This window comes from Mixophyes fleayi, chromosome 2 (assembly GCF_038048845.1).
Source record: "Mixophyes fleayi isolate aMixFle1 chromosome 2, aMixFle1.hap1, whole genome shotgun sequence".
NCBI classification, from domain to species: Eukaryota; Metazoa; Chordata; class Amphibia; order Anura; family Limnodynastidae; genus Mixophyes; species Mixophyes fleayi.
The window spans coordinates 22,038,542-22,110,630 of record NC_134403.1 but is presented as its reverse complement, the minus strand read 5'-3'; the positions used below and the strand labels follow the sequence as shown (position 1 = coordinate 22,110,630).

Here is a 72,089-nt window from a genome sequence, read left to right as displayed (position 1 = left end):
ACACTGCGCCCTCCTTCATCCACACTCCTGTGCCCTCCTTCATCCACACACTGTGCCCTCCTTCATCCACACACTCTGTATCCCCCTTCATCCACACACTGTGCCCTCCTTCATCCACACACTCTGTATCCCCCTTCATCCACACACTGTGCCCTCCTTCATCCACACACTGTGCCCTCCTTCATCCACACACTGTGCCCTCCTTCATCCACACACTCTGTATCCCCCTTCATCCACACTCTGTGCCCTCCTTCATCCACACACTGTGCCCTCCTTCATCCACACACTGTGCCCTCCTTCATCCACACACTGTGCCCCCTTCGTCCACACACTCTGTGCCCTCCTTCATCTACACACTCTGTACCCCCTTCATCCACACTCTCTGTACCCTCCTTCATCCACACACTGTGCCCTCCTTCATCCACACACTGTGCCCTCCTTCATCCACACACTCTGTGCCCTCCTTCATCCACACACTGTGCCCTCCTTCATCCACACACTGTGCCCTCCTTCATCCACACACTCTGTATCCCCCTTCATCCACACTCTGTGCCCTCCTTCATCCACACACTGTGCCCTCCTTCATCCACACACTGTGCCCTCCTTCATCCACACACTCTGTATCCCCCTTCATCCACACTCTGTGCCCTCCTTCATCCACACACTGTGCCCTCCTTCATCCACACACTGTGCCCTCCTTCATCCACACACTGTGCCCCCTTCGTCCACACACTCTGTGCCCTCCTTCATCTACACACTCTGTACCCCCTTCATCCACACTCTCTGTACCCTCCTTCATCCACACACTGTGCCCTCCTTCATCCACACACTGTGCCCTCCTTCATCCACACACTCTGTGCCCTCCTTCATCCACACACTGTGCCCTCCTTCATCCACACACTGTGCCCTCCTTCATCCACACACTCTGTATCCCCCTTCATCCACACTCTGTGCCCTCCTTCATTCACACTCCTGTGCCCTCCTTCATCCACACACTGTGCCCTCCTTCATCCACACTCTCTGTGCCCCCTTCATCCACACACTGCGCCCTCCTTCATTCACACTCTGTGCCCTCCTTCATCGACCAACCAAATGAAGCGACAATCGTCCATTTGGGCAGACTTTTGACCATCATGTCACTACACACACTGACCCGACTTTACAAATGAGCGGTCGTATGTCTGCTGGTTGAGCCAATTATTGGATAAAACCCTGTAGTGTGTACCCAGCTTAACTGTAAGGTTTATGAAGAGAGGAAATCCCATGGTAATTAAGCCTTTTCATATGAGAGTGACAAACACATCTTTTTAGCCTGAAGCACAGCAGGGGGGCGTTATTCTGTGTGTCTTGTTGAAGAGAGGGATTAGAATAATTAAACAGCAAGTAATTTGGAAAATCTGAAGCAGAGTGTCAGGCGCCATCTCTCTCCGTGCCGTGCTGGCTGCCTGTCAGGAGTTCCTCTGCGGGCAACTAGACTCGATACTTCTGACTTCCCCGCCAGAGCTTCTGCGCATGTGTGTTATGTTGCTAGGCAACGGGACGCTACGGGAAGCTCCGGCAGGGCCCGATGACACCATTCCGCTGGCGGCTCAGTAGGAGGACGGCAATCTGTGCGTCATCTCGAAAACCAGTAATATTATTTTTGGAGATCGACTTTGCAAAACCCCCTTTACTAGATTCCCCTTGCTCTACATTCAATAATGCAGGAAGCGATGATTTCTGTGATTGTGAGATGTATGGCGCTTGGATTGTTTTTTGAGGTTTGAAAAAAGTGTAGATTTACACAATGATTTGTCTACGTTAAGTTTAGTAGTTTAACATGACTCTTGGTGAGTGTTAACAGGGAACTGATACCTTATGAACCATTTCAGCAAGTAGCTTGACCACAATTAAAATTAGCTGAGTGGACAGAATAGGTTGAAAACTAAATTCCAGTAAATTGCCAACCATAGAGGAGACAATGAGCAGATGGTCCATTGTGATATGTTGGTGGGACAGGGGATCACAAGCCTTACTTATCAGATCTGAATGCAATCACACCCTGTAACATCTGCTAAGAGTCATGTCTGGCAAAACTACTTAAGATTGTAAATATGCTTTGATGAGAGGTGATCTTATGCCCAGAGACACGTAGGGAGTGAATTAGAGCTGGGCACATTTGCGTCCCGTTGAGTGTTGTATCTTGCGTTAGAATACTCTGCACACACTCAGAAATGGCCTTTACGCCAGTGAACACAATTGCATCCAATTCGTGGCTACACGTAAATAAGACTTCTAACTGCTTACAGTTTGTCGGGCCAAATGGGGATGAAACGGGACGGCAATGTACAGGGTGATTCTAAAGTCGCAGTACACCCTTTTATTTCAAAAACTCTACAGGAAATTGGGAAACCTGAATACTCCAGTAAGGTATGGGTGACGTGGTCTATCTTTTACGGTATGTACCAAACATGGGCGCCATCTTGAAATCGGCCAATCGGCCCAATTCCTGTAGAGATTTTGAAATAAAAGGGTGTACTGCAACTTTTGAATCACCCTGTACATTAAGGACGTGCCGAGGACAAGCCCACGCACATTCGTCCCATTCAAGCTCTGGGCATCTTGCACATATACGTAGTTTATAGCTCTATCTCTTGACCAGCTACAGGGCATGTGTAAGTGCGGACTAATAGTGATGACTACATGCAGGGCCGGTGCTAGGGTCCATGGCGCCCTAGGCAAAATCGGCGCCCTCTCCCGACCCCCCCTCCCCGCAAAAATCGGCGCCCTCCTCCCCCCTCACCCCGACTTTTCTTACCTTGTCTCCCCACCGCCGCCTCTCTGCTCCGTCTCCTCCCCTCCACTCACTGACACTAGTGAGTGAAGGGGAGGAGACGGAGCAGAGAGGCGGCGGTGGTGAGCTATAGCCTCTTCCCCCCTCCCCATGCATCTGAATGCTGTGCGGCGGCCGTGACAGGTATGGTCAGCGGTCGCCGCACAGTTTTAAAATTAATTTCCAGTTCTGTGGCGCCCTCCAGGCGCCCTCCAGAGCCCGGCGCCCTAGGCAAGTGCCTAACCTTGCCTAATGGGAGCGCCGGGCCTGACTACATGTATGTGTGGAGGAACATGTATTTGCAAGAGGAACGATAAAAATGCATTTTATGTACAGTACGTATTAAGAACATCCTCATTTATGTATTTCATGTAAAAAAAAGTTAACTTTTTTTTTAAACTATTTTGCTAATGATTATAGTATTAAGAGTTTTTCATTTGTTTTATAGAATATTTTGTGTCCATGTTTTCTGATGGGGCTTTATTTTGCACATATGCATACTGTGTTCTGTCTGTCTGCATACGGCAAGTAACGTATGGCCAGGGCCTGATCAGCCAATAGGCTGACCAGGCTGCAGCCTGGGGCGCTGGAGCCTGGGGGGCGCAGCGTCACGGAGATTAATTTTTTTTCACTGCCTTTTTTTTTTAAATTTAGGCAGTGCCGGGCCTGCATCATCGGGATCGCCCCTGGTGTAAAGGGGGCGGCCCGACTGTCACTACTACATGGCAGGCAGTCTGGCAGCGATCGCTGCTAGCTGCCTGTCAGGACGGCCGCGGGAGCTTCTTACTGTGGTCACGTGAGATCAGGACTTCCGCATCTCACGTGACCACAGTAAGAAGCGCCTGTGGCCGTCCTGACAGGCAGCTAGCAGCGAGGCGGGGGGTGCTGCGGCGGTAAAAGCCTAGGGCGGCTGGTACCCTTGATCGGGCCCTGCGTATGGCCAAAGTGTAGTTATACTCAGAGACAAATGGAAATGTTTCGTGAGATCCGCTTGTACTTGAGGACTTGGGACTGTCTCATGCACTCAGGATATTGTCCTGACAATAGAGAGGAGGGAGTATAGCCAAATAGAGGGGGGGTCCTATTGCCTGGAAACCCCCCTCCAAGCCTGGGCTACTGTATAATTGAGGTGGCTGGACCCTGTCCCCGCTTCACACGGCTCTGCTTGAAAAGGGAGAGCTGCGTGCACCTAACAGTAGTACACGCAGCATTGCCCATGTATATTATGGGGATAGGAGGAGTTGGAGAGCAGCCAAGTACTGTCTAATATTATAGCCACGCCCCATGTATGCTGGTCACGCCCACTGGCGGCGTGGTGTGGAAACCTCCCTCTACAAATCCTGCGTTTGCCCCTGGGGAGGTATATCCTACATTACTGCTCTGATTAAAGGTTGAGCCACATGCACCTAACAGTGGTGCAAGCAGCCTTGCCAGTAAAAGGGAAATAGTTATAGGATGGCCTAAAGCAGTCTAAAGCGAAGGCTACAGCCCTTGCCTGTTGGTTACTCCCACATTCGGCTGCACAGCAGCCCCCACACGCCCCGCCTGCTGTTGATTTGACCCTGCCTACTGCTAGTTTGGCCACGCCGACCACATGAGGCCACTTTCAGAATATTTTCCATGGCTACTTTAAATTCCCAATCTGCCCCTAGATGATGGTGTTACCAGAATAAGGAGTTCCTCCTCGATGCTTGACAAACAGGCTTTTTCCCCAGAGAGGTTATCTCAGTAACCCCATTAATACACAGGGCAGAATGAAATGACCAATGAAAGGGATCTTTGCCCTTTGATAAATCAGCCCCTGTGTTCTACCCCTAAAACCACATTTTATGGATGGTCAGCTGCTTGTGCTTTGTGCTTGCCCCCCAGGCTAATAGTTGCCAGCCAGCCCCTGTTGCGACTCAGCATACACTGATCATCATCATCATCACCATTTATTTATATAGCGCCATTGATTCCGCAACGCTGTACAGAGAACTCACTCACATCAGTCCCTGCCCCATTGGAGCTTACAGTCTAAATTCCCTAACATACACACACACACACACACACACACACAGACAGAGAGAGAGAGAGAGAGAGAGAGAGAGAGAGACTAGGGTCAATTTTGATAGCAGCCAATTAACCTACCAGTTAATTTTTGGTGTGTGGAAGGAAACCGGAGCACCCTGAGGAAACCCATGCAAACACGGGGAGAACATACAAACTCCTCACAGATAAGGCCATGGTCGGGAATCAAACTCATGACCCCAGTGCTGTAAGGGAGAAGTGCTCACCACTTAGCCACTGTGCTGCCATCATTGAACTCCTGACCCCAGCGCTGTAAGGCAGAAGTGCTAACCACTTAGCCACCGATCAGCCACAACATTAAAACCACTGGCAAGTGAAGTGAATGACATTGATTATCTTGGTACAATGGCACCTGTCAAGGAGTGGGATATAATAGGCAGCAAATGAACAGTCAGTTCTTGAAGTTGAAGTGTCGGAAGCAAGAAAAATGGGCAAACGTAGGGATCTGAGAGACTTTGACAAGAATCAAATTGTGATGGCTAGAGGACTGGGTCAGAGCATCTCCAAAACGGCAGGCAACTACAATCTGATTGGTTGCTATAGGCAACATCTCCACTTTTTCAAACCTGTAGTTTAGTAAATATACCCCCTGGCATTTCTGTGGTATTTTTAATGGATTGAAATGAGTGTGCAGTGATGAAAGGTAGTTTGTAATGTGAAACTAGTGAAGGAATGCAGTTTAGTACTGGAGAAATTGAGTTCATGGGATAATAATTAATATGGCGGCAATGGGATAGACAATGGGTTTAGTGGAGACTGTGTTTATGCAGACAATAGAGAAGATGGTGATTGATCTCATCCCTCCATGCTTTCAATATGGCTGCCATTGTAAGTTAATGTGTTCACCACGACTGGACAAAATGGCTCCTGTGTGAGATAAATAAAATCTTTGTTGTAAAGTTCCCATGTGAGATATGTGGACAGTGTATAATGACAGCTGCAGTGCAGGATGAAGTTTACACTACACATTTCAGGAGCAAACGCAGGATTTGTAGAGGGGGGTTTCCTTGCCACACCGCCAGTGGGCATGGTCAGCATGCTTCGGGCGCAGCTATAATTTTTGACAGTGCTTGGCTGCTCTCCAACTCTTCCTATCCCTATAATATACATGGGCAATGCCGCATGCACTACTGTTAGGTGCACGCAGCTCTCTCTTTTCGAGCAGAGCCGTGTGAAGCGGGACATACCTCCCAACTGTCCCTACACTCTGGACAAAGTCCTGATTGAGTGTGTCAGAACAGTTGGCAGACTGTCCTGCTGTGTCCTACCTGTTCTTGCTGCTTTCAATACTTGTTGGGGAGAGATGGCTGTGAACAGTGCAGACAGAAACGATCTGCACACAATCTGCACACCTCAAGCATACAGTACCCCAGGCTGGGGGATGGGGGGGGGGGGGTTCCAGGCACTAGCCCCCCCCCCCCCCCCCCCCCTCAGTTTGACTATGCATTTTGGGGCTTGACTAAGAGAAGTGATAAGTTTATAGTGTGCGAATATCTGATTTTTGGTTCAGGTATAATGAATGTCAGTATTATGGGATATAAATGGTATATGAGGCTTGTTTTGTTGAGTGCTTAAAATGGAGGAAAGCGTGAAAGTATCTCCCCCATACACACAGTACAAGAGCACATCACGCACCCTTCACAATAGGCTCTGATTCATACTACACACTACTACCACACAATACAAGTTTACACAATACACACACACACACACACAATAACTTATATGTTTATAAAACAGGCAGTGAATGTAATGTATGCTACCATCTGTGCTACTAGAGTAAACACAACCTGTGGAGTTTGTATAATATGCTGTATTTACTGTTTTATAATAGATATGAGTTCTACTATTAGAATGTTAATTAAAAATACAAAACATTTTAAATTAAGCTACTGCTTGTCTGCAGACGTCCTTGAAAATATAAGTGTATTATATAAATATTGGTCCTGTGGATTTAGAGAAAAATAAATATGATATTTCTTAGGTTAAACCAGGACTATGTTCGTGAGGAGTTTGTTGATGGTAGTAGTCGTAAATAACCTTATTATATGGACCACATTTGATAGACTATTAGGTCCCCGTACCCCCAAAACAGCCTTTTACAGAGGCCCTAACAGATGTGTAGGAACATTGAATATGTAACTTACACGTATAAAAAAGACCAGAATGTAATAAGTTACAGCAGGCTCATATCACTAAATCACATTTGACTATATTTTAATTTATATTGGAATGCAAATATTGTCAACTGTGTGGTCTTGGCTATTGTTAGTGCATCCGTTTGTCAATCAAATAATTATTGTGGTGCCTGCTTATTATCTTATATAACCAGGGCCGGATTAACCATAGGGCTAACTGGGCTACAGCCCAGGGGCCTATGGCATCCTGGGGGCCCTTGAAAGTGCTCAGCAGCAGTATTGATCGGCGCGATCAGTGCTGCTGAGCACTTTCACTGCGGTCCTTCTCCGGCGCGCTGTAGTCTCCTTACTGAGGAGATCTCGTGAGTCTCACTCTCACGAGATCTCCTCAGTGAGGAGAGTACAGCGTGCCGGGGAAGGAGGTAAGGGCCGGGGGGGCGGGCAGCTCGAATCACGGGGGGGGGCACGGGCAGCTCGGATCACGGTTGGGGCACGGGCAGCTCAGATCACGGGGGCCTCCATTCCCTTAATTCGGTCCTGTATATAACTTTGTAGCGTATGTATAATCCAGGTAATATTATACACACATTCCGTCATGGTAAAAAATAACATCACACTTTCTTTTCTCAAACATCACATTTTACCCAGAACACACGGAACTGTTTCTAAATGCAGATATTGAACATTGAAATCTAATCTGGTGTTATTCAGAAAGAAAAATAGACGGCTCAATATGAGCTTGTTGCAAATTGAATCATCTTCTAGACAGCTGCAAGTCATTGTGTATTCAGTGATCCAGCAGATTGGAACATGATTACTCTAGAAAGAAAACATTCATAGAGAACATGTATATGTTGTATTTCACTCTGGAAATGATTTTGTGTCTAATACTTTTATGTTTTAAATATTTTAAATGTAGCTTTATATGCTATTTGAGGGAGATGAAAGGTTAACACCAAGCATGGTTAATAGGATATGATAGTTTGGTCAGCAAGCCCCTTTGCCTTTTAACAGCAAGTAAATGCCTGTTAGGAGCGTAATCAGATGCAGAAGCCAGTGGTGGAAATGGGGGGTATACGGGGTAAGTCATACCGCCACCTCTCCTTTTGCCTTCATTGTAACATTATCACATTCCAGTCACTTACGTTATAAATAAATAAATGTATATATATTTTTATATATATATACAGTGTAGGGTATATGGGGGTACTCAGGACTGGCAATGTCCATAGATCTCTATGCAGAGTCACAGTCTTTTCAGCCGATGGTTATGACAGATAAAGAGCACAGATCTGAAGGTAAATCATGTAACATGTATTGTGTGTACCCAAGAATCGGCTGCTGATCTGTACTTTTTTTTTTTTTTTTTATTGTTGGTAAAATCATTAAGGTTATATAATCAGGATACATTTTGTATAGTATGTACCCAGCCTAACATACTACTAGTCTAAGGGCTAGATTTACTAAGCTGCGGGTTTGAAAAAGTATGGATGTTGCCTATAGCAACCAATCAGATTCTAGCTTTCATTTACTTAGTACATTCTACAAAATGACAGCTTGAATCTGATTGGTTGCTATAGGCAACATCCCCACTTTTTCAAACCTGCAGCTTAGTAAATCTAGCCCTAAATCCTATTTGTCCTGCAAATTGACATTCCGCTCACACCCACATTACTCGCTCCCTTTAGCTCCCCTCAGTATTACGAAGCACAAATTCAAGATTTTGCGTCACTTTATCTCTGCCGCAACCTGCCAGCTTGTGGCGGACTGGAAATATCAAGCTTCCCCTTCTTTTACCAAAAGCATATAGGTCAGTGTAGGACCTGCATATAATGAGGTGCCCTTGACGTTGGGATGCAGGCTTAAGTCTTTTGATCAAAATATGAACTAATACCTCATGTTTTCATTTTGCTAGACACACACAGATATGCAGTTTAAAGGATAAGCGCTGACAACTTTCTTTTTGTTTTGTATACATATATGGGCATTTATATTTCCACGCAGCTGGTACCACATACAATATGGGATATACCGAGCGCGGGCTTATTGCCAAGCAGCTGGTACCATATATAATGTGGGATATACCGACGAGGGCTTATTTTTCTCTGGTTTTGTTTCAAAATATTGCCTTTTTGTCATAGCAGCTGTCCATCAAGCCTATTTAAGGCACATTTGGGTGTGGCTCACAAGCCAGCCTTTGCTAGATGTAAACCCCTATACCAGGGAGGTGAGTGCATCTGATTTTAACTGCATTTTAATAGTGTTTAAAGCATATAGGTCAGTGTAGGACCTGCATATAATGAGGTGCCCTTGACGTTGGGATGCAGGCTTAAGTCTTTTGATCAAAATATGAACTAATACCTCATGTTTTCATTTTGCTAGACACACACAGATATGCAGTTTAAAGGATAAGCGCTGACAACTTTCTTTTTCCTTCTTTTACCAAAGCCTTTAAACACATATGGTATATCTAGCATATGTACTATATGACCGCTATATAAACAACTTGGCAAAATCATTTTGCAAATCCTGGGAACCCTGGGCTATATACAATAACATCCACTTGCCCTTAACTCATTGAAAAATCTCTGCCTTGCCTTGTACTTATTGATATTACAGTCTAAATTCCCTAACACACACAGACTAGGGTCAATTTGGTAGCAGCCAATTAACCTACCAGTATGTTTTTTGGAGTGTGGGAGGAAACCAGAGCACCCGGAGGAAACCCACGCAAACACGGGGAGAACATACAAACTCCACACAGATAAGGCCATGGTCAGGATTTGAACTCATGACCCCAGTGCTGTGAGGCAGAGGTGCTAACCACTCAGCCACCGTGCTGCCCAATCTAAATTCCCTACCACACACACATAGACTAGGGTCCATTTTTTTTGTCAGAGACCAATTACCTACCAGTATGGTTTTGAACTGTGGGAGAAAACCCATAGACATAGACTGAGCAAAGCAAGGGTGTGTTCACATAATTGGGACCAAGGTAGACCTGGTCACAGACACATACTTCCAGGACCCACGTCTCTGGTGGGTGTTGAAGGACTGGTGCAATGAGACGCATTGATGATGATGACGATGGCCACCATTATGGCTGTTGCTTATGGATTCACCCATGCATCTGATACTACTTCACTCACTATTGTGTTATATTATATGAAGTTACAGCCTCTATTCGCATAATTTGACATTTGTATTTTTGCTAGGGAGAATGTTTGGTCAGCGCTGGAAAGCAGGAAAGAGTAAAATAACAGATGTTTGTATTTCACTTAATTTAATTTATTTAGTATTTGCGTTTTTGTATTTTATTCTGTTATACAGTATTAAAGTAATTGTATCGTTTTCAAATAAGCATTGCCCAAGCGATTGTATTGTGTTTCTAACGCACAAAGTGATTTATTTTAGCAGATGTAAAAAGTTAGCAGTTCAATACATTATTATATAATACAGTACAGTACAGCCAATACCAAAAGATAAATACATACCGCTGCTATCGCATGCGCTCGCTGCGCTCCCACGGCACCCAGTGCACAGTATATCTCTATGGAATACTGTGGTCAGAGTAGACTGAGGCTTGTGGGGGTGCAGCTATGATTACATATACACATTCAGTGTTACAGAGAACAATGCAGATGACGTGGTTTGCGTCTATAGGTCCAGACATCAGATGGGTCCAGGGTAAACAGGTCATAGGCTAGTTCAGACTATGGAATCCAAAGGTGGGGGTCATCTCTCCAGGGGATGTGCTCCAGTTACAGTTAAACCATTAGCATTTCATAGCCAGCATCATACAAAGGTTTATTCCCTAACATCAATAGCTAAAGTATGCAATGTGCGATCTCTTCGCCGAATGCACCGGACAGCTGCTGATGAATAGGGGTTTAATAGGATACTAGACATGACACCTTTCCTATAAGCTGAACCTTAAATATCACTGAAGTGTACATATAATCATATTATATAAACTAATAATAAACCAAATACTATCTGCTCATAAATTACAGTTTAACAGACTAGCATGAATATGAATTATATAAATAACTAAATGTTGTAATGCGAGTGTGTACGTGCGTATTTTACCATGCGATCACACCACGCGCTGTGTTAGGTGGCGTACGGATCTGTGTTACGTGGCGTACGGATCTGTGTTACGTGGCGTACGAATCGCAATCGCGCGGCAAAACAATATTAACCAATATACTTTCGTTCATCCAATTATACAACTTCGACAACAGTAAATGCAACTTTCACGTGTTTCAATAACACTGTCCAGACAATATTTTCTGTTGTGTATTTGGTACTTCTTTGCATTATTACTTTGTGTAGAAATAGGGTTGTGCGACTTTCACATTTACTACTAACACTGTCAGATTATATGTCTATGACATTACTATGCTACATTTGTTGCTCCTGACGTAAAAACAGAAGCTTATGCTTGTGCTAGTACTGTAGAGCACATACATGCACGTCAATGTGATCATTCATGGCACAGATGCATTCCTCCCAACCGTCCCAATTCCTGCGGGAAAGTCACGATTTTGGTGCAGGAGATTTAACTTGTCCCGATTAGTGGAGGAGAGACAGAGAGGTGTTTTCTTTATTTGTAATCACGCCACCTCCTGGCCAGGAGAGGAAGTGTTCTGAGGTGACGACCTGCACCGAAAATATTCCTCACCCAGAAGATCCTTCTGACCTTGTGGTAAAAATTCAATAAATTCTGTGGACATTATTTAGGTGTCTGCATTTTTTTAAAAAAAAGCACACATTATGTTCATTTTGCGTGCGTTAATCAATCAGGCCCTAAATATGTAGTTAGATAATTAAATATTGGGATAGCGGTTATATCATACTTGCCTACTCTCCTGCAATGTCTGGGAGACTCCCAATATTCGGGTAGGTCTCCTGACTCCCAGGAGAGCAGGGAATTCTCCCGCATCTGCCCACTTCCTAGTGGAATATCCCCAATATGAAGGTGTGTCTGTTTTCCAGATCTTCATTTTAATCCTGAAGATGTTCTACCTTTGTATATATCCCAGGGGCAAACGCAGGATTTGTAGAGGGAGGTTTCCACACCACGCCACCAGTGGGCATGACTAGCATGCATTGGGGCGTGGCTATAATATTAGACAGTGCTTGGCTGCTCTCCAACTCTTCCTATCCCCATAATATACATAGGCAATGCTGCGTGCACTACTGTTAGGTGCACACAGCTCTCCCTGTTGAAGCAGAGCCGTGTGAAGCGGGGGCAGGGTCCAGCCACCTCAATAATACAGTGCCCCAGGCTTGGAGGGGGGTGTCCAGGCACTAGGACCCCCCCCTCGGTTTGCCTATGTGTAACGCCCCCTGCGGGGAAAAGACAGGGACAGACGCAACAGAAAATAACTCACCTTGTAAACGATGGTCACCTCCAGTCCGCTTCTGATTTCCCAGCTGCGATCCGATCCCAGCAGATCCGCAGCCGCGGTCACCTCCAATCACGTCCCTCTAAGATAGAGGCAGAGATTACGGCCGTGCCTACCAGGTAAGGGCTGTCCGAGACTACGGCAAAGGACAAAGACACGGTCAGTCCAAGCTCCTTGCCGCCTCCTCACTTTGTTCTTGCCAAGACGCGGGGGACTACAGGCACTGAAGGCCAAGACTAATCCGAGGACTAATCCCGCCTCAAGTGCCTCACACACCTGCCGGTGAGGGCCTAACCGAAAGGGGGAATCGAGCGTGATACTCACCGGGACACTCCCACTTCCGATCCGGTTCTCCTGCACCTTCCCGACTCCTGCGGATGACAAGACACACAGCCTCCCTCTACGCTCTCCGTGAACTAAGATGGCACCCACAAACTGGACTAACTACAACGGCGACCCGACCCTAACAACGTTCTAATGGTCGGCAACGCAACTACGTCAAACACTAGGACTAACTAAATGTGGTGCACTAACGGAACTACTAGTTACACGCTACGGGGAACACCAGCCGGTGTTCACAGCCTAAACCGGAGGGCGGTTCCTAACCCCCTCACCCAGGTCGTACCAAGAAGCTGCCTTCTTGCTATGGAGTCACACACAGGCCCTAAGTACGGGTTCTTTAAGCCCGGCTGAGGCTCAGTAAAACAGCACACTAACCCGCGGGCCGACTGCCGCACGGAACAGCCGATCGAACTGAACCGCCCGACTGCCTGTACTCGGGTATCTCACACGTGTCCCTACGTCCGGAACCACAGGTCCACCTGCACGGAACCGGCCTTGAGGACCCTTGATCAGAACCACGGCCGCCCCTGGAACTGCCTCAAGGTGTGCTGTACTGCCACCAACTCACTCAGCCACCCCCCTCTGGGTACCAGTGTGACCCCGGGGACCTAAGGGACAGGGAAACTACATGTGTTCTCCCCTGACTATGTGTATGCTGTTACTTACACTTGTCCCCCACAGCACGGGTTAGCACAGGAAAACCACAGGAAACAAGAGCCTACCTTTAATGGGGGCCTGACGTCTTGCCCCTGGACACAGTTAGAAAGCACACCAAAATACTGTAATGTAAACTACACTCGCCACACAGACAGAATAAATACAGTCTCCAGTACTTTGCCGCTACTTACCCGAACACACCGCTGCTAGCCAACCAGCAGGTTGCTACAGCACCACGGGAGCCTACGCTCGACCGTACCTCCTAACCACGTGTGCTCACCTCACACAGGACCGCGCCTACTCTCACGAGGCTCCCACGCCTCTACCTCACACCACCAGGGCCTTATGCCCTATACACCATGGGTCTCTGCCCAGCTACACGCAGAGCCTTCTGCTCTGACTAATGGGCCTCAGCCCCCTCTCTAACTCAGGGCTCTGAGCCCACTCACTAGGGCCTTGTGCCCTACTACCTAGGGGTCCTAGCCCCTGCCTAAGGCCTGTGGCCTTCCTAACTAACTGAGGGCCTTGTGCCCTTAATAGCAGATGGGCTACCAGCCCCTAACCAGGCCCTCTGGCCTTCCTATGGCCTCTAGGCCACTAACTACCTAAGGGCCTTGTGCCCTTGTACACCTGGGGCTCTGAGTCCCCCTCTCTAACTAACAGGGGCTTGTCCCCTTTATATCAGTATACTAATGGCCTACTGGCCCACTACTTCGTTGGGGCCTAGTGCCCAGGTCCCTGGGCCTTGTGCCCCTAATTTACAGTGCCAACGGGCCTTGTGCCCGGCTGTGCCCACGGGCCTAGTGCCCGAATTCAACGTTGAGTATACTTACCTGCTCTGCGCAGGATACTCAACTTGACACGCCGTCTTCTGTTTCTTCCTCCGGGTCTTCCAGACCCTCCAGCCGGCGGCGCCTCTTCTCCGCTTCGGCGCTGGGTCTCCAGTTGCAGCTGGGGCGGGGGCGCTCTCAGCCCTTACAAGGGCTCCCCGCCGACGTTCTCCGCTCCGGCGGCTTGCTTGGAGTCTTCTGGCGGCAGGGTAGCTCACGGCCCTTACAAGGGCCCCCTGCCGCCGCTGCTGCTGGCTCTGTTGATGGACGTCTTGAAGAGACGTCCTCTCTCTTCTCCGCCGACGGACTTCTGGCAAAATGGCGCCACCCGGCGACTTATATAGTCGCCGGCGTGACGTCATCCGCCGGCGCGAGCGCTGATTGGCTCGCGTCGGCGCCAATCTTTTGAATGGCCGGGCGCGAGCCGCGATTGGCTCGCGCATCCGGCCGCTGATTGGCCAGCGGGGAAAGATGAGCCCTGATTGGCTCATCCTTCCCCCGCGCACAGGACCTGCAAAAAAGAAGTTATACTCACCGCCGCTGGATCGATGGACGGGTGAGTACTTCTCCTCTTCTTTCTTGTAGCTGGGCACCATCGGGGACCTCTTCAGCCCCTCCAGGGGCACAGCGCTGCCGGATATCTTCGCCCTCTTCACGGGCACCGGCTCCAGCGTCTTCTGTCCCTCCACATTTCCGCCGCCTTTTTCCATTGTGGTCCCCACAATCAACGTCTTCTCCTCTACGTCCACCTCCAAGGGTCGCTTACCGGCATCCCTGACTTGCGTCCACCGGGTCCTTCGCGGTAAAGCCCTCTCGCGCAGGATCCACACCATCCTGGCAACTTCCTCGCCCGAAGTCGGTATCCAGGGAGTCTCTTCCTCAGCACCTGCCGGAACCTCCCATCCGTCCGATACCTCCTCGGTTGTGCGGGAAGCTTCTTCAGAAGGTGACAACATCCACCACTCTCCAGCTGCGCTCTCTAAAGTACAGTCTTCTTCAGGCAGTACTTCTTCAGCAGCTCTCTCTTCCGGGGTACTGATGGCTTCCATCCTCTCAGGTACCACCGGGCAGACATCTTCACATGTCTCCGGACACAGCGTTGCCCCGTGGAGGGTCTGCTCAGTTCTCCCTTCGTCTTCAGGGACCAACTCTTCCACAGCCACGGACAAGTCGTCTGACGTATCCGACGTCTCCAATACCCCGGCTCCAGCATCCGGCTGACGCGGGTATTCCTGTCGCGAATCTTGCTTGGACGGGACGATCACCTGCGATCCAACAGTCAGCAGGCTCTGCCGATCCTTCCCTCCGGATTCCGACTTCTCTTGAGACCATGGATGGAAGGCTTCCTCGTCCTTCCACTCGAAGACTTCTACGTCTTCCCATTCATCGGAGACTTCTTCGTCCTCCCATTCATCAAAGAGCTCCTCGGCAACTGGGCACTGGTATGCGAAGTGTCCAGGCAACCCACACTTCCAGCACAGCATTTCTTCCACCGGTTGCCGTTTAGTACCTTTGTTCTTCTTCTTCCTTGTCTCACAACGTTCCAGGATTTGCTTCGTGAACGCTGCCACTTCGTCACGAGAGATGACACAGCTGTATCCCTCGTACAGCGGAATGATCCCCCGATGAGCCATCGTTGATCCTGCCGACTACGCCAAAATGTAACGCCCCCTGCGGGGAAAAGACAGGGACAGACGCAACAGAAAATAACTCACCTTGTAAACGATGGTCACCTCCAGTCCGCTTCTGATTTCCCAGCTGCGATCCGATCCCAGCAGATCCGCAGCCGCGGTCACCTCCAATCACGTCCCTCTAAGATAGAGGCAGAGATTACGGCCGTGCCTACCAGGTAAGGGCTGTCCGAGACTACGGCAAAGGACAAAGACACGGTCAGTCCAAGCTCCTTGCCGCCTCCTCACTTTGTTCTTGCCAAGACGCGGGGGACTACAGGCACTGAAGGCCAAGACTAATCCGAGGACTAATCCCGCCTCAAGTGCCTCACACACCTGCCGGTGAGGGCCTAACCGAAAGGGGGAATCGAGCGTGATACTCACCGGGACACTCCCACTTCCGATCCGGTTCTCCTGCACCTTCCCGACTCCTGCGGATGACAAGACACACAGCCTCCCTCTACGCTCTCCGTGAACTAAGATGGCACCCACAAACTGGACTAACTACAACGGCGACCCGACCCTAACAACGTTCTAATGGTCGGCAACGCAACTACGTCAAACACTAGGACTAACTAAATGTGGTGCACTAACGGAACTACTAGTTACACGCTACGGGGAACACCAGCCGGTGTTCACAGCCTAAACCGGAGGGCGGTTCCTAACCCCCTCACCCAGGTCGTACCAAGAAGCTGCCTTCTTGCTATGGAGTCACACACAGGCCCTAAGTACGGGTTCTTTAAGCCCGGCTGAGGCTCAGTAAAACAGCACACTAACCCGCGGGCTGACTGCCGCACGGAACAGCCGATCGAACTGAACCGCCCGACTGCCTGTACTCGGGTATCTCACACGTGTCCCTACGTCCGGAACCACAGGTCCACCTGCACGGAACCGGCCTTGAGGACCCTTGATCAGAACCACGGCCGCCCCTGGAACTGCCTCAAGGTGTGCTGTACTGCCACCAACTCACTCAGCCACCCCCCTCTGGGTACCAGTGTGACCCCGGGGACCTAAGGGACAGGGAAACTACATGTGTTCTCCCCTGACTATGTGTATGCTGTTACTTACACTTGTCCCCCACAGCACGGGTTAGCACAGGAAAACCACAGGAAACAAGAGCCTACCTTTAATGGGGGCCTGACGTCTTGCCCCTGGACACAGTTAGAAAGCACACCAAAATACTGTAATGTAAACTACACTCGCCACACAGACAGAATAAATACAGTCTCCAGTACTTTGCCGCTACTTACCCGAACACACCGCTGCTAGCCAACCAGCAGGTTGCTACAGCACCACGGGAGCCTACGCTCGACCGTACCTCCTAACCACGTGTGCTCACCTCACACAGGACCGCGCCTACTCTCACGAGGCTCCCACGCCTCTACCTCACACCACCAGGGCCTTATGCCCTATACACCATGGGTCTCTGCCCAGCTACACGCAGAGCCTTCTGCTCTGACTAATGGGCCTCAGCCCCCTCTCTAACTCAGGGCTCTGAGCCCACTCACTAGGGCCTTGTGCCCTACTACCTAGGGGTCCTAGCCCCTGCCTAAGGCCTGTGGCCTTCCTAACTAACTGAGGGCCTTGTGCCCTTAATAGCAGATGGGCTACCAGCCCCTAACCAGGCCCTCTGGCCTTCCTATGGCCTCTAGGCCACTAACTACCTAAGGGCCTTGTGCCCTTGTACACCTGGGGCTCTGAGTCCCCCTCTCTAACTAACAGGGGCTTGTCCCCTTTATATCAGTATACTAATGGCCTACTGGCCCACTACTTCGTTGGGGCCTAGTGCCCAGGTCCCTGGGCCTTGTGCCCCTAATTTACAGTGCCAACGGGCCTTGTGCCCGGCTGTGCCCACGGGCCTAGTGCCCGAATTCAACGTTGAGTATACTTACCTGCTCTGCGCAGGATACTCAACTTGACACGCCGTCTTCTGTTTCTTCCTCCGGGTCTTCCAGACCCTCCAGCCGGCGGCGCCTCTTCTCCGCTTTGGCGCTGGGTCTCCAGTTGCAGCTGGGGCGGGGGCGCTCTCAGCCCTTACAAGGGCTCCCCGCCGACGTTCTCCGCTCCGGCGGCTTGCTTGGAGTCTTCTGGCGGCAGGGTAGCTCACGGCCCTTACAAGGGCCCCCTGCCGCCGCTGCTGCTGGCTCTGTTGATGGACGTCTTGAAGAGACGTCCTCTCTCTTCTCCGCCGACGGACTTCTGGCAAAATGGCGCCACCCGGCGACTTATATAGTCGCCGGCGTGACGTCATCCGCCGGCGCGAGCGCTGATTGGCTCGCGTCGGCGCCAATCTTTTGAATGGCCGGGCGCGAGCCGCGATTGGCTCGCGCATCCGGCCGCTGATTGGCCAGCGGGGAAAGATGAGCCCTGATTGGCTCATCCTTCCCCCGCGCACAGGACCTGCAAAAAAGAAGTTATACTCACCGCCGCTGGATCGATGGACGGGTGAGTACTTCTCCTCTTCTTTCTTGTAGCTGGGCACCATCGGGGACCTCTTCAGCCCCTCCAGGGGCACAGCGCTGCCGGATATCTTCGCCCTCTTCACGGGCACCGGCTCCAGCGTCTTCTGTCCCTCCACATATGTATCCAGGTAGTGTATCTTGTAATGCTCCTTGTTGCTCTGTAGAGAGTGTCTACAGAGTATCACGAGCCGCGGCGGTACGCCGCATCCTGGAGTGAATTAGCAGCCGGATGCGTGCTTTAGTTTCTATGCTCTGTTATTATCCTTGTGGCATAGATGTAGGAGGGTGTAGGGACATCCTCCAACACCAGGGGGAGCTCTCATATGATTTAAACTGGTTAATTTATATTTTTATACATGCTTCCTGTTTTTTGTTATTATCTATGCTAGTTCTAGCTAGCAATTAATTAGCTGCCTCCTGAGGCTGATTGTCAGCTCTGTCCTCCTCTGTCCTGATTGGCTCTTAGTACTATTTAAGGCAGTGAGATCTGAGCCTTACTGCCGGTTATAGCTTCTCTGTTACAGTCTTGCTGACCTGCTCTTGCTTCCTAGTCCCTGTCCTGTGGATACTCCGTTTGATTCCCTGTGTATGACCCCCTGCTTGGATTATTGTCCTCCTCTGTCCTGATTGGCTCTTAGTACTATTTAAGGCAGTGAGATCTGAGCCTCACTGCCGGTTATAGCTTCTCTGTTACAGTCTTGCTGACCTGCTCCTGCTTCCTAGTCCCTGTCCTGTGGATGACCCCCTGCTTGGGTTATTGGACTCTGCCTGTTTTGTGACCCCTGACCTCGGCTTGTTTGTTGGATACTGTCACGACTAGTATAGCGTACCTGCTATCGTTGGCACTACTCGGTGGAAGGTGCGGAGTCTAACGTGCCCCTGGTGTTCACCAGGGACCCCCGCAAGGAGGTATGGACTTAGCTGCAGGAAACACGCAGGTCGCGGTCCTTCCACGAGTCAGATAGCGAAGCACGAGAGGAATGTCAGACAGGCAGGTTCGGCAACGGTGCGGGCAATGCAGGTACACAAGGAGAATCCGAACGGGGTGTGAATCAAGCCGGGTCGATAACGTTCTGACAGCGAGGTACAAAAGGGAGATCCAAAAGGGGTAGTCAAGGCAATCCGGGTCACAATGGTCACAGGCGAACGGCAATAAACTGGAGGAAGGCAAGGGTCAGGAAACAGATAAACACAGGAACACTGGAACGCTGGAGGACAGGAAAGGACCTGAAACTCTGGCACAGGAGGTGAGGTCAGAGGGACTTAAATAGTGCTGCTAGCCAATGCCCTCAGCACTAGTAGTGCTGTCATAGCTGTAGCGCCGTAGCGCTAGTCATCCTGCAGCGCCGTAGCGCTCTCTTCAAGCAGCGTCCCGTTGCCTAGCAACGGGGACGCTTCTGGGTCTGAGCTGGCCGGCCGGGCGGAAGGGGAAGTGACGCGTCTGGTTGCTAGGCAACCAGACGTTCTGTGTGGACGGGCGGGCGGCCGCCGAGCGGCGCCTGACAGTATGCCCTCCTCCTTCTCCCCTTGTTTGGAGGAATCTCTTGAGTAACTGAGGAGCGTGAAGGTCCGGTTTATCCACCCAAGATCTTTCTTCCGGGCCAAATTCCTTCCAGTGCACAAGGAACTGTTGTTGCCCGTAACGAATGCGGACATCCAGAATCCGGCTGATCTCAAACTCTGTTCCAGAGGAGGTTTGAACAGGAGGAGGTCGAGATGGAGGTACAAAGAACCTGTTAAGCACCAATGGCCGGAGTAGGGACACATCATCATCATCATCATCATTTATTTATATAGCGCCAACATATTCCGTAGCGCTTTACAATTGGGGACAAACGTAATAAACTAATAAACAAACTGGGTAAAACAGACAAAGAGGTGAGAAGGCCCTGCTCGCAAGCTTACAATCTATGGGACAATGGGAGATTGACACATGAGGTTAAGTATACATTTTGCATCTTGGCCCAGCCAGACTGTAAAGGTAGGGTGACTCATAAGCTAAATGATCCTGTCACACAACAATGTTGGTCCGGGGGTAGTTGTCTTGTGTGAAATTGTGTAACAGGCTAAAGGTAGTGAGGTTAAGATGGTGGTTGAGGAATATTATAAGCTTGTCTGAATAGGTAGGTTTTCAGAGAACGCTTGAAAGTTTGTAGAACAGAGGAGAGTCTTATTGTGCGAGGGAGAGAGTTCCATAGAGTGGGTGCAGCCCGAAAAAAGTCCGGGAATGGGAGGATGTAATGAGGGTGGATCAGAGACGCAGATCTTTTGCAGAACGGAGTTGCCGAGTTGGGAGATATTTTGAGACAAGAGAGGAGATGTATGTTGGTGCAGCTTTGTTGATGGCCTTGTAGGTTAGTAAAAGTATTTTATATTGGATTCGGTAGAAGACAGGCAGCCAGTGTAGAGACATACAGAGTGATTCAACAGAGGAATAGCTATTTGCAAGGAAAATCAGTCTTGCCGAAGCATGCAAAATAGATTTTAGGGGTTTGAGTCTGTTTTTGGGAAGACCAGTAAGAAGGGAATTGCAATAGTCAATGCGGGAGATGATTAGTGCATGAATTAAGGTTTTAGCAGTGTCTTGTGTGAGATATGTGCGGATTCTGGAAATGTTCTTTAGATGTATGTAACATGATTTAGATATAGAGTCAATGTGGGGAACAAAGGATAGGCGTGAATCAAGGATTACACCTAGGCAGCGAGCTTGTGGGGTGGGATTTATGGTCATGTTATCAACAGAGATAGAAATGTCAGGTATGCTCTTGTTGGCGGGTGGGAATATTATTAACTCTGTTTTAGAAAGATTAAGTTTGAGTTGGCGAGAGGACATCCAAGATGAAATGGCAGAAACACAGTCAGTTACACGGGACAGCAGAGATGTCGAGAGATCAGGAGAGGATAGATAGATTTGGGTATCATCCGCATAGAGATGATACTGAAAGCCAAAGGAACTTATTAGATTTCCAAGAGAAGCGGTATAGATAGAGAACAGCAGAGGACCTAGCACCGAGCCATGTGGTACACATGAAAAGTATTATGACATCGTAAAGAAGCCGGTAGCTTTAGTTTAACACACACTGGATTAATAACTTGTGAGATGATGTAAGGACCAATAAAACGTGGAGCCATTTTCATAGATGGTACTTTGAGTTTTAAATCTTTAGTGGAAAGCCATACTTGATCCCCTACCTTTAATAGGGGAGTAGCTCTTCGGTGGCGATCTGCAAAGATCTTATGGTGCTGTGATGCCTTTTGTACCTCGCTGTCAGAACGTTATCGACCCGGCTTGATTCACACCCCGTTCGGATTCTCCTTGTGTACCTGCATTGCCCGCACCGTTGCCGAACCTGCCTGTCTGACATTCCTCTCGTGCTTCGCTATCTGACTCGTGGAAGGACCGCGACCTGCGTGTTTCCTGCAGCTAAGCCCATACCTCCTTGCGGGGGTCCCTGGTGAACACCAGGGGCACGTTAGACTCCGCACCTTCCTCCGAGTAGTGCCAACGATAGCAGGTACGCTATACTAGTCATGACAGTGAGCTTCCCGAATGAATGTCAAATTTCGGTGGTCTGTAAAGATGGTAACCGGATATAGGGCTCCCTCTAATAGGTGCCGCCATTCCTCCAAAGCTGCTTTAATAGCGAGAAGCTCCTTGTCTCCGATTCCGTAATTAGTCTCGTTGGGAAGAAATCGTCTGGAGAAGAACCCGCATGGAGAATGGGTACCTGAAGGTGTCTTTTGGAATAACACGGCTCCAATGCCTATTGAAGAGGCGTCTACCTCCACAAAGAAAGGTCGCTGTTGATCCGGCTGAGAGAGCACAGAGGCAGAGGAAAAGGCTTTCTTCAGATTAGTAAAGGCAGAAACAGCTTCTGGAGACCATATCTTTGGATTGGCAGATCTCCTAGTTAATGCTGTAATTGTAATGCTATCGAGGGCCTGACAGATACGCTGTCTGCTGCCGGCCCTCGACCCTTGCCTGGACTTCACTCTGCTTTCCTGGGTTCTCCCCAGCCGGTACACATTTCACAACCCTCTGTTAGTCTGCGGCCAAGTCTGTACCCACCACTAGGGGCAACAGTGAACACCAGACTTTCAGAGCAGACTCCGGGTTTTGCTGTACTGGTTGGAGGGGTTCCTAACACAGAGCAACAAGGAGCAATACAAGAGTGTCTGAGATCCAGCAGAATTGTATGTAAAGCTACAAGGTCACTCTGAGTTACCAAAGTGTCACATATTCCTGTGCTCACCTCCAGCTCTTGATAGTATTCGGGCAAGAAATTGCCGTCTCTATCTTCTGAGCAAAGTAATGAGCAACCTTGGTTCCCTGACCTTTGTTTTGCTTGTAAAACGTGCCAGTTAAATTAATCACATAATTGATAAATGATAAGTGATAACCTACAGCTCGCTCTGCAGCTCTATTTGCCAGAAGAGGGATCTATTCAAGGGCAGGGCACCCACGCTAAAAAATATATTTTTAAGGAATCTAGGAGGGGGGTGAATTCCATCTGTCAACAGACAGGTTATTTTAGGACGCTGTATAAGTGTTATTTCAGCACTGAAAGACAGAGTAACAATTAGCTCCCTTGCAGCTTAGAGAAACACATTTATTACAGACAGTACATTTTAATTATAGATGCTGTTAGGGATTGGCCCTTTCCCTGGTGACTGTGTGCACCTTGTTCAACAGGTAGAGAGCTATGTAATGAGTGTCTGCTTTGGTTAACGGTGGTTCCTGAAATTAGTTGTTATGTGGTGGCAGAAGAGTACATTGTTTTACTACTAAATGAAGAGGCGAGTTAATTATCCAAATACAACTTCCTTGTCATCTCTAATTGTTTGTCAGATACACCTTCTGGTAGAGTGTATCCAACATGTACCTAAATCCAAAGAAATTATGCAGCCTGCTCTATCTTCGGGGCAGGTACTGTCTGCAGATACACTCTGTTACGTCACATCATCAGCAGGGTTTGAAACAAGTACATTTCAGATTGGTGGAAGAGACTCTTTTATCACTGCCAGCAAAACAGTGGTACAAAGTGCTTATTTTATTTAATCTTTAAAGAAACACAGGGGGCCTGATTGTATATCGTGATGCTTGTGCTGTAACCTGCAACATCCAGTGTTAGCTTTCACTTTGTATGCTGCACTAGAGAAATAACGTCTAGAATCGGAAACCATTTCTCAGAGAGTAAAGTCGAAATGTGTCTAAAATATAAGATCACAGGGATTGTTTTAGAAATGTTAGATTTTATTAGCCTAATTAAACAATATACAACTATTTTTAATGCTTAGTTTATCTTGGTCTTTAAAGTGCATTTTTATTTGGTTAACTGTAAATATTGGTTGCACATTTAGGGCCTGACTCATGTTCGGACTTATGCCGGTTTGCGTTGCACGTCTCAGAAACGGGGGCAGCACAGTGGCCTAGTGGTTAGCACTTCTGCCTCACAGCGCTGGGGTCATGAGTTCAATTCCCGACCATGGCCTTATCTATGTGGAGTTTGTATGTTCTCCCTGTGTTTGCGTGGGTTTCCTCCGGGTGCTCCGGTTTCCTCCCACACTCCAAAAACATACAGGTAGGTTAATTGGCTGCTATCAAAATTGACACTAGTCTCTCTCTCTCTGTCTGTCTGTCTCCTCTGTCTGTGTGTGAGTGTGTGTCTATATTAGGGATTTTAGACTGTAAGCTCCAGTGGGGCAGGGACTGATGTGAATGAGTTCTCTGTACAGCGCTGCGGAATTAGTGGCGCTATATAAATAAATGATGATGATGAGATCCATGGACACAATTGCACTTCGTATCCAAACACAAATGACACGACTGTCTGTGTGGTGAGGAAAGTACACTAGTGAGTGTGTGGCGCAGGGACAATCATTTTGGGCGCCAGGAAATCTCAGTTTGAAGCAGGAAACATAAACTTTAATAGCGCTTCTTCCTCCAGCACAGAAATGAACAGCTGCAGCTATGTACACATTTAAAACGCCAGCCTCCTCCTGCACATTGCTTAAGCAGATGGTATTGCTGTCTCTTCATCTCCTCACACTCTTGCACAGTACTAAGAAAGCAAGTATGTTACAGTACGTTGCTGCTGGGTGCAGTAGTTCCACAGGCACATACCACAGGTTGCATTGCACAGGTTCCTCAGAATTGATTCAGCTCACCCAATGACAGGCATGTAGTCGCCCACATCACAGATGCCCCAGGAGCTCCATCACAACATCCAGGCGCTCTCTCCTTTCATGAGGCGCAAACATCTACTCACCCAGGGACTCCTCTGCCATGCAGTCTTTAACATCCATTCCTGCCGCACTCCCAAATAGCTACGCTGCACCATGCCCTGCACCGGCATATTGCGGATCGGGTGGACAGATTATTGGGAGGGGCTGGCAATGACCCAGCGGTTTTGGTGCATGTTGGCACCAATGACCGAGTTAGAGGAAGAAGGGGTGTCTTAAAGAATGAATTCAGGGACATAGGTTGCAAACTTAAGGCAAGGACATCCAAGGTAGCATTTTCGGAAATACTACCTGTGTCACGCGCTAGTCCAGGGAGGCAGCGGGAGATTAGGGAGGTTAATATGTGGCTAAAAGATTGGTGTAGGAAGGAGGGTTTTGGATTCTTAGAGCACTGGGCTGATTTCTCGGTCAATTTCCATCTTTATTGTCGTGATGGATTGCACCTGAGTGAGGAGGGGGCTGCAGTGCTAGGGGAGAGGATGGTTAGAAGGTTGGAGGAGATTTTAAACTAGGCTCCGGGGGGGAGGGGCAAGCAAGTATTTATGGGATAGACACTGAGAGTAGTAAGGAGGAATTTAACAAGAGTCAAGGGGGTGGAGAGGGGGGAAAGAGAAGCATAGCCGATAAGGAGAGGCCCTTTTTAAAGCAAAAAGAAATACCTAAGGGAGGCAATAGACTTAAGTGTATGCTTGCAAATGCAAGACGCCTGACAGGTAAAATGGGGGAGTTAGAACTAGTAGCAATGAATGAGCAGTATGATATTATAGGTATTATGGAGACCTGGTGGGATGATACACATGACTGGGCAGTCAACTTGGAAGGCTATTCTCTCTTCAGGAGGGATAGGGTAAATAAAAGGGGAGGATGAGTAAGTCTTTATATTAAGCCAGAATTAAAACCAAGTATTATGGAAGTTATATATGAGAATATTGGGGATAATATAGAGGCATTGTGGGTGGACATATCCAGCGGAGAAAAAAGTTCAGAGAAGTTGCTGATAGGGATATGCTATAAACCGCCAGATATTAGTACGATTGAGGAAGTCCAACTTCTGCAGCAAATTGAAAAGGCTACACAACTAGGTCAAATTTTAATTATGGGGGATTTTAATTATCCGGACATTGATTGGAGTACTGAGACCTGCGGTACAGCTAGGGGAAATAGGTTTCTGAGCACGCTAAAAGACCATTACATGTCCCAATTAGTAGAGGAACCAACTAGGAACCGGACTATACTGGACCTAGTAATAACAAACAATGTTGACGTAATATCAAATATTCAAGTAAGGGAACACTTGGGAAACAGTGATCATAATATGGTCTCATTTGAAATTAGTTTCCAGAAGCAACGGTATAAGGGATCAACTAGGACTTTAGAAAGGAAAATTTTAATATGCTAAAGGAGTCTATAAAGAGCATAGACTGGGACAAAGCCTTTGAAGGCAAAAATACGGAAGAAAAGTGGGCTGTCTTTAAAATGTTGTTGGAAACATACACGTATAAGTTCATTCCTATGGAAAATAAATGTAAAAGAATTAAGTCTAAACCAATGTGGCTAAATAAAAAGGTAAGGGAAGAAATGCAAAGGAAGAAGCGTGCCTTTAAATTGTTTAAGTCTGAAGGGTCAGAGGCGTCCTTCTGTAGGTACAAGGAAGGTAATAAAACATGCAAAAAGGAAATTAGATTGGCTAAATTAGAAAATGAAAGGCACGTTGCAAAAGAAAGTAAGGCAAGCCCCCAAAAGTTTTTTAAGTATATAATTGGAAAAACGATTAAAAAAGATAATATAGGACCCCTAAGAAATGAGATGGGTGAATTGATAAATGATACTAAGGAAAAAGCAGAGGTATTAAACACTTTCTTTTCTTCAGTATTTATCAGAGAGGAACAAATGGCAGGAGTAATACATAAAAATGGAAATTAAACCATGCCATTAATTAATACTTGGTTGTCAGAGGAAGAAGTCCAAAGGCGACTGAAGAATATTAAGATAAATAAAGCTCCAGGTCCAGATGGCATACACCTTATGGAGTTAAACTCGGAAATAGCGAGACTGCTATTCTTAACTTTCAGAGATTCAATCTCATCAGGCTCAGTACCAAGGGATTGGCGAATAGCAGATGTGGTGCCATTGTTTAAAAAGGGGACGAGATCACGGCCGGGGAATTATAGACCTGTAAGCCTGACATCAATAGTGGGGAAACTACTGGAAGGTATTTTAAGGGACAGTATTCAGGATTACTTGGTACGCAATAAAATTATTAGTGGAAATCAACATGGATTTGTGAGGGATAGGTCATGTCAAACTAATCTAATTAGTTTCTACGAGGAAGTTAGTGGAAACTTAGACCAGGGCAGCACAGTAGATGTGGTCTACTTAGATTTTGCAAAGGCCTTTGATACAGTGCCACACAAGAGGCTGGTTTACAAAATAAGGGAACTGTGTCTAGGAATCAACATTTGTACTTGGATCGAAAACTGGTTAGAGAATAGGGAACAGAGAGTTGTGATAAATGGAACATTTTCTAATTGGTCAAAAGTCTTAAGTGGAGTTCCTCAAGGTTCCGTGCTGGGTCCACTCCTTTTTAATATATTTATTAATGACCTTGGTGATGGTTTAGAGAGTAAAGTTTCTATTTTTGCAGATGACACTAAACTCTGTAAGGTAATAAAATCAGAGCAAGATGTAGCTTCTCTACTGAGGGACTTAAATAAACTGGAGGATTGGGCGGCTAAATGGAATGAGGTTTAACACAGATAAATGTAAGGTTATGCATTCATCATCATCATCATCAACATTTATTTATATAGCGCCAGCAAATTCCGTAGCGCTTTACAATTGGGAACAAACATTGATAAAACAATACTGGGTAATACATACAGACAGAGAGGTAAGAGAACCCTGCCGCAAGCTTACAATCTATAGGACAATGGGAGTTAGAAACACAAGGGCATGTGCTACATCATATTGCACAATGGACCAGCTAGAGCGCAAAGGTAAAAGTATTGAGTGGGGTGTGTGTGTTGCAATGTTGGTCAGAGGGTTGTTGTCTTGCGTTAGCTGTGTAGAGGATGGTAATAGGGTAATCTAGGGAAATTAAGATGGTGGCTGAGGAATATCATAACCTTGTCTGAAGAGGTGGGTTTTCAGTGAATGCTTGAAGGTTTGAAGACTAGAGGAAAGTCTTACTGTGCGAGGGAGGGAATTCCACAACGTGGGTGCAGCCCGGAAAAAATCCCATAACCGAGAATGGAAGGATGTGATGAGAGTGGAGGAGAGACGTAGATCTTATGCAGAACGGAGGTGTCGAGTGGGGAGATATTTCGAGACAAGTGAGGAAATGTATTTCGGTGCAGATTTGTTGATGGCCTTGTATGTTAGTAGAAGAATTTTATATTGGATTCGTTGAAATACAGGCAGTCAATGTAGAGACTGACAGAGTGGCTCAGCAGAGGAATAACAGTTAGTAAGGAAAATCATTCTAGCCGCTGCGTGCAAAATAGATTGTAGGGGTTCAAGTCTGACTTTGGGAAGACCAGTAAGGAGGGAATTGCAATAGTCGATGCGGGAGATGATGAGTGCATGAATTAATGTTTTTGCGGTGTCTTGTGTCAGATATGTGCGTATTCTGGAAATGTTCTTTAGGTGTATGTAACATGATTTAGATATAGAGTTGATGTGGGGGATAAATGACAGTTGTGAATCAAGGATAACACCTAGGCAACAAGCTGCGGGGTGGGATTTATGGTCATGTTATCAACAGAAATTGAAATTAATCAATTGAAATTGAAATGTCAGGCAGGAAGCTTCTGTTTTTGGGTGGGAATATTATTAATTCAGTTTTTGACAGATTGAGTTTGAGTTGGTGAGAAGACATCCAAGATGAAATGGCAGAAAGACAGTCAGTAACGCGAGACAACACAGATGGTGAAAGATCAGGAGAGGATAGATAAATTTGTGTATCATCCGCATAGAGATGATACTGAAATCCAAAGGAGCTTATTAGTTTTCCAAGAGAAGTGGTGTAGATAGAGAATAGCAGAGGACCTAGGACTGAGCCTTGTGGTACTCCAACTGATAAAGGAAGCGGAGCAGAGGTGGATCCAGAGAAATTAACACTGAAAGAGCGATTAGATAGGTAGGATGAGAACCAGGATAGGACAGTGCCTTCAAGACCTAGGGATTGTAGCGTTTGTATGAGGAGAGAGTGGTCAACAGTGTCAAATGCAGCAGAGAGATCCAGGAGAATTAGAAGAGAGTAATGGTTATTATTTTTTGCTGTGATCAAATCATTGACAACCTTGGTCAGCGCAGTCTCTGTGGAGTGTTGAGAGCCTGACTGAAGAGGATCCAACAGGTTGTTTGCTGTAAGAAAGTGTGTGAGGCGAGTGTAGGCAATTTTCTCAAGAAGCTTGGAGGGGCATGGGAGCTGGGAGATGGGGCGGTAATTTACAAGAGAGTTAGGGTCAGAATTTTGTTTTTTTAAAATGTGAGTAATCACTGCATGCTTGAATAGTGATGGAAAAATACCAGTAGAAAGAGAGAGATTACAGATTTTAGTTAGAGGGGGAATGAGAACAGGAGACCGGGACATACCAATTTGTGAGGGAATGGGATCAAGAGGACAGGAGGTAGAGTAGGAAGATGAGAAGAGAGTAGAAACTTCCTCTTCATTTGTGGGATCAAATGAAGAGAGAGTGTCAGAGGGTGCTACAAAGGAATTGAGCCTGAATTGATTGAATGTCAAGGGAGATGATACCATTTCAAGCCTGATCTTATCAATTTTGTCCTTGAAATGCATTCAGGGATCAAAAACAAGAACGCAATCTATAAATTAAATGGAATTAATTTTGGAGAATCTATAATGGAAAAGGATTTGGGAGTGCTCATAGACAGTAGACTTAGCAATAGTGCTCAATGTCAAGCAGCAGCTGCAAGGGCAAACAAAGTATTGGCATGCATAAAAAGGGGCATAGATGCAAGGGAAGACAGTGTAATTTTTCCACTATATAAATCATTGGTAAGACCTCATCTTGAATATACAGTTCTGGGCACCACTCTATAAAAAAGATAATTTGGAACTAGAAAGGGTTCAGAAAAGGGCGACAAAATTGATAAAGGGTATGGAGTCATTAAGTTATGAGGAAAGGTTAGCCAGTTTAGGCATGTTTACTTTAGAAAAGAGGCGTCTAAGGGGAGATATGATTACTATGTACAAATACATTAGGGGTCAATACAGAGAGCTTTCATGGGAACTTTTTACCCCAAGGACCATACACAGGACACGTGGTCACCCCCTAAGGTTAGAGGAGAGAACATTTCACAACCAGCAAAGGAATGGGTTCTTTACAGTAAGGGCAGTCAAGATATGGAATTCACTGCCAGGGAAGGTCGTGATGGCAGATTAAATAGATATGTTTAAGAAAGGGTTAGACAAATTTTTAGCGGAAAAGTGTATCCAGGGATACGACCGTTAATTAAAATGAAGGATAGTAGTGGATATAGGGTAAAAATAGGACTGAAATATTGAGTCTGGGGGGATTATCACAATTGAACCAGATTGGCGGTTGCTTACTCTGGATCAATTTCAAATATAAGTGCAGGATCGTAGGAGATCCAAAATAGGTTGAACTTTATGGACTGGTGTCTTTTTTTCAACCTCATCAACTATGGTACCTGCTAGGTAGGGGCTCTCCAGACTTTTCCAACACACTGCCTTTAGCCCTCTAGTGCCAACACTGTGTCTGCTGTGAAAGATATTACTTTTGAGGTAACCCTAAAGTTGGGGATCCACTTTGCTGGTACTTGGCTGTGCTCCTCTAGTGGATGATGGATCTATCCCCCCTTTCTTGCTTCACACTGGCCTCTATTGCTCCTAGTTTAACCATGTTCTAGAATGCACTTAATAACTGATCACTAGGGGCCTGATTCATTAAGGATCTTAACTTAAGAAACTTCTTATTTAAGACTCCTGGACAAAACCATGTTACAATGCAAGGGGTGCAAATTAGTATTCTGTTTTGCACATAAGTTAAATACTCACTGTTTTTTCATGTAGCACACAAATATCAACTTTAAATGTCAGTGTACAAATAAGCTATCAAGTATTTGTGTGCTACATGAAAAAACAGTCAGTATTTAACTTATGTGCAAAACAGAATATTAATTTGCACCCCTTGCATTGTAACATGGTTTTGTCCAGGAGACTTAAATAAGAAGTTTCTTAAGTTAAGATCCTTAATGAATCAGGCCCCTAGTTATCAGTTATCTAGTGCATTCTAGAATATGATTGGTTGCAATTTGCAACATCTCCACTTCTTCCTACTCTGTTTTCAACCTGTTTTACAAGCAGCGTGCACATCCTTCTATAAAGGATCTCTAAAAGGAATTGGTCTTACATTTAATTAAGCTTAATAGCCACAATGTCAGGACCAATTGTAATATGCTTAACTCCTAGCAATTTTGACTATTGCAAGCGATGTTTAAATACTCTGGGATGCTGGCTACAAGCATTTATGGTAGAAGGGTATTCTGGTCCCTGTTCCTCTGATCAATCTTTGTGACATATGAGGTGGAGGTCATCTTCATGGTAACATCCAGACAATCAATAGAAGTACGTCACTCTCTCTCTCTCTCTCTCTCTCTCTCTCTCTCTCTCTCTCCCTATCTCTACTCTACCACAGATAACTACAAGAACATATTATTCTCAATATAGAGTAAAATGCAAGGGACTAATAGCAATGTTCAGTAAAACAAATATAATTACCTATGCTGCCTGGCTGTCTTTTGTGACTCGACTACCTAATTCTTCACTGCACCGACGTTGCTTAAATCCACATTTGAGTCAGTGAATGAAGCCCCTTCCCCAGTGATATCTGCAGTCACAAGATATGACATAAAGAAGTGTTCTGCTGGCTTTTAAACGACCATTGCCAGCAGCTAATTTGGTGTGCTAAAATCCCTGGGTGATTAAATGGAAGTATAGAAAATTTGAAGAAATAAAAAAATACCGAAAAGCAGATAAAACACTTAGTAGAGACTAATGGTTTTTTAGAGGTCTTGCTTGAGTTAATTAAATAGATTGACATCTTTACTAGGCTGAGAGTTCACTTGGCGTAATCTGTATTATTTCCACTAGATGGGGCAAGAGGACAGTTGATAATTAGCCTGCATTCACAGCTACAAGTGGTTGAAACCGTAATAATACATAGATATACCAAGCAATTCCCATCTCTGAACAGTAATCCTGATATTACCTATAAAATTGCATGGATGGCCTCTGTCGCTTTTGGACAATATAAATATTTTTCTGCTTCAGCTGTTACTGTTTATGTAGAGATGCTCCTGTACGCCTGCCATTGTTACAGTTACATCCGATTGTCACATTTACATCCTTACTTGGGTTAGAACTTGTATAATGACGGTTTCCTTACAAAGCAGCACTATTTCTATATGCATTATGAATATTTAGTTTTATCTGGCCACTTTCTTTTTCCAACCACTGTACATTACCCATACTTGCCAACTTTTCCTCGCTGATTTCAGGGAGATCCTGGGGGTAGTTGGCATGCAGGGGCGGGGCTTGATGAATCGCATCATTTTGGGCCTGCCCCCTAAATGGTTGTCACCATTTTGGACAATTACAGCAGGGGGCGGGGCTAAGATGATGCAATATTTGCGTCATTAAGCCTCCCCACTTATCTATTGCGGGGGCGAGATCTGGGAGGGTGACATTCCGTGAGAGTAGGCAACTATGCGTTAAAGAAAAGCAGCTAATGAATCTCTAGAGACTGAAGTGTCTTTTACATTTTTGTCTCCATTACTGAAGTCATGTTGTCTTACCTGTCAGTCTTTGATTAAATCTTGGTCTCCATGAAAATGGCCACCTCCATGGGCATCAATACATGGACATAGGACACAATTTCTGAACTGTGTCATCATGCCACAGATGACGAAGCCAACCACGTCTTGTACTGGCTCAGCATCAGGGAGAATGCCAGACTCTTCAGGGAGTGAGGGAGATCACCCCTATTTCAGGGAGTCTCCCTGACATTCAGGGAGAGTTGGCAAGTATGACATTACCTCTCTACACACCATACCAATGTTGACGCTTGTAGTTCTGGGAGTTGTTTTTTACTGTACGGATTCCCCCGGAGAAATCAGCGTCTGACTGAGCAGGTGCAGCTAGAGCACATTATGACAGAGGGACCCCACGCTCCCGTCTTTCTGTTAGGTCTGTAGTGTGACCAGCCCAGACTGGCATAGCATCATAGGCAAACCGAGGGGGGGGGGGTTCCTAGTGCCTGGAAACACCCCTCCAAGCCTGGTGCACTGTATAATTGAGGTGGCTGGACCCTGCCCCCGCTTCACACAGCTCTGCTCGAAAAGAGAGAGCTGCGTGCATCTAACAATAGTGCACGCAGCGTTGCCCATGTATATTATGGGGATAGGGGGAGTTGGAGAGCAGCCAAGCACTGTCTAATATTATAGCCACGCCCCCCATGCATGCTGGTCACGCCCACTGGCGGCGTGGTGTGGAAACCCCCCTCTACAAATCCTGCGTTTCCCCTGAGCATGGCTCTGGTTGCGACTTTTGCAGGTTGGGCCCTTGCCGCACCCCCCACCCCCCTCTCTATAGTTACTGGGGGGGAAACAATTTGTTTACTTATTTAAACATTTAACTAAAATTATCATCAAATAAAACCAACTTTCAAACCTCTGACAAGTGAGTAACACTGATTATCTGGTTACACTGGCACCTGTAATGGGGTGGGATATATTAGGCAGCGAGTCAGCAGTCAGTTCGTGAAGTTGATGTGCTGGAAGCAGGAAAAATGGGCAAATGTAAGGGTCTGAGCGACTTTGACAAGGGCCATATTGTGATGGCTAGAGGACTGGGTCAGAGCATCTCCAAAACAACAGGTCTTGTGGGAAGTTCCTGGTATGCAGTGTTTAGTACCTACCAAAATTGGTCCAAGGAAGGACAACCGGTTGACCGGCGACAGGGTCATGGGAGCCCAAGGCTCATTGATGCTCGTGGGGATTGAAGGCGCCCGTCTGGTCTAATCCCACAGAAGAGCTACTGTAGCACAAATTACTGAAAAAGCTGATTTTGATAGAAAGGTGTCAGAACACACAGTGCATCACAACTTGCTGTTTATGGGGCCGCAGACCGGTCAGAGTGCCCACCGATGACCCCTGTCCACTGCCAAAAGCGCCTACAATGAGCACATGAGCACCAGAACTAGACCATGGAGCAATAGAAGAAGGTGGCCTGGTCTGATGAATCATGTTTTCTTTTACATCATGTGGACGGCCGGGTGTGTGCATCGTTTACCTGGAGAAGAGATGGCACCAGGATGCACTATGGGAAGAAGACAAGCCGGCGGAGGCAGTGTGATGCTCTGGGCAATGTTCTGCTGGGAAACCTTGGGTCCTGGCATTCATGTGGATGTTACTTTGACACGTACCACCTACCTAAACAGTGTTGCAGACCATGTACACCCCTTCATGACAATGGTATTCCCTGACGGCAGTGGCCTCTTTCAGCAGGATAAATCGATCTGACACACTGCAAAAAGTGTTCAGGAATGGTTTGCGGAACATGGCAAAGAGTTCAAGGTGCTGACTTGGCCTCCAGATATGTATATATATAATATTCCTAGTGTGTGTGCACATACACGGAATACTAGTTATGTTGCTAATAGTTGGAATCCACCCTGTCAAAATCATACACTTGTGCCTGCTCGTGTGTTCATAAATAAAATTATTTTAAAAAATTAAAAAATGACACTTGTTATTTGCTAAGTAGTCACCAGGGTGCAGGCTGAGCCCAGATTTACTCATGGTCTCTGGATCTTCCTCACTACTACGTATATGCTTAAAAAAAATAGTACATTCATTCGTCCCTATTCTATTCCAGCCTCTCAGCTGCTTTCATGCATTTGTGTATTTAATCTGTATTTGTTTTAAAGAGTTCTGTTGCCAGAGGCCCTGAAGCATGACTGCACAGTGCTAAGCTAGCCATCACAAATACACAAGAACAATATCATACGTCTCTTAGGAGCCCTAGAACCCCTGGCATGCTGTATAATATCTATTCCCAATCCTCAGAACTCTGCATATTTAATAGAGCTTTATGAATATATTACAGTTTCAGAGTACAGCTACATAGGATACATTATGTGCCTGTCACCATCTATAGTCATTTGCTTCCTAATGTTATGGTTTATGGGTTGGGGGTATGCTGGTGGGAATGGGAGGAGTTGGGTAGGCTGGCCCAGGGTGGCTAGCGGTACAGTGCATAAAGGTAGCCCTTATCCCTCCTTTTTTATCCTTCCATTTCCTATGTTGCCTTCCCCATTCAACTTGTTTCCTGTTTGTTCCATATTTAAAATTCTAAATAAACGCCCATAAAAAAAAAAATCGGGTGATTACACAAGATTGACAGTGGGCATATGTGGTATTTACTATTTAAGGCTCTGCGTATTAGACTTAGCACCAAATATGGCTCAACTGCAGGAACGGATTAACCGCAGGGCTTTATGTGCTATAGCCCAGAAAAGCAAAAAAGTTATCTATGGATTAATGTACCTTATGTATGTTCAACAATTTGTAGTGCAATAGTTTGAAAACAAATGGTGGTTTATTAAGGTTAAAACAATGCTAACTGGTTATAATTGTAACAACCATTTATTATTTACCTATGCTAAAACCAATTAGCATTGTTTTAACCTTAATAAACCCCCATTTGTTTTCAAACTATTGCACTCCTACAAATTGTTGAACATACATAAGGTACATTAATCCATAGATATCTTTTTTGCTTTTTGAAAATACATTGTAGGTATATTAAAATAAACATTTGTCAAGCGATGTATGCCCAATCCAATATTACTGGGGGGCCCCCAGTAATGTCGGATTGGGCATACGTCGCTTGACAATTGGGGGCCACATAGTACCCCTAGCCCAGGGGCCTTCAGTGTCTTAATCAGTCCCTGCTCAACTGTGGGTATTTCAACACAAGACAAGTATAATACAAACAAACCAGGTGCAACTATATAAATACCAGGAATATTCAAGTGTGGAAAACTTTTTTAATTTTTTTTTTGTTTTTCCCCCCCAATAATAATAAAAACCTCTGGACTGTGATTTATGTGGAGCTCCTGTGAGGAAGTACAATGATTATGTGAAAATGATTCAGACTATGTGTCAGGCACCGTCCCCGCATTGTGTTAGGTGTCGTCGCAGGGACAGACGCCTTCTCTCCGCAGGAAGTGTGCACCTGTTGCCTAGCAACTGGACGTGACTTCCAGGTGCACAGTGTAAATGTGTCCGTTTCTAGGTGGTCAGCTGGAGTTACTTCACTGAACAATGGAATTGCTCAGGGTATATAAGGAGGACTCTTACACTACTCCAGTGCCAAAGTATTAGCTCACATCTAGGTCTCTTCCTGGTTCCAGTGTGCCACTAGTTCTTTTGAACCCCCTGGCTCTCCTCTATTTTGGATTTTCTGCTGCCGACCTTTTTGCCTGTTCCTGACCAGTTTGTCGCTACTTGATTCTGGTTCTCCTGATTTGACCCCGACTACCCTGACTATTCTCCGGCAACCCTGACTATTCTCCGGCTACCCTGACTATTCTCCGGCTACCCTGACCATTCTCCGGCTACCCTGACTATTCTCCGGCTACCCTGACTATTCTCCGGCTACCCTGACTATTCTCCGGCTACCCTGACTACTCTCCGGCTATCCTGATTATTCTCCGGCTACCCTGACTATTCCACGGCTACTCTGATTATTCTCCGACTACCCTGACCACTCTCCGGCTATCCTGACCACTCTCCGGCTATCCTGACCATTCTCCGGCTACCCTGACTATTCTCCGGCTACCCTGACCATTCTCTGGCTATCCTGACTATTCTTCGGCTACCCGGACCACTCTCCGGCTATCCTGACTATTCTCCGGCTACCCTGACTATTCTCCGGCTACCCTGACCACTCCATCTACCCTGACCATTCTCCGGCTACCCTGACCACTCTCCGTCTACCCTGACCACTCTCCGTCTACCCTGACCACTCTCCGTCTACCCTGACCATTCTCCGGCTATCCTGACTATTCTCCGGCTACCCTGACTATTCTCCGGCTACCCTGACCACTCTCCATCTACCCTGACCATTCTCCGGCTATCCTGACTATTCTCCGGCTACCCTGACCACTCTCCATCTACCCTGACCATTCTCCGGCTATCCTGACTATTCTCCGGCTACCCTGACCACTCTCCGGCTATCCTGACCATTCTCCGGCTATCCTGACTATTCTCCGGCTACCCTGACTATTCTTCTTCACGCGTTGGCTTCGTTCTGATCTCCAGGTTTGATGCCGGTTACCCTGACTATTCCTTGCCTCGTGTATTGGCTTTGTTTGGATCTCCAGGTTATGACCTCTGCTACCTTGAACATGCTTTACTAGTGTCTCCAGCTACCTAGCTTGTGGCTGGCTCTGAGGGCGATGTCCCAAGCAGCTTAGACCAAACCTCCTTGTTGGGGGTCTATGGTGAACACCAGGGATGTTTTAGACTCTGTGCCTCTTTGTCCACTAGCGTCAACTACTAGCAGGCAAATAGCCCATTTCCATTGGTTCGAGACACTATGCTGATGTCCAGTGGGCAAGTCACTTTGGCATAGGAAGTATGTCAAGTATCAAGTGCATTCGTAGAAATTAACTTGAGAAACGTGGGCACTTAAAAACCTTATTAGGTACCCAGTGGCTTCTAGATATGCCACAAGACAGAGGATTGAGAAACCCTGGTGTTGAAAAGTCTCAACTTTTCAACACCACTGGGACAGGTGACTTCTCCTCCACAGGAAGTCGCATCTGGTTGCCTAGCAGCCAGATACACCATGGGCGTTCTGCGCATTCGCTCCCCGTTGCCAGGCAACGGGACACTACTCTGAGACCTGGCGGCTGCTGCTAATGTCACCACCATCTTTCCCTTCCTGCACTATTTAAGGATGACTCTGGCACCACAAGGGTGCCAGAGTATTAGGCTTATCCCTTCTCCAGGCGTTTATGTTCCTGTGCTATGTCTGATCCCACGGTTCCTGACTCGGCTTGTTTTGATTCTCCTACGGGATTCTCCATTTGGCTCTGCAAGTCCTCTCTGCTATTTGACGCCGCCTGTTTGACTGGCTCCTCCTTGTGTACTGCGCAGACCACATGGCTTGACCTCGGCTTCCCCGACTATCCGCTAATTCCATCTATATTGCTGATTGCCCTCCTGGAGAACTGCGACCTGCGTGCCTCTTGCAGCTAAACCCAAACTCCCTTGCGGGGGTCCCTGTTGAAGACCAGCGGCACGTTAGACTCCGCGCCTCTGGATAGGTCTGTGTCAATATCAGCAGATAGCTCCAGTTACCTGACAACAAGTCTTTATCACCTTCAACGTAGTGACTTGACAACAAAACATCATTTGCAGACTTTTTATTTCAAAGACAGTAGCAGTATATGGAGTATAATACAGTTTATAGTGGAATCTAAAGACGGACTCTTCTTTGCATCTTTCATTATCTGAAACTAGCAAGTCCTTCTGAATTTGTGCAATATGAATATAATTAAACCTTATACAGATTGCCAAACCATCCATATTAAAGGCATAACATGCAATATATGTAACACATTACTTCTCAATAAAATACAAATTTTACATACACAAAGAATCAATATGAAACTTAAACATAACTTTTCAATAGATATTTCAGGGTGTTTGTACACAAATCTGGTAAGGAGACCTGCAGCTGTACATCACTACGAATATTCTGTTCACTAACATATGTGGTCAGTCATTCAGTGGAATTTCTCTCCATTCAGCAAGTGATGTTTATTTGCTCTTCACTGGTTAAAGGTACCAGTGATCAGGTCAGATGAAACAAGAAGAACAATTTTTCAATACAAGCCAGTACTTTATAAACAGTTTGGACACAGCCTCAAAGGGTCAGCGAGCCCCCTTGAAGTCTGAGCTATTTTTAGAACTAGGATGTTACCTGCTTATCCAAACATGGATTTGCATGCAATTCAAAGCTAACAATATTTACACTTATCTGTGATATCGTAAAAACCTTGCTGTGATTTCCTGCATCTTATTTCAGAGGCAGGATATCTACTAGCAAGTCAAAGGGTCTAATTAACACGAATGCTTTCTCTAGACAGTTGCAGAATACACATTCCCAAAGGAAGGTACAAACCCCAAACAAGTCATTTTCCCCACATCACAATACACAAAATACCTTATTGTATCAGATATATTCCTCCAGAAATAATGCATCTCCTCTAGCAAGGTTAAACAAGAAACAAATTTCTTCCCCTGGTCTCAGAAATTAAATATTTCCTTTACCAAAATATACACAATATTAAAAATAAGTGCATGTGCAATTATATAAATAAGCGCCCTGCGCTATTTCCTTTACATAAATTTATACCAGAAGTTATTTATAAGTGATCCAGTCACACAGCTGAAAAGTAGCCACTCCCAAATTCTTGATCATTAGCCTTCAGACTGCAGAATTCAAAGTAATCCACTGCAACGTCCAATGACAATCTAATCCACTGCAGCGTCCAATGACAATCTAATCCACTGCAGCGTCCAACGACAATCTAATCCCCTGCAGGTTTCAGCGGTAACCTAATCCAGTGCAGCGTTCAAGGTAAAAATAGGGCTCATTATTGCCATGTATTACCATTACATTTAAATTAAAAATGCGCATTAATCACCAGCACCGAATTAGACATCTGCTTTCATGGTATAACTTACTTTTGAGAGCTAAAATTTAATGGTGGCTGGTTGTTGTGTTTCAGTGCAAATTCTGCATGAAAATGCAATGTTATTAAATCAACCTTAGCATTCATTACAAATTCTCCGTTATAAAATTATTGTGGTCAGTGATTAACCTTCTGTCCTACTTTTTTGAGACACATGACTTGATTTTAACTTAATTACTTGACCTAGAGGGAGAATGGATAGCTATAGTCTGAATAAGATGTATAATAGCCTAATCAAAATTCTGCTAAGGCACAGCCAGCCCAAGGCTACTACAGAGAAGCAGATAAACTTATTTCTTAACAATCAGATGATCTGAGATTAATCACATGTAACGAGGACTCCTATTTAACCAGCGGCGATTAGATAAATGTGCTCCGCAATGCAGCAATGGTTTTACATTCCCTTATATGCCATTGGTAATGGAGTGAGAAAAGTTGGGGCCCCCGACCCAGAAGTTTGGACGTGATGGAAGATTCTAACCATGTGTTATATGCACAGTGGCAGGTTGAATCTGCAAATAGCTGGCACCTTAATAGTAGCCCATAATGTTCAATGGGAATGAAATAGAGGTCTTTCACAGAGTGCAAAGCGTCTGCTGCACAGTGCAAAAGCAGCTTTGTACCCCTTGATGTGATGGAATAGACTTTCGTTGAGGCGCGATGGTTTGCAGAGGAACAAATGTTTTCACAGCCAGTGGGACAGAGCACATAAGTGATAGCTCCTTGTTTTGATAAAGATAAAAGGATCACTTCAAGGGGCAATCTTTGCCATGTGAGGGGCACATAGCTATATCCACTGCGCAAATGGATGTCAGACCAGGGGTAAATGTTTCAAACTGAGAGTTTTCCGGTGGCTTTGAAAAACCAATCAGATTCTAGCTATCATTCATTTAGTACATTCTAAAAAATGACAGCTAGAATCTGATTGGTTGCTACAGGCAACATCTCCACTTTTCAAACCCGCCGGAAAACTCTCAGCTTGATACATTTACGGTTTGGAAAATTATTACTTGGTATAATGCTATAGCTCTTGTCACATGTTTCCCTCATTGCCTCAGGGAGCCTGACTTGTTGCATGTTCACTGAACCAGAGCTGACTGCATATGCTTGCAGCTTCCAAACTCCGCTCCAGTTCAGTAAGAGCCATATCTGGCACTAAGACTAATGTGATGAGCCTTATATGGTGGTGTGAGGATCTGTCGCAATACCAGCTACAGACAACAGGTGGCAGTGCACCGTCAACACTGACAAATTCATCATGTTTGGATTTGTTACAATACCAGCTACAGAAGACAGGTGGCAGTGCACTATCAACACCGACAAATTCATCATGTTTGGATTCGTTGCAATACCAGCTACAGGCAACAGGTGGCAGTGCACCGTCAACACTGACAAATTCATCATGTTTGGATTTGTTACAATACCAGCTACAGAAGACAGGTGGCAATGCACTATCAACACCGACAAATTCATCATGTTTGGATTCGTTGCAATACTAGCTACAGACAACAGGTGGCAGTGCACCGTCAATACTGACAAATGCATCATGTTTGGATTCGTTGCAATACCAGCTACAGACAACAGGTGGCAGTGCACCGTCAACACTGACAAATTCATCAAGTTTGGATTTGTTGCAATACCAGCTACAGAAGACAGGTGGCAGTGCACCATCACCACTGACACCTGTACATTCTTTTTCACTAACTGCAATCTGCACTTTGCTAAAGGTCAATTGAAATAAGCCTAAGAGACCTCACCTGTTTGTAGCTTTGATAAGAGTTCACTACCAATCTTTTACAGCTGCGATCATTGATACACATGCTGTACATTTACTACAGTATTATACTTTACAAGTGATGAATAAAAATGACTCAGATCATTATGCAAGGTAATGACAATATAAATGCCCAAAGGGCTCCTTTGAAAGGAAATGTCATCTCTATCCGAAACCAGCTCTTTATATTCGGCTGATGAATTGCAGGAGATTTGCATTCAGTCGACCGTTCTAAAAAAATAATATCTTCTTTTTGCATTCAAGAGGTTTCGTGCTCATGTCATGGTCACGCTTCATTCCGTCTATGAGTTGTTTAAATGTTAAACGGTCAGGAGGGTAAACGGTTGTCTCCCTAGAGTCGGGGGCAGCCCAAGGTTGATATTGTAAGCTCAGGCATCTGAGATTTCTCCCAGACAAAAGAAAACATGTCAGTTTTTCAAGATCCGGTATGATTCTCTCTTGTTCCCAGTGTAGAGAAAATGATGTAAATTAAAATAGAAAAGTAGTAGTAAAAACAAAAAAACTCTCAGATTTGTTTTATCTCAAACGGACAATACACAACCAGTTGTCTGTGCTGCTTTGGTTCTTTACGTATATTATGCTACACATTCATGTAAGTGTCATTTGTCAAATTTAATGTGCAAAATAAACTGCAAAACATGCGGACACAAAGGGGCACATTTAGAGTTAGCAAAAAAAAAGTGCACATTTACTCCTGGACAAACCATGTCGAAATGTAAGAGGTGCATATGCATTTATTTTTTTGCATGCATTGAAAATGATTGCTGCACACTTTTGCATGTAGCACACAAATACTGGATGCCCCCTAACAATGACCCCTTCCAACTTCAAATCTGTAAGGACAATTTAAATTTGACCCCCCCCCCTTTAACATGGTTTTGCCTAGGTAAAAATTAGCTCCTCTTTTTGATGAGGCTACTAGAGACCATACTTTTGTACAAAGTCACCTTTTTGACCACTTTTGGAGCACTTTTTGCACATAGGTACATACCACTTTACACTTTTGACTAGAGCCTGCATGCAAACGCTTTATGTAATCATTTGTGGGATTGTTGTGTAAGTTAAGAGTTCACATGCCAAAAAAAGATCTCCAACTCCACCCTACTATCACTTTTGGACCTTGGTTAAGTAAAAATTAAAAAAACTACTCTTTCAGTCTCATTTATGTCTTAAATAAGTCATGCCAGCTAGGTAGGATTTACCTGTTTGGAGCATGTAAGGGATAAAACCTTTGGCACCCTCAGTTCTGCCTATATACTGACCACATCCTGTGGACTTTTACTGACATAAGAGAATACATAATAAAAAAAAAAATACAAACCCAATAATATAACAAAAACAAAAACTAAATAATAAAATCAAAATAAAATAAAAAGAAAGTACTTTTAACATCTTTCAAAGCTTTTCAGCTCCATATGTAATGCTTCTAATAACATACTGGGAAAAGAAAGGTCTACTGAAAAAGACATCAAAAGGGGCTGGCTGAGCTTGGGGGCACTTGCCCCCAGGCTTGTCTCGTAGTGGGCTACTGGGGCTGGGTCACTGGATCACCTGCATTTATTTTCCTTTAAAATGTTCCCAATAGGCTGCTGAGACTCCCCCTCCCACGGGGCTAATATTTGCCAGCCAGCTCCTGGACATCAATATAGTTTATCACTGTGCAGAGATAAAGACCTAAACCATCTATTATAAATACTATGATATGATCCATTTGTTGTATAGCAGCTACCAGACTGCAGGAGGCACAAGTTATACTATACAGAGCTATATCTGGTGTACAGTCTAATATACAGAGCCTCATCTGTGTACAGTCTAATATGCAGAGCCTTATCTGGTGTACAGTATAATATGCAGAGCCTTATCTGGTGTACAGTATAATATACAGAGCCTTATCTGGTGTACAGTCTAATATACAGAGCCTCATCTGTGTACAGTATAATATACAGAGCCTTATCTGGTGTACAGTCTAATATGCAGAGCCTTATCTGGTGTACAGTCTAATATGCAGAGCCTTATCTGGTGTACAGTCTAATATACAGAGCCTTATCTGGTGTACAGTCTAATATGCAGAGCCTTATCTGGTGTACAGTCTAATATACAGAGCCTTATCTGGTGGACAGTCTAATATACAGAGCCTTATCTGGTGGACAGTATAATATACAGAGCCTTATCTGTGTACAGTCTAATATGCAGAGCCTTATCTGGTGTACAGTCTAATATACAGAGCCTTATCTGGTGTACAGTATAATATACAGAGCCTTATCTGATGTACAGTCTAATATACAGAGCCTTATCTGATGTACAGTCTAATATACAGAGCCTTATCTGGTGTACAGTCTAATATACAGAGCCTTATCTGGTGTACAGTCTAATATACAGAGCCTTATCTGGTGGACAGCCTAATACAGCCTCTGTCAGGATACAACACTTTGCTTCACTGCCCAGCGGTGACTGGGGAGAGCGCTAACGCAGAGATGGATTGCTTGAGGTTTTCATTAATCTTGCAGAAAAAAATTTTGACGCTCCCACTACTTCTCTTTTGGTGAATGGCCTAAGAGACTACAAAGGAGAGGTGACAAGGAGAACGTGTCGGCTGTCACATGTCGCCAGTGGTTTTTAACCTTGCACAAGACCACAAGAAATGTGTTTTTCAAGACTGGCCTACATTGGATGGTATCCAAGATGGAAACACATCAATACAAATTCCAAACTTTGCAGACAATTTTCTCCTATACATCTCCAACCCAAGGTCATAAATTCTTCCCTTCATAGCGAGGATTCAGGAATTTGAAAAAATCTCAGGCTTTTCAGTTAACTTAATTAATTACAACATTCCAAATCTAATGGAGAAATTAGCTTCCCAAATATAACCTTGTATAACCAAGCAGCTCAATTGCAATACTTGAGACACTAGCTCCATGACAAAGACAACTATGCCAATAACTCCTAGAGAACCATAGAGACACATCTCCTCACTAATACAAACCTAATAATGTTTCTTCACCAACATGACCAAGAGGTTCCCCAACATATCCTACACAACCCATTGCTAATAGCAGTCATGGCTGCTTTCCCCTTTAGCCAAATCGGGCATCAAAACTACTTACAGCTGAAAAATATTAAGTTATACGTTATTTAATTTGACCTTTCTCCTGGGATGAGGACACTCTCTGACTCTGCTCGGAATAATCCACTAGATGTCCTACTTCATATATTTCCCCCAAACCATAAGTAATTTCTCTGCATTATTATTTGTTAGATATCAGGCTCTGTTAGATTTCTTTGTGCTGCCACAGACAGTGAAATGTGTTTGAATGTATACTACAAGGCTTATTGATCACCACAAAGAAGGTTTTTGATAGGATTATCTGACAACCACACTTGTCCAAAATGTGACATCCCAATGGCCGAGCTTATCCATTGCCTCTGGTGCTGTCCTAAGATCAAACACTTACAGATCCAGATTTGGAGATTTGCCAATGGACATTTAGGGCTAGATTTACTAAGCTGCGGGTTTGAAAAAGTGGGGATGTTGCCTATAGCAACCAATCAGATTCTAGCTGTCATTTTGTAGAAGGTACTAAATAAATGAAAGCTAGACTCTGATTGGTTGCTATAGGCAACATCCTCACTTTTTCAAACCCGCAGCTTAGTAAATCTAGCCCTTAGTCAGTTACCTACTTTAACTCCGGATTGGGATATATTAGGGCATCCTTCCAACTGGAATAATATTTCTAAAGGCAGCAAAAATCTGCTGCCTGCTGTATTGTCAACTGCCTGAACAAACTGCCCTCCAAATGTGGATACATACGAACATTTTTCTTTTTATATTGGAAGAAATATACAAATGTTTAAGTACAACAATATATGTTAAATATTGTAATCAAACTCTTTAAGCTGAATATTTGCTTCAATAAAAAGAAAAAGAAAAACACAAATAGAAATTTGCTTCCATTTGTGTCTAGTTTCTGTTTCAGAAACTGCGACTTGATGATGCTTATGTCCGACAATAAAACGAACATACATCATAACATTCCGGCCAAACCGACCACTGATCCGCCCAGTCCATGCCCGTTTCTAGTGGAGCCACTCCCTTTTCTGCTAGACCAAGCCGCGGTTTTTCACCCAAAAACTGGGACTGTCTCATATATGCACTTTTACACTATGTTAGTAAATCAACCCCATGGTGTTCCAGAAAATATAAGCATATCAGTAAAAACATAAACTAAAGTAATAAAATATGAATGCAAAACTGTAAAATTAAATTAAAGCACCAGTATAATATGTTTAAAAATCTTAAATCAACGCCTTAACTAGTGGTTCCTGATATATAGTTTTCCAAATTTTAGTTACTCAACCTTGATTGGGTGAGGGCATCAAATTAAAGCCACAAATTTTTTTTCCTGCTGCAATATCTTTAACGGGTTTACCAACAACTGAAAGCCCCAATCAGCATGCAGATTCCTGTGTACACACTATGCACGATTTACAAGATTTACCTTCAGATCTGTGATCTTCATCTGCCATAACCATCACCTGAAAAGATTGTAACTCTGTAAACTCTATGGAGATCTGCCTACACTGCTGTTTGTGAGTGCATATACACTTCAGAATTTGTTCCATCGTATATAGTGGTTTTAGTCCGGTTATAAAATCAAAGGATGATACGATGAGCTTTGGTACGATAAAACATGATCGTGGGAGCATACACACTAATGCTATATCGGACCTAACAGTTGTTTATTGTGTGATTGGCTCGCCAATCAGGTGAAAAACCTGTAGTGTCTACCTAGCATGTGATTTTTTATCTCAGAAACGATTGGTGCTCCAATGTGTTGGTCAGGTGGAAAGGTTTTCAATTAGACCTCTCCACCAATTATGACTCTGCAAATGTTGATTACAAGTAGAGATGCTCAGGCTTGGTTTCCTGAGAACCGAATATACCCGAACTTAGCAGATCCCAGTAGGCTCGGCTCGGTACCTTCACTCTTTTCCGAATTTGAAAACGAGGCAAAATGTCATCCCAAGGACAATTCCATCTTGCACCATTTTTCTTTTCTGCCACTGCTGTGTGCCAATGTGTCCTAGATGTGCTAGGAACTGCCGTGTGTTTGTGTCATTGCTCTGTCGCTTACCATCCAGCCAGGTCGCTGCAGTCTTTGTCCGAAAGTGTATGAAAATAATATTGTGATCTGTGAGGTGGTCAAAATTAACTGCAAATGACTTGAAATTAGTGTTATTGAGGTTAAGAATAATGTATGAACAATAAAAGAGCAAAATTATGTGATTTTAGCATATTTTAGGATTTGTTCTAAAAAAAATATCCAAAACCAACACCAAAACCAAAACACGAAGCTAATCCAGATCCAAAACCAAAACCAGTTCACGGGGGTCAGTGAGCATCTCTAATTACAAAGCTCCTGAATCAGTAACAGCTATGGTAGTCAAACCGAAATTGTAAATATTTAATTATCAGCGATAAAGACTATAAAGTTCTACCGCACACAACGAATACGGTACAGTGCCTTTGTGTCCTAGTACTTCCAACAACTGCCGACTCTATCTTCTAAATGTGGCTAATTCTATAACTAATAATCCAGTGTTAACAGGTGTCTGAAGATTACAATCTGAAGCCAAAAATTTGAAGGGGCAAAATTGCTACTCTTCTGGGAAAACCAGAACTCATTGGAGAAGTAAATGTACAATGTCTGTTTTCATTTTGCCAACTCCTTGGTTGCAGTTTTGCCCTTAAGGATCTACTCTGGGTACCTATGGTGAATGGTGGAAAGTTAGCGTTTTATTTTCATGGTGACCATACCACTAGCTTGAGGTCAAGTAACTTGCTGGACCAGGTTTGGAACTTATATATTAAAGTTATCCTCCAGTTGAACCTAAGCCTCGATAGAATGGAAACACGTGGCAACTAGGAAAATATTGAAAACATTGCTTTATGTCCCGTTGAAAATCATTATTCATCTAATTCTATATTTTAGGTTAAACTGGACTAGCTCCTCCACTGGCACTTACCTTCAATGTTAACATTGTTCTAGTCTTTTAGTTGGAGTAGACCCTAGATGGGCTCCAGCTCCTCACATGTTCCTGAATATCTACAGGGCAGGACTGTGACCTAAGCATTGATTAGCCCAGGTCTACATTTGCTCAGTTTCAATGAATTGCTTCCACATATCGAGGTGAAAGGATTGCTGTCATGTTCAAGACTTGGAGATCTGATCCTATCAGGCTCATCCCCAAAATATGGAAGATCACTGCAGACGAGAAAACACTTGGGGGTAAATGTATTAAGCTCCGGGTTCTTCAACACCCGCGAGTTCGGCGTCTTCGGCGTTTAAATTTTAAGCGGCGCTGCCTTGTAAAGGGAAGTTTAAATGTGAATCCACACACAAAATGTCTGTTAGCTCCAGAGCTGGATGAAGGGGGGGACCCACGACACTCGGAGAGACGTCAGTGGTCTTATCGCCTGCAGCGGTCCACCACTGCTTTATCTCACTTAAATAATCTTGCCCTGCAAAATGAAGTCTTGCTTTTACATTTTGTGCAAAAGGAGGTACAAACATGTACTTAAACTGTACTAATCAAGGAAGGACTTCTGAGTCACCCAGCTCCTCCTAAGAGGCAATTTGCTCCCGTGTAGATAGGCCAACTTAGCCCGCAGATCCTTGTGCTTTCTGGTAAAAAGCATCTGCGCTGAGGTTTTGAACTTTTTATAAATGACCCTTAGGGGTATATTTACTTAACGCGGATTTGAAACAGTGGTGATGTTGCCTATAGCAACCAATCAGATTCTAATTATCATTTATTTAGTACATTCTACAAAATGACAGCTAGAATCTGATTGGTTGCCATAGGCAACATCTCCACTTTTTCAAATCTGCAGGTTAGTAAATATCATCATCATCATCATCAACATTTATTTATATGCCACCAGCAAATACCGTAGCGCTGTACAATTGGGAACAAACATTAATAAAACAATACTGGGTAATACAGACACACAGAGAGGTAAGAGAACCCTGCTCTCAAGCTTACAATCTATGGGACAATGGGAGTTTGATACACAAGGGCATGTGCTACATCATATTGCACATTGGACCAGCTAGAATGCAAAGGTAAAAGTATTGAGTGGGCTGTGTGATCAGTCACACAGCAATGTTGGTCACAGGGTTGTTGTCTTGTGTTAGCTGTGTGGTGATAATGATGAACTATGTTAAAGAACAGCGATCCCTCTTTTTGCTTTACAGTACATCTAGAACTCCAATTACTCTGTCCCTATTATCAGCTAAGGATGAGTCAGCTGCACATTTAATCCTCAGGAAGTGTTACGGCTGCATGAAAACAAGTGTTCCGGAGCTTCAAAAATCTCACTGCTCGCTTCACAACACAAACACAGTTACCAGCGACTCCACTAATTGGACAGCATCATTTCCCAAAGATTAAGAAACGTTAACATTTTAAATAGAATTAATCCCTGTTTCATTTTTTTTTTTCATACTCTTGAATTTTAGGCTCAGGAATACTCTCAATGGTCAGTGCGGCCGACCCTCCTTCCTAAACCGTTTGTCAGATTATTCCTGGTGTTTGACCATTAACCCTTTCACTGGCGCTGCGCTGAGCTGAGATTCTGACACGTCACATTACCACACACAGTGCGCCCCAGCCTATTATACAAGATACTGTCTGGGGGAATCTCTAAAAAGTGATGTACAGGTAATTGTGCTAAACAAATGAGTTTACTTTTGTTTTCTAAACTGTATTAGAGAAAAATTACAGAATCTGATTAGCTGATATAGGGGTAGATTTATCAAAGTGTCACCTAATGACTTGATCTCGGACTAGAAACACCTGGGTGACCTCACTTAAGATCAAAGTATGAATTAATTAACTACAAATGTTTTTTTAAAAAAATGAATATCCCTGATCATCATAAGAATCCGAAAATAGAGTTATATGTACCGTATATACTCGAGTATAAGTCGACCCGAATATAAGCCGAGGCACCTAATTATACCACAAAAAACTGGGAAGACTTATTGACTCGAGTATAAGCCTAGGGTGAGAAATGCAGCAGCTACTGGTAAATGCACAGCCTAAGGTCAGCATCTGTAATCCAGGTGACAGAAGTAACAAAGGCCAGGAGACACTTACAGAATGATTTACTGCCACCCAATGTGGTTATCTTCTGTCAGTAACCAGGGTCTGTGTTAAAAAACAGATTTTCCCAAAAGCGCCAAAATATATGTATACTGTAAGCACAAATTTAATCACAGTAGAGTTGTCCAACATACGTGATCAGTGCACTGATATAAGGTAACAATATCATACCACACATACATATACACAGCAAGTGCTGTAAGGACAAGTATGTTAGCATAAATATAGCCACTGTGCATTACAGTCCATGATATAATCATGTAACCAGGGTCCAGCTAGAAAAAGGGTAAAATCTCTGTAATCCCATGAAGCACAGTAGCAGAGCTCAGATAAGACAACAGTAGCTGTAAACGGACAACATACCAGTGTGAAGACTCATGCAGGCCCGATTCAACATGCGTGGGCTCTATGGGGCAGCGTTGTGTGTGACGAGGGAAAGAGCTTGATGAAACAGGAGAGATTGGTTATAGCAGCACTGTCCCCCCAATTACATCCAGGTATCGTGAAAGTTTACTTACGCCCGCAGTGAAACGCATGTGCGTTCCAAATGCCGAACTTCCTGTCAGTGGACAGGAAGTTCGGCATTTGGAACGCACATGCGTTCCACTGCAGAAGTTAAGAGCCAAGGCACCGGAGACCAGGTAAGTTCACCCGTGTATAAGCCGAGGGGGGCTTTTTCAGCATAGAAAAATATGCTGAAAAACTCGGCTTATACACGAGTATATACGGTAATTCAGATGGAATAATGAATTAAACGGTGGTACTCGTTACCACAGCACTATCAACCCCTACAAAGGTTTTAACCGATTTTACGTTCCCCACCTGAATTAGACCTATATTAATAACATATCCTAGGAAAAAAAAGGGCTGCAAAATACACATGGAGGTCATAGAAAAGAACATGCTACACGCAGAAAAAATATCCAAAATATAAGATTCTGTAATAGAAATTGTAATCTCTCTCAAATAACCACTTTTAAATCACTCAGATCTAGAATGGCGAGAGTAAATGCAAACTTTCTGTAGCTTTCCAAATATTCACATAATTAGGGACAAATCATTAGTCCCAAATGGTGTAATTGGGCTGAATAGCAAAGTTAGGGGTCTATTTATTATGCAAAATTTTTGATTAAAATTCGCATTTTTTAAGTATCCTATTGATTCATAACTATGGGGTAACAGCAGATATCATAGATATCTGTTGCGGTCCCACTGGTATCGTACGCAATCTTCCATTTAATCCTATAGGAAGAGCATTTCAGTAGAGGAAAGTTCGTGTCCCTCACCCCACCTTACCTTATCACAAAGGTGGCTTTGTGGCATGCGTGGCCTAAGGTTTTCGGGTGGATCATGCGCAGGTCTATTTTACAACAGTTGTCTGCATCGCGATTGCAGAAAAAGTGCAGCGATTAGGTAAGTTGTGTTCACCGGGATAGGCATTTATCATAAGTGCTGTACCTGCAGAACACTTTTAATAAATGCTCACAATCTTTCATTCCTTATCATTGCCAAAAGGAATGAAGATGATTGTGTCAAAAATGCGCTTGTTAATAAATATGCCTCTTAGAGTGTATTATTATTCTCAGCAGAAAAGTGCAGAGTGACTATAAGTAGAAAACTGTATCTCTGATCTTCCTTCCGAAGCCAGAATAAGCTTTGCTAGAAGCCAATATCTTACTTGGTAGCTCCGGTAGAAAAGTAAAGCAATGTTTGAATAATCCTCTGGCTCAGGAGAAAAAACTGAAATCAGCAGTTTTTACGCGTTTCACCACTTGCTAGCGATTTCTTTAGAAGCAGGAAAAGTGTACAAGCTTGTTTTCTATTTAAAGTGCTTTAAACCAATCAGTTTTTACAACACAACTCATCACAACTGACAGCAACAGTGTTGAAAACAGCCAAGAGAGTTAATCTAGAGATATATTAATGACAACAATATAACATAGTAACATAGTAACATAGTTGATGAGGTTGAAAAAAGACACCAGTCCATCAAGTTCAACCTATTTTGGATCTCCTGCGATCCTGCACTTATATTTGAAATTACTCCGGAGTAGGCAACCGCCCATCTGTTTCAATTTTGAAAATCCCCCCAGACTCAATATTGCAATCCAATTTTTACCCTATATCCACTACTATCCTTTATTTTAAATTAACGGTCGTATCCCTGGATACACCTTTCCGCTAAAAATTTGTCTAACCCTTTCTTAAACATATCTATTGAATCTGCCATCACAACCTTCCCTGGCAATGAATTCCATATCTTGACTGCCCTTACTGTAAAGAACCCCTTCCATTGCTGGTTGTGAAATTTCCTCTCCTCTAACCTTAGGGGATGACCACGTGTCCTGTGTATGGTCCTTGGGGTAAAAAGTTCCCATAACAATATATATGGATGATTTCCAAACCAATCCCGAGTAAAAAGAAAAAGGTGTTTATAAATACTAATATGCATATGCCATTGAGGACAAAATAAAACACAATGTTAAATTTTTCAATATGCAATATTTTTAAACGAATGTACTGCCATACTATGGTACCACAATGGTCTGGTTAAAGAATGATCAGAATTTATAGATGTGCTCTCACTGATGTTATCGGAAATCTACATAGCTATTATATGACATTGGTTACAAGTGTGACAATCCCTCACGGGCACATTTTATGACATTAAAGAAGTGTAATAGAGTTGTCGTTAGATCCTTAATCAATGAAATTAACTATCTAACTTGTACATTGCTGTAGTGTCCAATCACACTGCTGTTCTTTAATCTGTGTGACATAGCAACCGTTCAATATCCAATTAACCACCAATCCACAGTTCTAAGTAATAAATCTAAACAGATCTAACTGCTCTATGGCGTTGACCAGTGAGTCAATAAAGAATTAGGCATAGAATTCAAATAAAATATCTATCTACTTTCAGAGACTTAACACAACAAACTGAAAAAAATCAAAGTGTTGGAAACTAAGATGTTGATATTTAGCTTTTGTAGCTCTTAGTGTATTACTTGTCACTCACCGGACCGTGAGTGCCTCTGCGCTGGTGCGTGGTTCTCTAGCCTTCCTGCCGGCGTCTGTCCTGAGCCGCGGCCGTCCGCCATCTTGATGGACTGCGCATGCGCAGCATCCAAGAACTTATGACCTTTGCTTTTAATCTAATAGGTGGATCAGGCACCTCTCCCTATTTAAGGCACCTGTGCTCATTACATCGTTGCCTGATCTTGAGTCTCATTCCCTGTGAGTCTCTGAAGGTGTCTTCTGTGTTCTGCTAGTGTCTTCAGCTTCCTGCTGATTACCTAATCTACTCATCAGTGGTTTCCATACCCGCTACTGATTCCTTCACCTGCTCACGTCCACCCTGGTCTCCGTGGCTCAAACCTGCCTTTCCACTATAGATGCAAGTCGCTGACTCGTCTACCAATATAGCTGCAAGTCGCTGACTCATCTACCAGAATAGCTGCAAGTCACTGACTATCATCAATTCCATTCGCATCCTCTCTCCATCTGCTGTTATATACGTTCCACTATTCACCCTACTACCAGAGGACCGCTGAGCAAACTCCGCCCCTCTGGTAAGCATAGTAAACTGGTGAAATCCTGGGCAAAACTCCTAGTGCCCGTGACATTACTATTGTAGTGTTCGTATTGTCACTACCAATAAATATTGTTCACTGCGATCAATGTGGTTCCAAAGCACAAAAGAGATTTAATAGAAAGATGTAACAAATTACTATAATAAAATAAAGTGCAGCCGAAACATAGGCAGCACACTGGATCCAGCTAATATTCAGTCCTGAAGTCTGTGGTCAAAGTAGACTGAATGGTGGTCTCGGTGTCTGGTTTATGTACAATTTGTGTTACATAAAAAACAGTAATGATGTCATAAAGTAAACAAGATAATTGTAAAAGCATTCTCCATTGGGTCAGGATTTAGGACAGTCCAGTACAATGCAGGTCATAGGTCGGTTCAAATGATGCTCTCCGAGGGTGAGGGGAAACCACTCCAACTGTTGTATACGTGTCTTCACTCAGGAGCCCGACGAAATACTGGTTCAAATTAGCCTATTAGCATTTCAAACACATTATCATTTTGAGCATTAATCCTTTATCATCCATAACTAGCGTACGCAGGGTGCGATCGCTTAGCCCGGCGGTTCCCAAAGTGTGCGCCGCGGCTCCCAGGGGTGCCGCGGCGCTGTCACTGGGGTGCCGCGAGCCAGACATAAAAAAAAGAGAAGACAGAAACTTACCAATCAGCGCGGTGCCGGGACCCAGCAGCCTCCTCTCTCCCGCAGCAGCTTGTCACTGACGTCTATATTCAGTGACAGCTGCGGGAGAGAGGAGGCTGCTGGGTCCCGGCGCCGCGCTGATTGGTAAGTTTCTGTCTTCTCTTTTTTTTATGTCTGGCGTGGGGCAGAGTGAAAAGGATGGTGGCACCAGAGGGGGACAGTGTGGAAGCGGAGGGGGACAGTGTGGAAGCAGAGGGGGACAGTGTGGAAGCAGAGGGAGTCAGTGGACAGCGGAGGGGGACAGTGGACAGCGGAGGGGGACAGGGTGACAGGTGGCAGCAGAGGGGGACAGTGTGGCAGCCGAGGGGGACAGTGTGGAAGCGGAGGGGGACAGTGTGGCAGCGGAGGGGGACAGGGTGACAGCGGAGTGGAACAGGTGGCACCGGAGGGGGACAGTGTGGCAGCGGAGGGGGACAGTGTGGCAACGGAGGGGGACAGGTGGCAGCAGAGGGGGACAGGTGGCAGCGGAGGGGGACAGTGTGGCAGCGGAGGGGGACAGGTGGCAGCAGAGGGGGACAGGTGGCAGCAGAGGGGGACAGTGTGACAGTGGAGGGGGACAGCAGGCAGCAGAGGGGGACAGTGTGACAGCGGAGAAGGACAGCGGGCAGCGGAGGGGGACAGTGTGGCAGCAGAGGGCGACAGTGGGCAGCAGAGGGGGACAGTGTGACAGCGGAGGGGGACAGTGTGACAGCAGAGGGGGACAGTGGGCAGCAGAGGGGGCCAACGTGACAGAGGGCTGCAGATGGGGCAGCGTGCCTGGGGGTAGAGGAGGGGGACAGCGTGGCAGAGGGCAGAGGAGGGGACAGCGTGACAGAGGGCAGAGGAGGGGGACAGCGTGACAGAGGGCAGAGGGGGCAGCGTGAGAGAGGGCAGAGGATGGGGGACAGCGTGACAGAGGGCAGAGGAGGGAACAGCGTGACAGAGGGGGCAGAGTGCCTGGATGCAGAGGTGGCAGAGTGCCTTGATACAGAGGGGGCAGAGTGCCTGGATACAGAGGGGGCAGAGTGTCTGGATGCAGAGGGGGCAGTGTCCCTGGATGCAGAGGGGGCAGTGTCTCTGGATGCAGAGGGGCATTTTTGCATACAACTAAATAAGTATTTTTGTCGTGACCTAAATACTTATTACAATTTTTTGACCCAACTACTTCTAAAACAGGACTGCTCAGTAATTATTTTGGAGGGGTGCCTTGAAAAAATTTGGAGACTCTAAGGGTGCCGTGAACTGCAAAAGTTGGGAACCACTGGCTTAGCCTATAGTAGCTGATTTCTGATGGTAAAATGTGGCTTAATATGACACTATTAGCCTTAGATGTCTTTGAAGAAGTTCTAGCATTATTATATTACACTATTAAATCTATTACATTTGAATATAAAGGACTACAGTATGTGCTGGAACTTTAGTAAAGTGAACTAATAACAAATGTATGTGCGAGTGTAAGTGTGTTTATATGTGTTCGCTAATATGGTTACATAAATAGCCCTTCCACGCTGTAGCGTACCATTCGCTTATTTCACATAAAATAAATTCAATCGATGTTTATTAATTTGAAGCGACTTCCTCCAATTATTTGACTTTCACACTATGGGCTAGATTTAACTGCAGGTTTGAAAAGTGGAGATGTTGCCTATAGCAACCAATCAGATTCTAGCTTTCATTTATTTAGTGCATTCTACAAAATGACAGCTAGAATCTGATTGGTTGCTATAGGCAACATCTCCACTTTTTCAAACCCGCAGTTTAGTAAATATACCCTTATGTATCAGACACAGATAATAGTGGGTAAAAAAATCTTAATATAGTAATCTTCAATGACCATGGAAAACAGACGTCGGTCAATCATTCAAAAGCCAGCAATGTGATCTTCATCATCATCATCATCATCATCATCATTTATTTATATAGCAGGGCAAATTCTGTAGCGCTTTAAATTAGAAGTAATCATAACGAATACTGCACTGATCTGAGGTTGGCAGTATTGATTTAAAATCATATTAACAGTGCACCTTACAATTTAATTAATATATTTGTGATGTAGCCACATTAACTAAAACAATAAGCAATAATAACAGATGTGTAATATAAAGAGAAGATTTTATTAATATATTATTACCAAGTGCATTGCTGTAAAATCCAAAATTTAAGACAAACTAACCCCTACTATTATATAGATTAATAAAAAAGGAAAATACATTAAAATATTCAAATATCATTAAGATCCGCTGTGTCATTCAAATCATCAGGATAGTACATAACAAGATTAAACAAGATTAAAAATCCAAAATGCCAAATCCAAATGTTTATTACCCCCTGATTGTGGATTTAATAGAATTAATACCTGTCAACTGGAGGACATTGGGGTTACTTTAATGATGTTTGGAGAAATGTCTGGATTCAAGTCGGGCCTGATTCAAGTTGGGGCACAAAGTTGTGTTGAAAAAGAGTACGCAACTTGTGGACAGTTCCGCCCGTATTAAAGTCAGTGTTTCTCCTTTCATTACGTTGTCCTACATGACACAATTCTTTCCTGGTTCACTTATTCCTACCTATTGAACCGCTTCTTTAGTGTTTCTAAACCCCCCCTCATTTCCATTATCTATTGGGGTCCGAGAACACCTGTACACCTCTTCTCCCTAATTTGGTCATTTGATCTCCAGTACCACCTCTACACTAACGACACAGAAATCTTTATCTCTTACCCAACATGTTCAAAACAAAACTTATTATCATACTTTCAGCCATAGTTACCACATCCCCTCAAATCTCCATCACCGTCAATAACCCCACAATCTGCTTTTCTTCTCACATCTAGACCATCTCCCAGTGCTATTGACTACACCTTAAAACATTGCCAGAATATACCCTTTTCTTACCCAACATGCTACCAAAACTCTTATCCAAACTCTCATCATCTCTGTGTTCCAGGTCCCGGCTTGTTATTGGACTACCCTACTGCTTATTGATTTTGTACCTTGCTACCGCCAGTGTATCGGTCCTCATCTAGCTGACCTGCTGTTGGATTTTCCTTTTTCTCCGCTGTGTTACGCCTAGTGGCTGATCAGAGGACCACGACCTGCATGTTCCCAGCCGCAAAAGTCCATCCTGCATTGGTGAGGACCGGGGGACCCGATAGAGTCCCCGCCTCTGTTTCTCCAGCGTTAAACCAGGCTAACACGTGTTTCCATCACCCCTCCTGAGACAATCGTTATACCCATGCTGCTCCCTACCGCACCCAATAAGGGTTTCCCGCAGCCTTCAAATCTTTAGATGCTCTCTGAAAACCCATCTCTTTTTTATAGCTTACCTTATCCCCGATAACACTATTCACACTAATGCACCCTCACAGTTGTCCTAATCTCCACTCTGAGCCACACTCACTCCTCTTGTTTCAGCTGTGCCCTCTTCCCTTTAGAATGTAAGCTCTCTAATGAGCAGGGTCCTCCATACCCTTTGTTTTCATGTTTGCATTTATTTTGTCTACCTTGTATGTCCTGCTTTATGTATGTCCAGTTTTCTCTACTGTACGGCGATGCAGAGCACTGTGGCTCCTTACAAATCTACAATTATACTAATACGAATACGAATTGCATAGGGACGGAAATACACTCTGTATAAACAGTGCATAATTTCCATAAGTGTAGACACACATACAGGCTGAAGTATTATTTAGGAGCATTTGCACTATATTTACTATTTGCATATTTACAATCAATTCACATCGGAACCCACGTAACTTTTATATGAAATATAGAAATTAAAATACCAGCTGCTAACAATATAATAACAAAATTAAAAAAAATAACTATATGTTTTTCAATGTAATCCATATAATTTAGAATTGTTTTAATATAACTAATTAAATCAATCATCAATGAATACAGTTGTTCTGTGATAGATACTGAGACGCATACGTGAAATGTAGTAACTAAAGACAATGCCGTCAGTCATCATATGAGTAGCATGTGCAAAAGATATTGCTGCAAACAATTGTGCTTGGAATTTTGAAATTTTAACATACCCTTACTGTACATGGTCTACGCTAGACCGACCCTTCCTTCACCTACTCTGCCTCTCACTCGTAAGGGGTCGTGTCAGTTGTATGCAGATATGAATTACATACAATTGCGTGCATGTGCGTAAGTTCGTTTTCTGGGCATGCAAGATGTGAAATCAGATGCGCTATGCAGATGATCGAATGTCCGTAATTAAATCAGACCATGAGGTCTATTTACTAAACTGCGGGTTTGAAAAAGTGGAGATGTTTGCTAATAGCAACCAATCAGATTCTAGCTGTCATTTTGTAGACTGCACTAAATAAATGATAACTAGAATCTGATTGGTTGCTATAGGCAACATCTCCACTTTTTCAAAGTAAATATACCCCCTGGTGTCTATAGATTCTAAGATCTATAGATCCTAAGTTCTAAAAACAATCTTTTTTAAAGGCTGTGTGTTATAAGCCTTTCATTGTGGGCTGCATTCACATTCTATAATATAGATTTTATAGATAGCATTAAAATTAATTTACTCTTTTACTGTCATTTTTTTATTCATTGAACTAAACTAAAATTCACAGGCCCTCTTATTGCTTTATATACATGTGACCCAGACACTGCTCCCACTTGTAAAGCACTGCTTCAGTTCAGTGGCTAACCAATTGGTTTCTAAGTGAATATTTGTATAGTCTGAACAGCTTTTGTTCACTACATGAAAACTGGGAACTAAAAATTCTTCAAGCTGTTTCATTTTTTAAAAACAACAACAGGATGATTGGATAATACTCATTAAGTATGGTCTTGTTTTAAAATCGAAAAATGTTTTCCTAACGTTTTCTTAATCTGATTGAAGATTCTGTTGAGCTTGAAGACGAAGGCTATAGACCTATTGGAGGAAGAAGGAGAATCAAAATACGTTTTAGAGAAGAAATAATTTCTATCCAATTTCATATAATCTACAAAAGCTTCCTTTAGCAAAGTTGATGGGAAGTATGTTTCTTCATTGGCCACCATCATTGGCTTGTTGTACAAGATCACTCTCTCGTGAACAATTCCTTCCGATCCCTCTCAATTGTCCTTTTGGAATATTGAATACCCATGTTCTATAAAGATGACTGTGATAGTGCAGATAATTATGTGAATCATTGGATTTCTGGTAAGTCTTGGTACATATAGCTTCATTACTCACCGAGAGGTTGATATCCAATAGGTTCATCTCTGAAAAAGTGAAAATTGATGTGAGCTTTTTGAAATTTTAGAAGATCATCTATATATCTTCCATAGAATACCATGCTTGTATTGAAAGGACCACCCACATGTACTGGTGTTCTAAAATTCACAATACCCAAAATTATTGCTTGACCCGGTGAGCGATTTGTGAATTTGTGGAAGATAATAGTAAGTGGGGGTGATAGGGTTAACAATAATCAAACTGTGTCATTCCTCTTTACATCACCCCGTGGTTAAAGCATGATTAAATAAATCTTCAAGTTTGGAGCAATAAAATTAAGCGTGATCGTATGCTAATTTTATATAAAGTGTATTATCACTTAGCTGTTGCTCAGCTACAGAAAGGAATCTTGATTATATTAAAATCCCTTCCCTTATCAACTGCTTCTGTAATAATACAATCAGATGCCATTATTTTAATAATGTTTTTTATTTCCGTTTTATTTTTTGGGCATCCTTACAGCAAATGGACCTAAAATCTTCCATTACGACTCTATAGAAGCTTTGAATGTAAGTACTACTGTAGTGTCGAGGATACAAATCTGATTCAAATTTGAATTTAACACTAATTGTCTTTTTCCTCATAAAATTTCCTCATGCAGTTGAACATTATTTTACCAGCCTGTGTCCCCCACACATAACAATATACATGGCTTTTCAATTCTCCAGTTTCTCCCACATTTTGGAGCCTGATTCATTAAGGATCTTAAATTAAGAAGTTTCTTATTTAAATCTCCTGGACAAAACCATGTTACAATGCAAGGGGTGCAAATTAGTATTCTGTTTTGCACATAAGTTAAATACTGACAGTTTTTTCATGTAGCACACAAATACTTGATAGCTTATTTGTACACTGAAATGTAAAGTTGATATTTGTGTGCTACATGAAAAAACAGTCAGTATTTAACTTATGTGCAAAACAGAAAACTTATTTGCACCCCTTGCATTGTAACATGGTTGTGTCCAGGAGACTGAAATAAGAAGTTTCTTAAGTTAAGATCCTTAATGAATCATGCCCATTGCCCTTATAGTATAAACTACCCGTAACAGCTTGACACTTCCTTTCTTTCTGGTACCTTGATCTAATTTGTTAAAATGCCCATAGCGTGTAGCGATTCCAATGCCCAATTAGATCATGTTGAACTGGCTTAAAAATTGCACCTTGTGTGGACTCAAAATCCGACTTTTTGGACTGAGCGCTGAATGACGGAATCTGTCCAATTGGCTACTTTCTGTGCAATATGCATAGGCAAACCGAGGGGGGTTTCCTAGTGCCTGGAAACCCCCACCCAAGTCTGGGGCACTGTATAATTGAGGTGGCTGGACCCTGCTCCCGCTTCACACAGCTCTGCTTGAAACAGTAGTGCACGCAGCATTGCTCATGTATATTATAGGGATAGGAAGAGTTGGAGAGCAGCCAAGCACTGTCTAAAATTATAGCTACGCCCCCATGCTTGCTAGTCACACCCACTGGTGGCGTGGTGTGGAAACCCCACTCTACAAATCCTGCGCTTGCCCCTGGTATGAAATGTCAAGATTTGATTGACCAAAATGTAAAAGTCAGATCTGATGAGACCAATGGCTGACCTTTTGGTTTTGTAATCAGGTAACTTGGCCTAACACATAAATGATCGGGTTTGTGTAATTTGAACATGTATATGGGTTGCAAAATTGCTTACAGATCTGGCTGCTCTGTGATTAGGACCTGATATAACAGTATGTGGCCAATTTGGAGCATTGAATTGAGAGACTCTTTAGTTGTCCCCTGGAGCTGGCTGATTGTCAGTCCCAGCAAAATAGAACATGTGACAAAATTAATCCACACAAATCAATGCACAGAGAACATTTGCAAAACTTCTAAAAAGTGCACATATTCAGAAATTTTCTATTCTATTGTATAGACGTTTCCAAATAAAGAGCACTGCCATTATTAATGAATTCATAATAACGCAGATTGACTCAAGTAATCTATAATCTTTCCTTTCTGGCAACCTGCACTAGCGGGATTAGTGTTGCTTTTCCAAGATGCTAAAAAGACTTTAATACATTTCTCTTTGTTCCAGGTTCCATTGAACGGATCACATGTTTATTAAATCACAGGCCATGAGGTGCGTTGTAGACGCTCTAATTACGCTTATTGAACACACACAAGAAACGTGGACTCATTTATTGTTTAATTGTAGTTAATCCCTCTATTCACACAGAGACGACTCAAGCGGAGATATTTTTTACATTTTTGTTCCCAAAAGAATGTCAACTTAAAAGAAACAGTTTGTTCACATCTTCAAGTAAAAGTTATTTTTTTTCTTACGTCAGCTGAACTTCTCGACTGTTAAACTTGTAAAGCCTCTATCTATAGGATGCTTGCCAGACATTCAAGTCCAGATAAAACACAACATGTAAGTCCACCCTCCCGTATCTGACTTTCCAAGAGGCATTTCCACGACTCAGGAGACAAGCAGCTCTGCTCCCGATTGTAGTTGCCAAAGAAAATCACTTTGTTTAAATAACGTCATTAGCATCAGGGCCTGGGGTTATTTTATGGCTTAAGTTCTTTTTTCTTTAACATTATGGGGTTTGGCTTAAAATTATTATTATTATTATTATTATCGTTTATTTGTTAGGCGACACAAGATTTCCGCAGCGCCGTACACAGTACAAACAGTGGACTTTACAGGGTGAAACAGTACAGAACAATAAACAAAAATACCAATACTTCGGAAACTCCAGGCAGGCTAATGCAGTACAGATGGAGCAGAAGAACAGGTATGGAGACAGGAGGGAAGAGGGCCCTGCTCATACTAGCTTACATCCTAAGGGAGGGTAAACAGAACAGGCACAAAGGGAGCCAGTTGAAGTATGGGAGAGAGAAAAGGAGGAGAGGAGAGAGCGGGAGAACGAGAAGAGAAGATGAGGGAGTTAAGTGGATGGTTGGTAGGCTTTAAGGAACAAGTGAGTTTTAAGTGCCTGTTTGAAGGAGCACAGATTAGGAGAGAGACGGATGGAGCGAGGGAGGTAGTTCCAGTGAAGGGGGGCCGCACGGGAGAAGTTTTGGATTCTGGAGTGGGAAGAGGTGATCAGAGTGGAGGAGAGGCAGCGATCATTGGCCGAGCGCAGGGAGTTGGCAGGAGTGTGAATGGAGAGGAGGTTAGAGATATAAGGGTCAGTAGAGTGGGAGAGAGAGCCTTGTAAGTGGTGGTGAGGAGTTTGAAAAGGATTCTGTAGGGGAAGGTGAGCCAGTGTAAGGCGAGACAGAGAGGGAAGGCAGAGGAGGAGCGGCGAGAAAGGAAGATGAGTCTTGTAGTCGCATTGAATATAGATCGGAGGAGGGCGAGATTGAAGTGGGGGAGGCCAGGAAGGAGGAGGGTTTGCCTTGGATAGAGGTTTAGAGTTACGATAGAGTTTATCAGGATTCTAACAGATTTAATAGCTTATCAGCCTGATTAGCGCTGGCAGAAACAGTGACGTGGAGACGAACCAGGGACTCATGTAAGGGCGTTTCGGCTTTGCTGCTGGTAGGTTTTCCCTGACCACCGTTGTGACTAGCTTGTGACAGATGAAAGGAGGGTCTGCTTAATGCAGCTGGGACTAGTACACAGATGGACTGCAGAGTGCCAAATCGGATAACAGAAGGGAGTGTCAAAACAGGAACAGAAGCCGTAGCAAGCGACAGGCATCAGAGGAGCTAAGGAATGGTCTGAGTCAGAATTCACAGATATCACAATCACAAGTTGTGCAGGAATGCTGGAGTACAGATATAAGCCAAATACTCTGGCCCAGAATTGTGCACAGAACAGGTTTAAAAAGGTGGGCTGAATGTTGGTTGGGCCTCTGGCCAGCGGTTACATGACCACAAGCTCAGCACTCTTAAAGGGCCATGCACTCCCTGTTGAACAGAGCGGGGCAGCGGCACAGGAGCTAGCGTCGGAAGCGGATATGGTAAGTGACCAATAGACTTTGGCACATGACAGGCTTGGTGTCAGAGCTAGTTTAGTCTTTCCAAACCCTTTGTGAAACCCTGACCATAACCCTAATAATTTTATTTAAAAACAGACAAGCAACGGCTTGTCTACTGAGAGGTGTATCTGGGTGTAAAGAGATTTTGGTTAAAGAGCAGGGGACATGTCCTGCATGTTTTCTTTAATGCAACACCAGTATTGTCCTGGCCTATCAAACCTTGCTTTCTATTTGAAAAGCATGCTCAAAGCGAACAACTGGTCCATATCTATATTTTATACTTGTTAAAATGATTAATCTCAACTCCAGAATCCAAATGTGTTCCGGGACACTGTATGCAGCTCTAAAACATACAATAGAGATAGATGAACAGAGCTCCAGATACACTATATGGACAAAAGTATTCGGACGCTTGACCATTACACCAACAGGGACTGTAATGACATTGTATTCAAATACATATACTTTAATATGGAGTTGGTCCCCCTTTTGCAGTGATAACAGCTTCCACTCTTCTTGGAAGACTTTCCACAAGATGTTAGTATGTTAGTTTGTTTCTGTGGGAATTTGTGCCCATTCAATCTGTAGAGCATTTATGAGGTCAGGCACTGATGTTGGACGAGAAGGCCGGGCTCCCAATCTCCATTCTAGTTAATCCCAAAGGTGTTTGATGGGGTTGAGGCCAGGGCTCTGTGAGGGCCAGTCAAGTTCTTCCACACCAAACTCATCAAACAATGTCTTTGCTTTGTGCACTGGGGCACAGTCATGTTGGAATAGAAAAGGTCCTTCCCCAACCTGCTGCCACAAAGTTGGAAGCATAGCATTATCCAAAATGACTTGGTCTGCTGAAGCTTTAAGATTGCCCTTCACTGGAGGTAAGTGGCCTACCCCAAACCCTGAAAAACAGCCCCATACCATTATCTTTCCGCCACCAAACTTCACAGTTGGCATAATGCAGGCAGGCAGGTAAAGTTCTCCCGGCATCCGCCAAACCCAGACTCGCCCATCTGACTCTAAACAGAGAAGCGTGATTCGTCACTCTACAGAACACATTTCCACTGCTCCACAGTCCAGTGTCGGTGTGCTTTATACCACTACATCCGACGCTTAACATTGGTCTTGTGATGTGAGGCTGCCATGCAGCTGCTCGGCCATGGAAGCCCATTCCATTAAGCTCCCGCTGCACAGTTTTTGTGCTTACATTAATGCCAGTGGAAGTTCGAAACTCTTCAGCTATGGAATCAGCAAAGCGTTGGCGACTTTTACGCACCAAGCGCCTTAGCAGTCATTGACCCCGCTCTGTGATTTTACATGGTCTTCTGCTTCGTGGCTGAGTTGCTGATGTTCCTAAACGCTTCCACTTTTCAATAATATCACTTACAGTTGACCGTGGAAGGGTGAAATTTTACAAACTGTCTTATTGCAAAGGTGGCATCCTATCCCAGTACCACGCTTGAAGTCACTGACCAATTTTGTATCACAAAGATTTGCAAATGGAGACTGCATGGCTAGGTGCTTGATTTTATAAACCTCTAGCAACGGGTCTGATTGATACACCTCAATTCAATAATTAACAGGTATGGCCAAATACTTTTGTCCATATAGTGTATCTTCAGACCATCCCAATGATAGCGTACACACATGGAACATCCTGAGGAAGACAAACAAAGTGTACACGTATTGCTCACTACGGGGGCCAGACATGGGTTGGTCAATGAAAGTCATTAGGGGTTTTTACAAACATGAATTGGGACTTGATAGCTCTCTATGGTTTTTCAGTTCTATCTATCTATCTATCTATCTATCTATCAGAATGTTTATGTAAATAGATTCATTATTCTAAAATATAAATAAACTCCTCTCCCCATAGATGCAGTGTGTCACGACTCTGAATGATTTTGTAGATCCCTTGCCTCTGTTTAGATAGGACTTGCCCAGGAGTGCGGAGTCTAATGGATAGGAGGTATTCACCAGGGATTCCCGCAAGGGAATATCGACCCCGCTGCTCCTATTCCGCAGGTCGCGGTCTCCCAGACAAGAACTAGCAGAGGATAGTGGAGGCAACACACAATGAACAATGAGGATGATGATATACACAGGATTAAAAGTTCACAGCTCACAAGCATCGCTAGTAATAATAATAACACTGGAGATAGTGGTAATGCTGCAAAGTAATGTATTGGCTGATAGTACAACAGAATGAAGAATATATATATCGGCAGATACTAAACACAGGGCAAATTGGTCAGAGTACAGAATGCAGATACATCATGCTACTTCATAATGGGTAACCCTTGACAACTGCATGGGACGAGTAGAACAATAGTTCAAATGCAAGGATGATGAATGGAGAATACTTGGATCCAATAACGTAACATACGGCAGATAAATGTGAATCACTGGTACAGCAATAGTCCAGACAGAGTTATAATGTAGAACTGGCTGATCCGAGAACAATGATGATTCAACGTAGCAGGTGGGCTATTGGTATCACGGTAATTCTCATTATGGAAAAGCAATAAGCGTTGAATTTGTTGGTTCTACAGATGACAATCCCAAATGACAAGAATGAGCATAAGTACATCAAACAGTTCGTTACCTAGAAGTAGCGGAGAAGCGAAGTGTATCTGAGCCGTGCTTGGAACTACAGATGACAGGTAACTTCAGCAGGAGACACATCCACAAAGTTATAGCGATGTTGAATCAGCCGGGTAGATATGGAAACTTGAGCCGTAGGAATAGCCACCGGTGCAGCAGGCAACTCACAGTAGAAGTTCAGCGTGCAGAGGACCAGCAGTGAGGAGTCTCAGACGAGCCCAGCGTGGAACTGCAAGTGACAGGTACCTTCGGCAGTAGATGGTGGTAGTTCAGCGAGCAGGTTAACAGCGGAGAGGAGTCTCAGGTGGACCCAGCATGGAACTTCAAATGACAGGTAACTTCGGCAATGGATTTATCAGTGAAGTAGTAGCGATGTTGCACTAGCCGGGAGAGAATGGAAACTTGAGCCGTAGGAATAGCCACAGGTGCAGCAATCAACTCACAGGGGTAGTTCAGCGTGCAGGTGAACAGCAGTGAGGAGTTTTCAGATGAACCCAGCGTAGAACTACAAGAGACAGGTACCTTCGGCAGTAGATAGTGGTAGTTCAGCGGGCAGGTTAACAGCGGAGAGGAGTTTCAGCAGGGAACAAACAGGAGGTCAAGTATTGACAGCCAGATCCAAATGCAGACTGAGTAACACGAGGAACAGGCGATGAGCCAAGGACCATTGATAATTTAAATAATACTCCAGAACCAATGAGAATCGGGAGGAAGTCCAGAACAAGGTAGCAAGGAACACCTGTGTACAAGTAAGCTCAATCACCGTTCCTAGAGGAAAGTCAGAGCGCCGGCACCTATCTATGGGACCGGCGTGTGACACAGTGACAGAGTAGATAGATGATACAGGTCCAACAGCATTATAATAATCTCATTTGCCTACTGATGGATCCGACATTTGGAAAGATGGGATCGACCAAAAAGAGAAAATGGAACATAACTAAACAATTTGGACGTATACATAACCTGCATTTGACACCACAATCTTACTGTGTCAGCTTTGAAGTAGCTTCACATAACTACTCTGTGCTTTTGAGAACCATATTCCCTCTTCTAGTATACTCTAAGTCTGTGGCTTCCTTCTTGCCTCCATTGTCAGAGGATGACACTTACCGTACCTGTCAATCGGAAAATCGGGACAAAATAGGTAGAGCCGTGATCCTCCCAACGTACAGATCTATCCAAACAACACCCTTTAAAGTCAACCCACACCTCCTTTCCAGCAAGTCATGCCCCCTATCAGCCACAGAAAATCAGGACAGCCAAGCATGCCCCTGCCGAATGAAGTCCTGTTCTCACTAACATAATAACTCGGTGGCCTGGTCACCCCCTCCCACAAGATCAGTACACTCACCTCCTGTTGCTTTGATTATTCAGTCTAATTGGCTTTTGGTTGTTTTATCTTGGCCTTTTGGCTAAGATCAATTACTGTACTGTCCTAGGAGGGTGATCTAGACTCTTCTGATGGGGCAGGCTGCCTTGGTCTGTTGCCTGTTGGCTGAGCAAAAACATTTTTGTAACCTCACCAACCATTAGGCCTGGGCTTATAGTGAATGAGTTCTCTGTACAGTGCTGCAGAATCAGTGGCGCTAAATAAATAAATGGTGATGATGACGATGATGATGTATTCATTTTTAATTTATTGACACTAGCACTTACCCACTTCATACTTGTTTTTTGCTTGTGTGTTTTTTTGCCCTCAAGTCACAAGGGGTTTGGGAGAGACCCTTATGGGCAACTCTCTTGCAAAGTTATCAGAGGCTCTCTGATTCTGGGGGAAGCTAAAGATTCAGTTACCCAGGGGAAGCTTTGGCCTACCTCGGGGAAAAAGGTCAGCACCTGAGCATTGCAGGGGAAGTGGCCCAGAAGACTCTTGCCCCCTAACAGGGGTAGGGCCTTTTCCCTTTAGGGAAGGGTCCAAAGGTCCAGGACCCAGCATAGGCTATTTTTGCACTGCCCTGGGAGATTTGGAGCACCACACCTCGGACGTCAATTTAATAACAAAAATATTTGCCCTCTACAAATCTGGGAACACAGTGCAGGGCAGGAGCAGAAGGTGAAGGGTAATAATACACACACACAAAAATTAACTAAGTAAATTTCAGTACATATCACATGTCCTTTGTTTTGTTTTTTTTACATACTATTGAATCAGGAAAGAGGTTCATTTTAAATGTTGATGTCTACCACAGTACATTTTGGAAATGTGCTTATTTAGAATACTAGAAGCGAAACAGGTTCTGGCAACGTCTAGCTTTCCAAATGCAGTGGAACTACAAGTCACAGTATGCCCTTACAGCCAATTATTGCATGTCATGCTGGTACTTGTAGTTCCATTACTGCCGGGAAGCCACAAGCTGCCCAGGGATGCTCTAACAATTTTTAGTTATGCAAATGTGTGAGATTAATGATACAACATCACAATCTGTCCCCAATGGATTTCTATGTGACAAGTTAGTAGGGTGACCGTTAGATTGTATCCAGAGGGATCTATTGTTTGATTTGTTACATGCGATTAATTGCATGCAAAAAAATTGCAAGTGTAACCCTCGCCTTGGCCTGCATGAAAAGAACATTATAATGAATAATGAACAACTATCTTAAGACATTTTTAAAATGTAGGATGTAAAAGAGACAAACAGACTGAACAAAATCTACGATAATTATCTATAATATAAATGCTTAGTGGCGTGTATTAGTCTGTCTGTGTGTGTGTGTGTGTGTGTGTAAAAAATAAAACCAAGCTGCAGCGCCACCTGCTGGGCGGAGTTATACACTGACCTAAATTCTTAGTGTGTGTGTAAAAAAAATTCAGAAAGGGCTGAAATTTGGTATGCTAAGATGTTTTTAATTTGTTAATTTAATTTGTTAATTGTTAAAAGTGTTTATAAAGATTTTAAAAAAATATATATATATTTCTTGAAGGAGAAGTGACAGTTGGGAGTGGTTGGTGGTTGCCGGGGGTGACAGTGGGGAGTGGTTGGTGGTTGCCGGGGGTGACAGAGCGAGAGGAGTGTGATACTCAGGACCGCTGAGAGAGATCCCTGTGTCTGGATAGACATCTGGATAGATGTGGCGATGAAAATGAAGGATGAGGTGATGGAGAAGAATGATGAGGTGGTGACATGTGGACAAAACCACGTTAAAAAAGGGCGCTTGCGTCGGGAAGTAACGCTCTTCCCCTGAGGAGGCCTGGCCTAGTCCCAAATGCATGACAAGAACATTTTTAACACCTTAAGTAGCGTGATTTGACTAGAATGCATGAGTATCATGCACGGGTTAACTTGTTAACATAATAAGTCTCATTTTAACAAAAAGAAAGTGAAATAAGATGTCTGTGATTACATCGAGCAGTTAATGTGACTTCAGGCACGTTATCCGGATTGGTATTAATTTCACTGCTTTTTAGATCTTGCTTCCTACAGCCTTGATTGGCATTTCAGTGATAACTATCAGCACTTTCTATTAAAATAACATAATTAGATAACAACTTCCATCTATCACTGATTCCTGTCTTTCTGGAAATAATGCGCACATCAGCTATGTTACATCAAACGCCTTTCCACTTCATACTGTATTTATTGTCATCATTGCTAATTTCTCTGAACTTTTTCACCACTTTCAGCTCCCGACGTGATTGTAGCAGCTTCGTGATATTTGCTGGAGAGCATCAAAGGAATAAAGTTTCCAGGTCGGTCTGAAAATGATGGGTGCAGTGACTTTATTATGCATGCAAACTAGTTTTAAAGAGGACCGGTCACCTGGGGGACCTTAATATTTTAATTATATTACCAGTAAACATAAATTCAATATATTTATATTTAAATTTGGCCTTCGTAAAATGGACACAGTACCCCTTACTACCCTAACGAGGCAAGTCTCTGTTGAGGAGCCCTTCATAGAATTACATACATTCTAAACTCATATGGGGTGTATTCAGTTCCCAGTGGGACACACTCCACGGCGATGTGACACCCCATAGAGGTGTGCAGAAAAATTTGTGATTTTTGGGTACCGTAGATCATGACGGAAAATTGAATTCCCACCAATATACTGCCCCATCTTTAGCTCATCAGAAGTACAATATACGAAAGGGCTTTCAACGCTCATATCAGGGTAATGATTATTGATTATATGTGGAGAAAATATCACACTAGAGTTGATATTATAAGAAACATCTAACAATACAAGATAAACAAACATATAAATGTAAGAAAATCTGTTAGTACCCTCTCTCAAATGTTTTCTTAATCAGGCAAGTCCATAATGAAAATATTCAGAGAGTGCCAACCTGGTGAATTGTATCTCAGCATATTGTTCTCACATGATTATCCGGCATAAATTCTCCTTTTGTGGTAAGATCGGTCTCCCAGAAAATTGTATTAGAATCTCATAGCGCTACATTTGATGTGTAGTATTACAGTACATACATCTAAATTGTTGTCTACATGTCAGGAACCCCTCCAGCCAGTACAACAACTACCCGGAGTCTGCTCTGACAGTCTGGTGTTCACTGGAGTCCCTAGTGGTGGGGACAGGCTTGGCCGCAGACTACAGAGGGTCGTGTGATGCGTACCAGCTGTGGAGAACCCAGGAGCAGAGGAAATATGGCAGACAGGGAATCCAGAGAACAGGCCGAGGTCAGGGGTCACTTGCTAGATAGAATCGTCAGAAAATACGCCAGGGGTCGGGGTCACGAGCAAATCAGCAGAAACGAAGGTACAAGCCAAAAGGTCAAGGGCACAGGCCAAAAGATAAATCCAGAGTTCAGGCAGGGGTCATACACGGCAAAGCAGAGGTCCAGAGGTTGAATACCAAAAGCACAGCAGCAGGCAGCAACACAGAGGTCTGGAAGCTATAACTGGCAGGGAGGCTAAGCCCTCCCTGCCTTAAATACTACAAGCAGCCAATCAGAGCCTGGCTCTGAAGTATACAAAGCCCCCTGCATAAGATTAAATTATATTCATTTATTAGCCCGCAGGCTGGTGGGGCCAATTTGCGCACGCGCCCGGCTTTCATTCATTGCCGGGACGCGGCGCTGCGGAGGAAGCGTCCGACCGTTGCCTTGGCAGCGTCCGGGTCACGGCCGGAAGTGATGTCCCGGTCGTCAAGGTGACGGCCGGGACACCGGGGAGACCAGGAGACGAGTTGCGTCTCGTAACACTACATTCTAATTCTTCAAACGATTCTTTGCGGTAACTGTGTCTTCATGGATGTGGCACTGTGATAATTGCCTTCTCTCTAGTGGTTGTATCCTTCCGATAGTAGTATTTAGTGTGATGGTGAGAACGAAACCGTGTTCGTCAGAATTTGTCCATGTTTAGTAATAATCTGGCACCTTCACCTCTTCCAGCCTTAGGACCAGAGAGAGGGGGGAGGTGAACAAGGCATCGGTGTGAAAGACTCCTCTTAGCAGTGATATAGTGGCAGTAGTAAGCTTTATTATTATATCGTTCATCTGTACTGCCACCATATTCTTATCTTTTATTTATAAAGCTCACACTGAAGGGATCATTATAGAAATAAGTAACATACAATTACATTAAAACAGAAGGTAAAAATGATCCTGCTTAAACGAGCTTAACATCTAAGAGGTGAGGGGGAATAATTCATACATAATAAAGCACAATGACAATTATAACTGGTGGTGGAGACGTCTGTGTGGCTACTTTAAGCAGAGCATTAGAAGACTATCATTATTAACGCAGACGTTGGCAATTGGTATTTCTGCGCGGCTATCGGCGGTGTGCTAATTGTTGGAGCGAGGAGAGAGAGCGGAAGGTGGAGACACGAAAGATGAACTAGTCGTTGGAGAGCTTTTAAGGCAGTCAACTTCTGGCAACTGTGACTGTCCTTCACCACTTATCTTAAACGAAGTGTTTCCTGTTCTCGTTCTTGAAAAGGCAATCGCTTTCGTGCACTATCATGGTTATGTGCCAGTTCAGAGTCGCTGTGTGCCCAGTATTTTTCTTGGACATCACGCTCGCTGCTGAACACAGAGCCAGGACACTTGTTTCCCACGTTCGCAGAAGCTGTGACGGCAACTGCTACCAACCAGGAGTCTGCAGTGATCACCAAAGGAGAGATGGAAACAGCAATGAGTTGAACTCTCTGGCTCCAGCTGCTGAACTGAAATGGTATTCCTGTAAATCTTCCAAACCACCCTGTCCTTTCTGTGACGGCACTCCTCAGAACCACCCTGCCCTTTCTGTGACGGCACTTCTCAGAACCAACCTGTAATTTGCAGCTGCATTCACAAATGAATAATTGTTTTATATTTGTGAGAAGAAGATTATGTTGCAGGTAGGGCACCGAGCTGATATAAAGTGCAACCATCTATAACTGCTATCTGCATGGCATACTATGTAGAGCTTTCCAGAGAGTATAAAATCATACACATCATTCCCTGCCCCATTGGGGCTTACAGTCTACAGTCACACACACTGGAGTAAATTTTCTCAAAACCAATTAAGCTAAAAGTATGTCTGTGGACTGTGCGAGGCAGCCAGAGCACTCGGAGGAAAACTGTATATGCGGGGAGAAAATACAAACTCCACACGGTGCCCTGGTCGGAATCAGACCCACGGCCTCAGTGCTGTGAGGCAGGAATG

At 44.3% G+C, this 72,089-nt stretch overlaps 1 long non-coding RNA gene across 1 annotated transcript; it reads left to right on the top strand.

Moving 5' to 3' along the window:
* The first annotated feature begins 22,411 nt into the window (after nt 1-22,411).
* LOC142140049 (uncharacterized) lies at nt 22,412-61,231 on the top strand. Its single transcript, XR_012688274.1, has 5 exons — nt 22,412-22,586; nt 48,770-48,971; nt 50,664-50,828; nt 59,390-59,436; nt 60,990-61,231. It is a non-coding gene; the product is annotated as an uncharacterized LOC142140049 (long non-coding RNA).
* Nucleotides 61,232-72,089: the final 10,858 nt, after the last annotated feature.